Source organism: Amia ocellicauda, chromosome 9 (genome assembly GCF_036373705.1).
Source record: "Amia ocellicauda isolate fAmiCal2 chromosome 9, fAmiCal2.hap1, whole genome shotgun sequence".
Lineage (NCBI taxonomy): Eukaryota > Metazoa > Chordata > Actinopteri > Amiiformes > Amiidae > Amia > Amia ocellicauda.
In genome coordinates, this window is record NC_089858.1 from 20,168,644 (window position 1) to 20,240,732 (window position 72,089).

Below are 72,089 nucleotides of genomic sequence, written 5' to 3' on the forward strand. Positions count from 1 at the left end.
GTGAGACGCACACACCCACTACAAAATGAAACGCACACACCCACTACACACTGAGACGCTATGCAGTGAGATGCACACACCCACTACACACTGAGACGCTATGCAGTGAGACGCACAAACCCACTAAACACTGAGACGCTATGCAATGAGACGCACAAACCCACTAAACACTGAGACGCTATGCAGTGAGACGCACACGCCCACTTCACATCGAGATGCTATGCAGTGAGACGCATACACCCACTACACACTGAGACGCTATGCAGTGAGACGCACGTGCCCACTACACACTGAGATGCTATGCAGTGAGACGCACACACCCACAACACAGTGAGACGCTACGCAGTTAGATGCACACACCCACTACAGACCGAGACGCTATGCAGTGAAACGCACACACTCACTACACACTGAGAGGCTATGGAATGTGATGCACACACCCACTACACACTGAGACGCTATGCAGTGAGACGCACACACCCACTACACACTGAGACGCTATGCAGTGAGACGCACACACCCACTACACACTAAGACGCAATGCAGTGAGACGTACACAACCACTACACACTGAGACGCACACAACCACTACACACTGAGACTCTACGCAGTTAGATGCACACACCCACTACACACTGAGACGCTATGTAGTGAGACGCACACACCCACTACACACTGAAACGCTATGCAGTGAGATGCACAAACCCACTACAGAGAGACGCTATGCAGTGAGACGCACACACCCACTACACACTGAGACGCTATGCAGTGAGACGCACACACCCACTACACACTGAGACGCTATGCAGTGAGACGCACACACCCACTACACACAGAGATGCTATGCAGTGAGACGCACACAACCACTACACACTGAGACGCACACAGCCACTACACACCGAGACGCTATGCAGTGAGACACACACAACCCCTACACACTGAGACACACACACCGAATACACACTGAGACGCTTTGCAGTGAGACGCACACACCCACTACACACTGAGACGCTATGCAGTGAGACGCACACACCCAATACACACTGAGACGCTATGCAGTGAGACGCACACACCCACTACACACTGAGACGCTATGCAGTGAGACGCACACACCCACTACACACAGAGATGCTATGCAGTGAGACGCACACAACCACTACACACTGAGACGCACACACCCACTAGACACTGAGACGCTATGCAGTGAGACGCACACACTCACTACACAGAGACGCTATGCAATGTGACGCACACATGGACAACACACTGAGACGCAATGCAGTGAGATACACACACCCACTACACACTGAGATGCTATGCAGTGAGACGCACGCAACTACTACACACTGAGACGCTATGCAGTGAGACGCACACACCCACTACACACTGAGATGCTATGCAGTGAGACACACACCCCCACAAAACAGATAAGCTATGCAGTGAGACGAACGCAACTACGACACACTGAGACGCTATGCAGTGAGACGCACACACCCACTAAACACTGAGACGCTATGCAGTGAGACGCACACACCCACTACACACCGAGACGCAATGCAGTGAGACGTACACAACCACTACACACTGAGACGCACACAACCACTACACACTGAGACGATATGCAGTGAGACGCACACACCCACTACACACTGAGACGCTATGCAGTGAGACGCACACACCCACTACACACTGAGACGCTATTCAGTGAGACACACACACCCACTACACACTGAGATGCACACACCCACTACACACTGAGACGCTATGCAGTGAGACGCACTCACCCACTACACACTGAGACGCTATGCAGTGAGACGCACACACCCAATACACACTGAGACGCAATGCAGTGAGACGCACTGAGATGCACACACCAACTAGTGAGATGCTATGCAGTGAAAGGCACACACCCACTACACACTGAGACGCTATGCAGTGAGACGCACACACCCACTACAGTAAGACGCTATGCAGTGAGACGCACACACCCACTATACAGTGAAATGCACACACCCACTACACACTGAGACGCTATGCAGTAAGATGCACACACCGACTACACAGTGTGACGCACACACCCACTACACACTGAGACGCTATGCAGTGAGACACACACACCCACTACACACTGAGACGCTATGCAGTGAGACACACACACCCACTACACACTGAGATGCACACACCCACTACACACAGACGCTATGCAATGAGACGCACTCACCCACTACACACTGAAACGCACACACCCACTACAGTAAGACGCTATGCAGTGAGACACACACTCCCACTACACACTGAGACACTATACAGTGAGACGCACACACCCACTACAAAATGAAACGCACACACCCACTACACACTGAGACGCTATGCAGTGAGACGCACTCACCCACTACACACTGAGACGCTATGCAGTGAGACGCACACACCCAATACACACTGAGACGCAATGCAGTGAGACGCACTGAGATGCACACACCAACTAGTGAGATGCTATGCAGTGAAAGGCACACACCCACTACACACTGAGACGCACACACCCACTACACACTGAAATGCACACACCCACTACACACTGAGACGCTATGCAGTAAGATGCACACACCGACTACACAGTGTGACGCACACACCCACTACACACTGACATGCTATGCAGTGAGACGCATACACCAACTAAACAGAGACGCTATGCAGTGAGACGCACACACACACTACACACTGAGACGCTACGCAGTTAGATGCACACACCCACTACACACTGAGACGCTATGTAGTGAGACGTACACACCCACTACACACTGAAACGCTATGCAGTGAGACGCACAAACCCACTACAGAGAGACGCTATGCAGTGAGACGCACACACCCACTACACACTGAGACGCTATGCAGTGAGACGCACACACCCACGACACACTGAGACGCTATGCAGTGAGACACACACACCCACTACACACTGAAACGCACACAGCCACTACACACCGAGACGCTATGCAGTGAGACACACACAACCCCTACACACTGAGACGCACACACCGAATACACACTGAGACGCTATGCAGTGAGACGCACACACATACACACACACACACTACACAATGAGACAATATGCAGTGAGACGCACACACTCACTACACAGAGATGCCATGCAATGTGACGCACACATGGACAACACACTGAGACGCAATGCAGTGAGATACACACACCCACTACACACTGAGATGCTATGCAGTGAGACGCACGCAACTACTACACACTAAGACGCTATGCAGTGAGACGCACACACCCACTACACACTGAGATGCTATGCAGTGAGACACACACCCCCACTAAACAGATAAGCTATGCAGTGAGACGCACGCAACTACGACACACTGAGACGCTATGCAGTGAGACCCACACACCCACTAAACACTGAGACGCTATGCAGTGAGACGCACACACCCACTACACACTGAGACGCAATGCAGTGAGACGTACACAACCACTACACACTGAGACGCACACAACCACTACACACTGAGACGCTATGCAGTGAGACGCACACACCCACTACACACTGAGATGCTATGCAGTGAGATGCACACAACCACTACACACTGAGACGCTATGCAGTGAGACGCACACACCCATTACATACTGAGATGCTACGCAGTGAGACGCACACACCCACTACACACTGAGACGCTATGCAGTGAGACGCACACACCCAGTACACACTGAGACGCTATGCAGTGAGACACACACACCCAAGACACACAGACGCTATGCAATGAGACGCACTCACCCACTACACACTGAGACACTATACAGTGAGACGCACACACCCACTACAAAATGAAACGCACACACCCACAACACACTGAGACGCTATGCAGTGAGATGCACACACCCACTACACACTGAGACGCTATGCAGTGAGACGCACAAACCCACTAAACACTGAGACGCTATGCAATGAGACGCACAAACCCACTAAACACTGAGACGCTATGCAGTGAGACGCACATGCCCACTACACACCGAGATGCTATGCAGTGAGACGCACACACCCACTACACACTGAGACGCTATGCAGTGAGACGCACACACCCACTACACACCGAGACGCTTTGCAGTGAGACGCTATACAGTGAGACGCACACACCCACTAGACACTGAGATGCTATGCAGTGAGACGCACACACACACACACACACACTACACAATGAGACGCTATGCAGTGAGACGCACACACTCACTACACAGAGACGCCATGCAATGTGACGCACACATGGACAACACACGGAGACGCAATGCAGTGAGATACACACACCCACTACACACTGAGATGCTATGCAGTGAGACGCACACAACCACTACACACTGAGATGCTATGCAGTGAGACACACACCCCCACTAAATAGATAAGCTATGCAGTGAGACGCACGCAACTACGACACACTGAGACGCTATGCAGTGAGACACACACCCCCACTAAACAGATAAGCTATGCAGTGAGACGCACGCAACTACGACACACTGAGACGCTATGCAGTGAGACGCACACACCCACTAAACACTGAGACGCTATGCAGTGAGACGCACACACCCACTACACACTGAGACGCAATGCAGTGAGACGTACACAACCACTACACACTGAGACGCACACAACCACTACACACTGAGACGCTATGCAGTGAGACGCACACACCCACTACACACTGAGACGCACACACCCACTACAGTAAGACGCTATGCAGTGAGACGCACACTCCCACTACACACTGAGACACTATACAGTGAGACGCACACACCCACTACAAAATGAAACGCACACACCCACTACACACTGAGACGCTATGCAGTGAGATGCACACACCGACTACACAGTGTGAAGCTATGCAGTAAGACGCACACACCCACTACACACTGAGACGCTATGCAATGAGACGCACAAACCCACTAAACACTCAGACGCTATGCAGTGAGACGCACACGCCCACTACACACCGAGATGCTATGCAGTGAGACGCATACACCCACTACACACTGAGACGCTATGCAGTGAGACGCACATACCCACTAGACACTGAGATGTTATGCAGTGAGACGCACACACACACACTACACAATGAGACGCTATGCAGTGAGACGCACACACTCACTACACAGAGACGCCATGCAATGTGACGCACACATGGACAACACACTGAGACGCAATGCAGTGAGATACACACACCCACTACACACTGAGATGCTATGCAGTGAGACGCACGCAACCACTACACACTGAGACGCACACACCCACTACACACTGAGATGCTATGCAGTGAGACACACACCCCCACTAAACAGATAAGCTATGCAGTGAGACGCACGCAACTACGACACACTGAGACGCTATGCAGTGAGACGCACACACCCACTAAACACTGAGACGCTATGCAGTGAGACGCACACACCCACTACACACTGAGACGCAATGCAGTGAGACGTACACAACCACTACACACTGAGACGCACACAACCACTACACACTGAGACGCTATGCAGTGAGACGCACACACCCAGTACACACTGAGACGCTATGCAGTGAGACACACACACCCAGTACACACTGAGACGCTATGCAGTGAGACGCACACTCCCACTACACACTGAGACAAGATGCAGCGAGATGCACACACCGACTACACAGTGTGAAGCTATGCAGTAAGACGCACACACCCACTACACACTGAGACGCTATGCAGTGAGACGCACAAACCCACTAAACACTGAGACGCTATGCAGTGAGACGCACAGACCCAATACACACTGAGACGCAATGCAGTGAGACGCACTGAGATGCACACACCAACTACAGTGAGATGCTATGCAGTGAAAGGCACACACCCACTACAGTAAGACGCTATGCAGTGAGACGTACACTCCCACTACACACTGAAATGCACACACCCACTACACACTGAGATGCTATGCAGTAAGATGCACACACCGACTACACAGTGTGACGCACACACCCACTACACACTGAGACGCTATGCAGTGAGACGCACACACCCTCTACACACTGAGACGCTATGCAGTGATACGCACACACCCACTACAGACCGAGACGCTATGCAGTGAGACGCACACACCCACTACAGTAAGATGCTATGCAGTGAGACGCACACTCCCACTACACACTGAGACACTATACAGTGAGACGCACACACCCACTTCAAAATGAAACGCACACACCCACTACACACTGAGACGCTATGCAGTGAGATGCACACACCGACTATACAGTGTGAAGCTATGCAGTAAGACGCACACACCCACTACACACTGAGACGCTATGGAGTGAGATGCAAACACCCACTACACACTGAGACGCTATGGAGTGAGACGCACACACCAACTACACACTGAGACGCACACACCCACTACACACTGAGACGCTATGCAGTGAGACGCACACACCCACAACAAACTGAGACGCTATGCAGTGAGACGCACACACCCACTACACACTGAGACGCTATGCAGTGAGACGCACACACCCACTACACACTGAGACGCTATGCAGTAAGACGCACACACCCACTACAGTGAGACGCTATGCAGTGAGACGCACACACCCACTACACACTGAGACGCTATGCAGTGAGACGCACACACCCACTACACACTGAGACGCTATGCAGTGAGACGCACACACCCACTACACACTGAGACGCTATGCAGTGAGACGCACACACCCACTACACACTGAAACGCACACAGCCACTACACACCGAGACGCTATGCAGTGAGACACACACACCCACTACACACTGAGATGCACACACCCAAGACACACAGACGCTATGCAATGAGACGCACTCACCCACTACACACCGAGACGCTATGCAGTGAGACACACACAACCCCTACACACTGAGACGCACACACCGAATACACACTGAGACGCTTTGCAGTGAGACGCTATACAGTGAGACGCACACATTGAGACGCTATGCACTGAGACGCACACACCCACTAGACACTGAGATGCTATGCAGTGAGACGCACACATTGAGACGCTATGCACTGAGACGCACACACCCACTAGACACTGAGACGCTATGCAGTGAGACGCACACACTCACTACACAGAGACGCCATGCAATGTGACGCACACATGCACAACACACTGAGACGCAATGCAGTGAGATACACACACCCACTACACACTGAGATGCTATGCAGTGAGACGCACGCAACTACTACACACTGAGACGCTATGCAGTGAGACACACACCCCCACTAAACACTGAGACGCAATGCAGTGAGACGCACACACCCACTACACACTGAGATGCTATGCAGTGAGACGCACACACCCACTACACACTGAGATGCTATGCAGTGAGATGCACACAACCACTACACACTGAGACACTATACAGTGAGACGCACACACCCACTACAAAATGAAACGCACACACCCACTACACACTGAGACGCTATGCAGTGAGATGCACACACCGACTACACAGTGTGAAGCTATGCAGTAAGACGCACACGCCCACTACACACTGAGATGCTATGCAGTGAGACGCACAAACCCACTAAACACTGAGACGCTATGCAATGAGACGCACAAACCCACTAAACACTGAGACGCTATGCAGTGAGACGCACACTCCCACTACACACTGAGACAAGATGCAGTGAGATGCACACACCGACTACACAGTGTGAAGCTATGCAGTAAGACGCACACACCCACTACACACTGAGACGCTATGCAGTGAGACGCACAAACCCACTAAACACTGAGACGCTATGCAGTGAGACGCACAGACCCACAACACACGGAGACACACACATCCACTACACACTGAGACGCTATGCAGTGAGACGCACACACCCAATACACACTGAGACGCAATTCAGTGAGACGCACTGAGATGCACACACCAACTACAGTGAGATGCTATGCAGTGAGACGCACACACCCACTACAAACTGAGACACTATGTAGTGAGACGCACACAACCACTACACACTGAGACGCACACAACCACTACACACTGAGATGCTATGCAGTGAGATGCACACAACCACTACACACTGAGACGCTATGCAGTGAGATGCACACACCCACTAAACACTGAGACGCTATGCAGTGAGACACACACACCCACTACACACTGAGATGCACACACCCACTACACACAGACGCTATGCAATGAGACGCACTCACCCACTACACACTGAGGCGCTACGCAGTTAGATGCACACACCCACTACAGTAAGATGCTATGCAGTGAGACGCACACTCCCACTACACACTGAGACACTATACAGTGAGACGCACACACCCACTTCAAAATGAAACGCACACACCCACTACACACTGAGACGCTATGCAGTGAGATGCACACACCGACTATACAGTGTGAAGCTATGCAGTAAGACGCACACACCCACTACACACTGAGATGCTATGCAGTGAGATGCACACAACCACTACACACTGAGACGCTATGCAGTGAGATGCACACACCCACTACACACTGAGAAGCTATGCAGTGAGACGCACACAACCACTACACACTGAGAAGCTATGCAGTGAGACGCACACAACCACTACACACTGAGACGCTATGCAGTGAGACGCACACAACCACTACACACTGAGACGCTATGCAGTGAGACGCACACACCCACTACAGACAGAGATGCTATGCAGTGAGACGCACACACCCATTACACACTGAGACGCAATGCAGTGAGACGCACACAACCACTACACACTGAGACGATATGCAGTGAGACGCACACACCCACTACACACTGAGACGCTATGTAGTGAGACGCACACACACACTACACACTGAGACGCTACGCAGTTAGATGCACACACCCACTACACACTGAGACGCTATGTAGTAAGACGCACACACCCACTACACACTGAAACGCTATGCAGTGAGACGCACAAACCCACTACAGAGAGACGCTATGCAGTGAGACGCACACACCCACTACACACTGAGACGCTATGCAGTGAGACGCACACACCCACTACACACCGAGACGCTTTGCAGTGAGACGCTATACAGTGAGACGCACACACCCACTAGACACTGAGATGCTATGCAGTGAGACGCACACACACACACACACACACTACACAATGAGACGCTATGCAGTGAGACGCACACACTCACTACACAGAGACGCCATGCAATGTGACGCACACATGGACAACACACGGAGACGCAATGCAGTGAGATACACACACCCACTACACACTGAGATGCTATGCAGTGAGACGCACACAACCACTACACACTGAGATGCTATGCAGTGAGACACACACCCCCACTAAACAGATAAGCTATGCAGTGAGACGCACGCAACTACGACACACTGAGACGCTATGCAGTGAGACACACACCCCCACTAAACAGATAAGCTATGCAGTGAGACGCACGCAACTACGACACACTGAGACGCTATGCAGTGAGACGCACACACCCACTAAACACTGAGACGCTATGCAGTGAGACGCACACACCCACTACACACTGAGACGCAATGCAGTGAGACGTACACAACCACTACACACTGAGACGCACACAACCACTACACACCGAGACGCTATGCAGTGAGACGCACACACCCACTACACACTGAGACGCACACACCCACTACAGTAAGACGCTATGCAGTGAGACGCACACTCCCACTACACACTGAGACACTATACAGTGAGACGCACACACCCACTACAAAATGAAACGCACACACCCACTACACACTGAGACGCTATGCAGTGAGATGCACACACCGACTACACAGTGTGAAGCTATGCAGTAAGACGCACACACCCACTACACACTGAGACGCTATGCAATGAGACGCACAAACCCACTAAACACTCAGACGCTATGCAGTGAGACGCACACGCCCACTACACACCGAGATGCTATGCAGTGAGACGCATACACCCACTACACACTGAGACGCTATGCAGTGAGACGCACATACCCACTAGACACTGAGATGTTATGCAGTGAGACGCACACACACACACTACACAATGAGACGCTATGCAGTGAGACGCACACACTCACTACACAGAGACGCCATGCAATGTGACGCACACATGGACAACACACTGAGACGCAATGCAGTGAGATACACACACCCACTACACACTGAGATGCTATGCAGTGAGACGCACGCAACCACTACACACTGAGACGCACACACCCACTACACACTGAGATGCTATGCAGTGAGACACACACCCCCACTAAACAGATAAGCTATGCAGTGAGACGCACGCAACTACGACACACTGAGACGCTATGCAGTGAGACGCACACACCCACTAAACACTGAGACGCTATGCAGTGAGACGCACACACCCACTACACACTGAGACGCAATGCAGTGAGACGTACACAACCACTACACACTGAGACGCACACAACCACTACACACTGAGACGCTATGCAGTGAGACGCACACACCCAGTACACACTGAGACGCTATGCAGTGAGACACACACACCCAGTACACACTGAGACGCTATGCAGTGAGACGCACACTCCCACTACACACTGAGACAAGATGCAGCGAGATGCACACACCGACTACACAGTGTGAAGCTATGCAGTAAGACGCACACACCCACTACACACTGAGACGCTATGCAGTGAGACGCACAAACCCACTAAACACTGAGACGCTATGCAGTGAGACGCACAGACCCAATACACACTGAGACGCAATGCAGTGAGACGCACTGAGATGCACACACCAACTACAGTGAGATGCTATGCAGTGAAAGGCACACACCCACTACAGTAAGACGCTATGCAGTGAGACGTACACTCCCACTACACACTGAAATGCACACACCCACTACACACTGAGATGCTATGCAGTAAGATGCACACACCCTCTACACACTGAGACGCTATGCAGTGATACGCACACACCCACTACAGACCGAGACGCTATGCAGTGAGACGCACACACCCTCTACACACTGAGACGCTATGCAGTGATACGCACACACCCACTACAGACCGAGACGCTATGCAGTGAGACGCACACACCCACTACAGTAAGATGCTATGCAGTGAGACGCACACTCCCACTACACACTGAGACGCTATGCAGTGAGACGCACACACCCTCTACACACTGAGACGCTATGCAGTGATACGCACACACCCACTACAGACCGAGACGCTATGCAGTGAGACGCACACACCCACTACAGTAAGATGCTATGCAGTGAGACGCACACTCCCACTACACACTGAGACACTATACAGTGAGACGCACACACCCACTTCAAAATGAAACGCACACACCCACTACACACTGAGACGCTATGCAGTGAGATGCACACACCGACTATACAGTGTGAAGCTATGCAGTAAAACGCACACACCCACTACACACTGAGACGCTATGGAGTGAGATGCAAACACCCACTACACACTGAGACGCTATGGAGTGAGACGCACACACCAACTACACACTGAGACGCACACACCCACTACACACTGAGACGCTATGCAGTGAGACGCACACACCCACAACAAACTGAGACGCTATGCAGTGAGACGCACACACCCACTACACACTGAGACGCTATGCAGTGAGACGCACACACCCACTACACACTGAGACGCTATGCAGTAAGACGCACACACCCACTACAGTGAGACGCTATGCAGTGAGACGCACACACCCACTACACACTGAGACGCTATGCAGTGAGACGCACACACCCACTACACACTGAGACGCTATGCAGTGAGACGCACACACCCACTACACACTGAGACGCTATGCAGTGAGACGCACACACCCACTACACACTGAAACGCACACAGCCACTACACACCGAGACGCTATGCAGTGAGACACACACACCCACTACACACTGAGATGCACACACCCAAGACACACAGACGCTATGCAATGAGACGCACTCACCCACTACACACCGAGACGCTATGCAGTGAGACACACACAACCCCTACACACTGAGACGCACACACCGAATACACACTGAGACGCTTTGCAGTGAGACGCTATACAGTGAGACGCACACATTGAGACGCTATGCACTGAGACGCACATACCCACTAGACACTGAGATGCTATGCAGTGAGACGCACACATTGAGACGCTATGCACTGAGACGCACACACCCACTAGACACTGAGACGCTATGCAGTGAGACGCACACACTCACTACACAGAGACGCCATGCAATGTGACGCACACATGCACAACACACTGAGACGCAATGCAGTGAGATACACACACCCACTACACACTGAGATGCTATGCAGTGAGACGCACGCAACTACTACACACTGAGACGCTATGCAGTGAGACACACACCCCCACTAAACACTGAGACGCAATGCAGTGAGACGCACACACCCACTACACACTGAGATGCTATGCAGTGAGACGCACACACCCACTACACACTGAGATGCTATGCAGTGAGATGCACACAACCACTACACACTGAGACACTATACAGTGAGACGCACACACCCACTACAAAATGAAACGCACACACCCACTACACACTGAGACGCTATGCAGTGAGATGCACACACCGACTACACAGTGTGAAGCTATGCAGTAAGACGCACACGCCCACTACACACTGAGATGCTATGCAGTGAGACGCACAAACCCACTAAACACTGAGACGCTGTGCAATGAGACGCACAAACCCACTAAACACTGAGACGCTATGCAGTGAGACGCACACTCCCACTACACACTGAGACAAGATGCAGTGAGATGCACACACCGACTACACACTGAGATGCTATGCAGTGAGACGCACAAACCCACTACAGACAGAGATGCTATGCAGTGAGACGCACAAACCCACTAAACACTGAGACGCTATGCAGTGAGACGCACAGACCCACAACACACGGAGACACACACATCCACTACACACTGAGACGCTATGCAGTGAGACGCACACACCCAATACACACTGAGACGCAATGCAGTGAGACGCACTGAGATGCACACACCAACTACAGTGAGATGCTATGCAGTGAGACGCACACACCCACTACAAACTGAGACGCTATGTAGTGAGACGCACACAACCACTACACACTGAGACGCACACAACCACTACAAACTTAAACGCTATGCAGTGAGACGCACACACCCACTACACACTGAGATGCTATGCAGTGAGATGCACACAACCACTACACACTGAGACGCTATGCAGTGAGATGCACACACCCACTAAACACTGAGACGCTATGCAGTGAGACACACACACCCACTACACACTGAGATGCACACACCCACTACACACAGACGCTATGCAATGAGACGCACTCACCCACTACACACTGAGGCGCTACGCAGTTAGATGCACACACCCACTACAGTAAGATGCTATGCAGTGAGACGCACACTCCCACTACACACTGAGACACTATACAGTGAGACGCACACACCCACTTCAAAATGAAACGCACACACCCACTACACACTGAGACGCTATGCAGTGAGATGCACACACCGACTATACAGTGTGAAGCTATGCAGTAAGACGCACACACCCACTACACACTGAGATGCTATGCAGTGAGATGCACACAACCACTACACACTGAGACGCTATGCAGTGAGATGCACACACCCACTACACACTGAGAAGCTATGCAGTGAGACGCACACAACCACTACACACTGAGACGCTATGCAGTGAGACGCACACAACCACTACACACTGAGACGCTATGCAGTGAGACGCACACACCCACTACAGACAGAGATGCTATGCAGTGAGACGCACACACCCATTACACACTGAGACGCAATGCAGTGAGACGCACACAACCACTACACACTGAGACGATATGCAGTGAGACGCACACACCCACTACACACTGAGACGCTATGCAGTGAGACACACACACCCACTACACACTGAGATGCACACACCCACTACACACAGACGCTATGCAATGAGACGCACTCACCCACTACACACTGAGGCGCTACGCAGTTAGATGCACACACCCACTACACACTGAGACGCACACACCCACTACAGTAAGATGCTATGCAGTGAGACGCACACTCCCACTACACACTGAGACACTATACAGTGAGACGCACACACCCACTACAAAATGAAACGCACACACCCACTACACACTGAGACGCTATGCAGTGAGATGCACACACCGACTATACAGTGTGAAGCTATGCAGTAAGACGCACACACCCACTACACACTGAGACGCTATGCAATGAGACGCACTCACCCACTACACACTGAGGCGCTACGCAGTTAGATGCACACACCCACTACAGTAAGATGCTATGCAGTGAGACGCACACTCCCACTACACACTGAGACACTATACAGTGAGACGCACACACCCACTACAAAATGAAACGCACACACCCACTACACACTGAGACACTATACAGTGAGACGCACACAACCACTACACACTGAGACGCTATGCAGTGAGACGCACACACCCACTACACACAGAGATGCTATGCAGTGAGATGCACACAACCACTACACACTGAGACACTATACAGTGAGACGCACACACCCACTACAAAATGAAACGCACACACCCACTACACACTGAGACGCTATGCAGTGAGATGCACACACCGACTACACAGTGTGAAGCTATGCAGTAAGACGCACACGCCCACTACACACTGAGATGCTATGCAGTGAGACGCACACTCCCACTACACACTGAGACAAGATGCAGTGAGATGCACACACCGACTACACAGTGTGAAGCTATGCAGTAAGACGCACACACCCACTACACACTGAGACGCTATGCAGTGAGACGCACAAACCCACTAAACACTGAGACGCTATGCAGTGAGACGCACAGACCCACAACACACGGAGACACACACATCCACTACACACTGAGACGCTATGCAGTGAGACGCACACACCCAATACACACTGAGACGCAATGCAGTGAGACGCACTGAGATGCACACACCAACTACAGTGAGATGCTATGCAGTGAGACTCACACACCCACTACAAACTGAGACGCTATGTAGTGAGACGCACACAACCACTACACACTGAGACGCACACAACCACTACAAACTTAGACGCTATGCAGTGAGACGCACACACCCACTACACACTGAGATGCTATGCAGTGAGATGCACACAACCACTACACACTGAGACGCTATGCACTGAGATGCACACACCCACTACACACAGACGCTATGCAATGAGACGCACTCACCCACTACACACTGAGGCGCTACGCAGTTAGATGCACACACCCACTACAGTAAGATGCTATGCAGTGAGACGCACACTCCCACTACACACTGAGACACTATACAGTGAGACGCACACACCCACTTCAAAATGAAACGCACACACCCACTACACACTGAGACGCTATGCAGTGAGATGCACACACCGACTATACAGTGTGAAGCTATGCAGTAAGACGCACACACCCACTACACACTGAGATGCTATGCAGTGAGATGCACACAACCACTACACACTGAGACGCTATGCAGTGAGATGCACACACCCACTACACACTGAGAAGCTATGCAGTGAGACGCACACAACCACTACACACTGAGAAGCTATGCAGTGAGACGCACACAACCACTACACACTGAGACGCTATGCAGTGAGACGCACACAACCACTACACACTGAGACACTATGCAGTGAGACGCACACACCCACTACAGACAGAGATGCTATGCAGTGAGACGCACACACCCATTACACACTGAGACGCAATGCAGTGAGACGCACACAACCACTACACACTGAGACGATATGCAGTGAGACGCACACACCCACTACACACTGAGACGCTATGCAGTGAGACACACACACCCACTACACACTGAGATGCACACACCCACTACACACAGACGCTATGCAATGAGACGCACTCACCCACTACACACTGAGGCGCTACGCAGTTAGATGCACACACCCACTACACACTGAGACGCACACACCCACTACAGTAAGATGCTATGCAGTGAGACGCACACTCCCACTACACACTGAGACACTATACAGTGAGACGCACACACCCACTACAAAATGAAACGCACACACCCACTACACACTGAGACGCTATGCAGTGAGATGCACACACCGACTATACAGTGTGAAGCTATGCAGTAAGACGCACACACCCACTACACACTGAGACGCTATGCAATGAGACGCACTCACCCACTACACACTGAGGCGCTACGCAGTTAGATGCACACACCCACTACAGTAAGATGCTATGCAGTGAGACGCACACTCCCACTACACACTGAGACACTATACAGTGAGACGCACACACCCACTACAAAATGAAACGCACACACCCACTACACACTGAGACACTATACAGTGAGACGCACACACCCACTACAAAATGAAACGCACACACCCACTACACACTGAGAAGCTATGCAGTGAGACGCACACACCCACTACACACTGAGACGCTATGCAGTGAGACGCACACACCCACTAAACACAGAGATGCTATGCAGTGAGACGCACACACCCACTAAACACAGAGATGCTATGCAGTGAGACGCACACACCCAGTACACACTGAGATGCTATGGAGTGAGAAGTACACACCCACATATCACAATGAGACGCTATGCAGTGAGACGCAGACCCACGACACACTGAGATGCTATGCAGTGAGATGCACACAACCACTACACACTGAGACGCTATGCAGTGAGACGCAGACCCATGACACACTGAGACGCTATGCAGTGATACGCACACATCCACTACACACTGAGACGCAGTGCAGTGAGACACACACACCCACCACACACAGACGTTATGCAGTGAGACGCACACAGCCACTACACACTGAAACACTAAGCAGTGAGACGCACACATCCACTACACAGTGTGACGCTATGCGGTGAGACGCACACAGCCACTACACACTGAGACGCTATGCGGTGAGACGCACACAGCATACACAGAGAATATTCATGGGTTACACCACTTGTAACTTGATCAAACCATATGAGCCCTGTTACAGTTTATCAAACACATTTGCGGTGCTGGTAGGCGTGAGTTCTGCATGTGGTTGGGCAGTGTAGTGGGCCTGGCTCATCTGGCCCCTGGCATCTTAGCCCTGACACTACCTACTTGGAGTACTCATCACAGAGTCCCACATCCGTCCAATCAGAAAGCCCACTGCCAGCCCCGTCACCAGAGTCACTCCTCCCAGGATCCACTTCTTGAGACTCGCTTTTGATTTTCTGCGCTCTGCCGCTTCCTCCCCATAGAGGTCTGCAAAGCGGTTCTATTGTTGGGAGGGGAACAAGGTAATGGAGGAATCGATTAGGATTTCGATCATAATATTTACAGACTCCTGGAAATGCAGCCAACACTGCCCCACATCCTGCTCTACTTACCCATCCTCCGTGCCTCCGAATCCAGTGATTCAGGTTGTTGTCCAGCAGGTCGGTCAACAAGTTGACGATGCGGCCAATGGAGGGATTCATCACCTTCTCCGCACTTTCCATGCACAGCAGCCCCGCGATGTCAAACAGCTTCGCAATGCGGGCCCAGCTCACACCGTCGATGAAAAACTCATCCGCGACTGTTTCGAAGATGCGGCAGGGCATGAGATGCGAGGCGTGCAGCTCATACAGCCGGGTGCCGAGCTCCCCCAAGTCATGGATTTCGTCGAACTCGTCGTCGAAATCCAGCAGCGCCTGTAAGACATCGCGGTTGACGCGAACCTCTACCTCTGGCATGGTGGGCTCTGACGCCGCCTCCAGCATCAGCTGTTTCCATGTGCCGTTATTCTGATAGAGTTTACTGAAGATGTACAAGACAACCAGTTCTCTATTGCTGCAGGGCAAGTTCATCTCGATGTGTCCCCTGTGCAGCTCAGAATCAATGACTGAGGAACGCCTTCAACAGCCCCTCCCGCACTGCCACACCTGCGACAACAATGGAGTGACGCTGCAGCGTCGATCTCCTAGACAACGCCGAATCAATGACGTCACAAATAGCCGATGCCGTACACAGAGCAAGGAGAGAGTACGTACAGTGAATATCAACAGCGTACAGCTTTCTTATATTATTAGTATTATTAGGCTTTTTATTAGTAGTACGTTGTTTTAGTATAATCGTTGTCTTGGATTCATAAATCAATGAAAATAATGTACAGCTGTGAACACATTAGGATACAAACTTCCACTATCAATAGTAAAGTACTCATAAGAGTAATCCCAGTGTGTGATAGTGCTACATTTCACATTAAAGGAAAAGTAATGTGTAATTGCCTGTTTCAGGAAGTCATGTTGGAATTGCTGCCATGCTGCGACAATATACACGGGACAAAATGGCCATTCCGAAATGTTGTGCTGTCCAGTTATGGACTCTGAAACCTTGAGTCATACAGAGGCATTGCAAACAGGTTTGATACCAGCAAAACCATCATTTGCACTCATCTACACTATTTCTGTACATTAGTATCTCATTACCTTTCATACAAGATGCACTGGCTAAGAGGTGAAGCCATGCAAGACAATGAAGTTGGCTCAGAATGACTGAGGTCGCACATATCCTTCAGGGGAACCCACAGTTCATTCTATCATGCAACCTACACAAAATCAGAGAACAGCTTACCCACTTTCCCAAGACACGATGACACCCTTCTGTGACAATGGCCATTTAACACCGTTACAATATAAAGTTGTCATCTGCTAGAATGGCGATAGAAAGAGCTTTTGGGTTCCTGAAAAACCTTTTCCGAACACTGAAAAGCTGTCCACAATCAAGAACAGCAATGCAGTCAAGACTTGCTGCACCCTCCATAATATCTGCATGGAGAACGTGGAAAACCTGGAGCTCAGTGAATTCACTGACATGCCTCAGGAACATGTGAATGCGGAACCAGCACATGATCAGGATGGAATTGCCAAGAGAAAGGCAATTGCTACATCTTTATGGACTGTAGGAGAGTACATAATCCCCTGACCTCTGTGTATTACCCTTGTAAAAACGTGTGTGATTAATAAAACTGACATTGTAATATTATATTTTATTCATGAAACAAAGCAATGCAAAATGAATAATTGAGTTAGAAAGAAAAATAACAGCCAACAAAAATAAATAATATCACTGCTTTTCCACGAATACAATTGTTTCTAACAGTTCAATAATTCTGTCCTGTTTTGCAGAGACAGCTTTAATTTTTTCCACTGTGTTCTTCTCCTATCCCTCTGCTCGGCTTTCCAACAGCTTTCTTCCCTCTTTTGCTGTCACCATTAATTGGATGCTATGAGGGTTTCCAGCATCTTGGTCCCTTTTGTAGACTGATCTGCCAATTCAGTCAAATATGTCCCTGCTCTATTTCCACCAGGTATCTTGGCTTTTGCTTTGTGGGACGTGTTGGGGGAGGGAGGCTGGCATCTCAATGGCAGCAGACACAGTCAGGCCTGACGTTGATGGCAGTGGTTGGGAAGAGTCTGTTGAAGGGGCAGTTTGTGGTACAGACACATCTGGGAACAGGTTCGCTGCCACAATGGTCTTTTTAGGGGTAAAGCCATGTGTGTCTTGCAGAGCAGACTACCCATTGCCTGGGAGGAGAATAGGTTACACAATTTATTTATTTTCTTCAGGAAATTGTTATAATTATTAAGCATTTGCGTGACCCCTTTATCCAGCCTGATGTGCAGGGTTATATAAATGTTAGTACAATCTATAAACACACACACACACACACACACACTATACAATGCATCAGTAACAGTATCACACTACAGTGACAAATATGGTAGAGAACAGTTGCATGGTCTGCAAGTAATGTAAACAGTTGTATTTTCCATACAATGTGTGACCTAACTTTGTACTTCTAATCAATTATAATAAAGCCATCATAGCTATCAATTACTTCCCTTCCTTAACCCATGACAAGATAATCAGTACTTAGTTAACTCAAAGTACTCCCATGTCATTTGGGCCTGTCCAGACTCCCTGTGTCTGTCCTTTGCCCTCTTGTAGGTCACAAGGAGACGGTTCAATTTCTCTTGTAGCTTATCAACTGTAGTGACATGTGCATACAGCTGGAACTGATGCAGGATGTCTGTAAACATTTTGGGGCATGGATGATTGTAAATGTCCCATTGACATCTTGCTGACTCAGAAAGTAATATAGGGGTTTGATGGGTTCCTGAAAGAGGGACAGTGAAACAAGTTGACATTTTTAAAGCAATGGTTTTCAGCTATGGTCCTAGTGGATGCCTGTGTCCTCTGGTTTGTGATCCAGCCAAGTTGTTGGTACTAAATTGAATGTTTACCTGAACAATCACCCCCGGGATCTGGAAACAGAATAGATCTTACACAAAGACAGTCACAATATAGTGTTAATGTAATTGCATGTATTGTCTTGACAACTAGGCCCTGCCTATGAGGCATCCACAGATATACAGTGTAACTATCCATTTCATGTGTGCACAGGTTATCACATGTTAAACAAGTCAATGGTTTAAGACAGTTATACCTGTGATGGTAATGTAGCTGCCTTTTGTAGGATCGAGTGAACACATTAATACATCTTACCTCCTATCTTGAGGGACTGTGGGAGTGCAGGTGCTGTGGCACATAAATAGCGATCTGTTCAAACACTGTATATCCAAATTAACCATTCACATGTGCCATTCATGGCAGTTCTTAAAAATCATAGTGCATGTTGAAAACATTCATTTAAAAAGTGCAATATTGCAAAACAAAGATGACCAGGTTGTGCCTGTGGTGCTGGTTCCATCTGGACCCTTTCAGCCTAATAAACAACATTCATGTCTGAACTCTGATTAACAGCAAATATCAACTTACCCTCGCCAAGGGATGCCTTGAGTGTTGTAGCAAACAAACTCCTGGCATACAAGGGGTGTGGAATTAAAAATAGTTATTCAGTTTTGGCACAAGTTAACAGTTAATGGTTACAAACTTAATACACTTACATTTCCTCAAACCCTATGCTCATGACATATTATTGCCTACCTGTTGTCTAATTGGAACGGTTTAATAGTGTAACGTTTTGTAGGCGGCAATGAATCAATTCCACTCCACACTTTCTCAAACAGAGCGGGTTTTGTTTAGGAAAAACACTCAGGATCTGAGTGCTACACCGTTAACAATGTCCCAAGAATGGTGCAAATAGCTTTCCTTAGTTGCAGTTAAAAACTCATAGGCATGCTTGAACCACAACTATGGGGAAAGTACACTACACACTAAAGCGGAAGCAGATCGGAATATCGTGTCAACGTACCAGTTATTTGCAGAGCCTCATGGGAGATGTAGTTCCCCAACAGGGAACTTGTTTTTGAACTTAAGATAATAATATATTTTTGAAGCATATTTTGTTATTTAATTTACGCCAATGAAATTAAACACTCTTAAAGTATTCTTAGAGACAATTATGTGCATTAATTGAAGGCTCTTACATGTACATGTGCGTGCACTGTATGACCTGGGTTCTTTATGATTAAAACAACACACATAATATGTAGATTATTTAATAGAAAATATAGCTCGGGGGAAGTTTCCAACACTTGCAACAATATGATTTAAGACTGTTCCCTCGGGTCACTGGGCATGTAATATGGGGACGTAATGTTCCTCTTTTCGTACAGAATTTAATTGCCCATATAAATCTGTTTCCGCCATAAGTCAAGCCTTTCCCTCGATTCACACAATTAAATTAGAAATGCATAACCGATTTAAACTTTCACACTAGACCTTCTCCTTTTCAAACTGAAACTGCACATTTTTCTTTCATTATCACATTATGATGTGGGCGTCATCTATAAACAAAATATAATTTCCATCACACACACTTACTATTTTGGAAAGAATAGGGCAATGTAAACCAAAGCTATAGACACTTACAAACGTTTTAAAACTATATTTATTTTTTATATATTTTTAAAAATAATTAAGCTTTCACAGAAATAGGAGAGGTCTTGCAATTTATATAGTTTTCCCTTCACAGGAAGTGGACACCGGGCTCTTTTTCCCATGATCCACCGCGACCATGACTGTGTAGTGAAAGTAAGAATACAATAAAACAAGTTTGCGACATTGTAACTCAATCTGATGCTTTTAACAACGTTTTAGAGGAGAACATATTCCTGGTAACACGTGAGCGGTAGGTCACTTTCCTGTACATCCATTTTAGCGTTTAAAATGTGAATGTACATTATTAAGTGTTAAGCTTGATTCCCATAACATGTCAAACAGCAAAGGTTGCTACTACAGATAGGAATAGTGTCTGTCAGGTAACATCCTAGCGCTCAGTTTCAGTTGAAACGCGCATTGTGGGCTGTTAATTTGGGGCGATTTCATCAATAACGAGGATCTGAGTGAACATGCTATATATGTAAAAATATATGGCATATCATATCGAACGGATTATAACTTCATTTATTTATAACCAAACAAGCAATTATAACCTAATTCGAGGAATAAAGTACGTGTTAATCAATTACATATTATCAATTTAAATCATCCGATATACATATACAAATTAATATAAAACATTAACATAAAATAAGCTTTTGTACTATTGACAGCCAATATGCTTTTGTCACCCTAATTTACATAACTTTGCCTCTAGAGGGCAATATTGAAATGTAGCTGAAGAACCCAGAATTATGATTACAAATACAATTTAGGTGTTAAGGTATGCTCTGTGGTAGGTCGCTGTACTTTTGGATGATGCTAATACTGAGGAGTTAAATGTATTATTATTATTATTAATAATATTATTATTATTATTATTATTATTATTATTATTATTATTATTATCCTTTCTTTCACACTCTGTTTCTGATGTTACATATTGTCCTAGCTGTCATTCTGTTGATCAAGCTTTCTGTCTTTCAGAAATTCCTGCTGTACAGCCGCAATCTGCCATATCTTTAAATCTTTGCTGATGTGTTTATTTCTTAAGATAACTAACAGTGCTAGGCGGAATTAGCCATATTAGAATTTAACTTGCTGACTATCGTATGACCCCAATTCTGAAAAAGTGGGACAGTATAGAAAATGCTAATAAAAACAAAGAGGAGTGATTTGTAAATGTACTTTGCCTTGTATTTAAACAAAAAACATATAAAGACAAGGTATTTGATGTTTTACCTAATCAACTGCATAGTTTTTTGAAGGTAAATGTTTATTTTGAAATTGATGCTTGCAACACGTTCCAAAAAAGTTGGAACTGGGGCAATTTAGTACTAATAGCGATGTGACAAGTTGAAATAAGAAGGTGATGTGAAACAGGTGTAATCATAGTATATAAGGAGCTTCCAATAAAGGCCTAGTCGTTCAAGAGCAAGGATGGGTCGATGCTCATCAGTCTGCCAATAGATGTGTCAGCGAACAATCCAACACTTTGAGAACAATATTCCCCAAAGACAAATCGGTAGGATTTTGGGCATTTCACCTTCTACAGTGCACAATATAATTAAAAGATTCAAGGAATCTGGTCAAATCTCGGTGCGTAAAGGGCAAGGCCTAAAACCACTTCTGAATGCGCGTGATCTCCGATTGCTGTCACTGTCTTAAAAACCGTCATGAGTCTGTAATGGATATCCTGACATGGCCTCGGGAATACTTTGGTAAACCTTTGTCAGTCAACACCATTCACCGCTGCATCCACAGATGCAAGTTAAGGCTTTACTATGCAAAGCAGAAGCCATACATCAACAATGTCCAGAAGCACTGCCGACTTCTCTGGGCTCGGTCTCATCTGAGATGGACAGTAGCACAGTGGAATCGTGTTTTGTGGTCTGACAAGTCAACATTTCAAATAGTTTTTGGACAAAACAGCCGTCATGTTCTCCGGGCCAAAGAGGAAAAAGACCATCTGAGTTGTTATCAGCGTCAGGTCCAAAAGCCATGGTCATGGTATGGGGGTGTGTCAGTACCCAGTAACTTGCACATCTGTGAGGGCACCATTAATGCAGAAAGATATGTACACATTTTGGAGCAACATTTGCTGCCATCCTGACGTTGTCTTTTCCAGGGACGTCCCTACATTTTCCAGCAGGACAACACCAAAACACATTCTGCCCGTATTATAAGCACATGGTTGCATAAGCAGAGAGTGTGGGTGCTAGCATGGCCTGCCTGCAGTCCTGACCTGTCTCCCATTGAGAATGTGTGGCATGTTATGAAGCACAAAATAAGGCAACGAAGGCTCCGTACAGTTGCGCAGCTGAAGAAATGCATAATAGATGAATGGGGGGAAATTCTGCTTGCTAAACTTAACCAACTGGTGTCTTCAGTGCCCAAACGCTTAAAAAGTGTTATTAAAAGAAAAGGTGATGTTATACAGTGGTAAACAGTTGACTGTCCCAACTTTTTTGGAGTGTGTTGCAGTCATCAGATTTGAAATTAGTATATATTTTCAAAAATTTAAATTTAAATTCACAAAGTAAAACATAAAATAATGTGTTAATAATGTGTTTTCAATATAGTGCAGGGTGAATTGAATTTTCAAATGACTTTGTTTGTTTTTTGCATTTTCCATACTGTCCCAACTTTTTCGGAATTGGGGTTGTAATAAAAAGAAACTTACTAGTCCACCTTTAATTATCTGCCACCGATATTTTATGAAAAGCCATAACTAATGAAGTGCTTGAAAGAATTGCCTTAAAAATGCACCTGATTGTTTGATTTCCCAATTACACTATCCCAAGCATGCTTGAATAATCAACCTTTCTGATTCCAGTTCATAATGAAAAGCTCTTCAGTAGCCAACACTGTTTATGCAATAGTGATTTACATTGATCTGTTTAGTTTCTCTGTAGATTGATACAGCTGTTTGAAATCTAAATTAAATGAATCTTGTCCTCTCTCACCTATCTTATTGGCATAATGTAATGGTCCTGTAGTATACAGTGATGTTTCACTTTACCTCCCCCTGCTTGTTAGGTCACAAATCCAAGTTAGTAGATCTAGCAGTTTGTCTTGGTATGAGGGATTAGTTGTGTGGCTATGATTAGGTTTCAAAATAGCCGAAACCCCAACCCTATCCATAATTCCAGCCCTTTTTAAAATCTAGTACTGGATGTACAACATGGAGGTAACACAATTTTGCTGTTTCATACTAAGGTTACATTCTCTTGTGATTATCACTTTAGGAAGAAGAATTAAGATGCCTACACTGGTAGATGATGTAATGCGCCTCTGTTGCGAACTCTCCTCTAACCAGCAAATGAAGGCTGCTGTGAAAAATTCTGGGAAAGGGGCAATGATGGCGGGAGCAATAGCATTTGCTGGCGGTTTAATGGGAGGTCCTCCAGGGATTGCTGTTGGTGAGTTGAATTCAATTCTGACAATGGAAATCACAGGTGTTTAGACAACGCCAGTTGATCTTGTATTATGATATCATAATCTCTTAGTAGATCTTATAGCAAAATGATTTTCCCATTCTAGGGTATGATGTTGATTTCTCAAAAACAAGTATCACATTAAATTGAGCAGGCCCAGGACCCTCACTTTAGCTAATGTCCGTGTTCTTGTGTCGTTGATGTCACAGGTGGTGCAGTGGGAGGATTGCTGGGCTGCTGGATGACTAGTGGGCAGTTTAGGCCACTTCCTCAGATCATAATGGAATTGCCCCCTCATCAGCAAGAGAAGCTTTACAATGATGTCATGGCAATCCTTGGTAACTTAAACTGGACCGACCTGGCTCAGCTGACTGCACTGGTTATGGGGAATGCAACACTGAAACAGCAGGTGGCAGCAGCACTTGTCAACTACGTCACACGGGAACTAAGAGCAGAAGTACATTATAGTGACTGATTATAGAAAAGCATAGTTTGTTTTCTATGAAGAACCATATATATATTACTAACTGTGTTCTGCTTTAGCCCTTTGTTGGAAAGCATTCAATTTATGAACTACAAGGTAGAAGAGAAGTGTAATCTCGATAGTGTGTAGCATGATGAACAAAGACTTTAATTAAAAATGCTACACAAGGTATACAAACTGACCAACAATTACAGAAAGTAAGCAACATTGTATCGTTGAATTACCCATTTGATGAATATCAAAAAACAAATGCAAGAATCATGTTCAATGCTATATATATAATCACATAAGTGAATATCTGTTTCAGATATTGTGTCCAAAACAGAATACAATAAAACTGTATATATAGAAACACTGCACTGTGGAAGGAAGGTAAATGGGACACTCCATTGATGTTCAGGCTGTGGTGATTGAGATATTTATTATGTCTAGTTCAGTTTAAAATTGTTAAAAAGAGATGGAATAAAATCTTATACAGTTATAATCACAGAATATTAGAAATTTGGCTTTCTGAAAAAAAATGGCTTTGATAAATCACTGAAAAATATATAACTTAAATGAAAAGCTTAATTGTTAAATACATATAAATACATGTTTAGAAATTAATTCAGAATTTCTTGGATCTCTAAGCTACTGTTTACATATCTTACAATTGTAAAGTGGATTTTCCAAATACCTTCTAGAAAAGGGGGTCTTTTGTATCCTCAGGATAGTCCCCCCCCACAAAAAAACACTCATTCATTGTGGACTGGAGTGGCATTTGTTCAATAATTTAATGTGAAGTTTATATTTGTATTATACATTTTTTTATTTAATTATTTCCAGAATGCTGTGCCATTAAGTCACTATAATAATAGTTGTTGGTAGTGTAACTATATAGATACTTAGTGGAAATACTTAAGTGAAAATACCTGGTAGAAAATACATGAACTTGTGAGGAAATGTATGTCTGTAGGTTTTATTGGAATTTCTAGAAGTGAAGGATTTCTTGTTTGAATACATAAAAAAAAAAAAACATGAATAAAATGATGTTCACATGCCAAAATCTTATACGGGTGCTTTTATCTGATAAATAAAGTAAATAATATATATTTGTGTTTGTCTTAATATGTAGATATATAAGTAGAAACAAACAAAAAATATTTGAACACCCATATATGAACCCTCATGCAATGTTCACATGTTACACAGAATGTCGTTTGATCCATATATATGAAATACTTACATGTTAGTTTCCATTTGTGTCATTTATATCTTGTGTTGTGTGGCTTTTTAACATATTGAGTTCCAGGTTTCAGTTGTGAAAGTTATATTTATATATATATATATATATAAATTCAATCAAGCTTGTTACTACTAAGACAATGAGTTTAACAAAATGCCAAATTACACTTCTGCACTAGAGTCTCAAGCTCGTCCAATCTGAGATTCACTTGCAACCTCAGCAGGCTTTCTACTAATGACTCCTAGTAGTGATAGATTGGACTTATTGTAGTTTGCATTAATTAAAGTCATATTTACTGTAGTTGACTTCAATATGATCATCCAGAATTGTCTGGAAAATCACGCCCACAATCTTGCAACCCTGGTAAACTTAAGGTACTTAAGGTAGGTTTTGCCTGTTTCAATTATTTTCTAAAGCTGAATCATTTTGGTCAATGCATCCTGGTTAGAACACAATACATGCATGAACAACCCCTCCACCACTCTTTGTTTCATTGCTTGCATGCAGCCTGCTCAGAGCTTCCGTCTCTGCACAGGAAGGTGTGGTTCAGCTCGGTGAGACAATCTGCTATTACAAGAAAATCAAATGTGTCCTTTTCACTATTCAGTTTCAGTTGACAAGTCATTATATACATGTCAGGGTTCTATTTGACCTGACCTTTTCTGTGCTTTCCAAGATCACACTGTGCTAACATAACACACAGGTTGAGAAATATCAATATTAAGAATTGGACAAACATAGTGCTCTCTTTTTTGTTAGTTTTAAATGTCATTTCCCCCCACATAACATATCACAGTCACTATCTTGGATCTTTATGTTCAGTCTACTGAAAGAAAAGGGAAAACAAATCTCTATTTATATCCTTCAAGGTGAATACAAACATTTTCATAATGACTGAGTGAATTCACAATGTCCTACAGAAGTGGTGTGCCATATCTGAAAATTGCATAAATGTGTATTGGGTCTGTGAAAAACTTCTGATCAGAGGCTCCTATAATTGGGTCCAGACACCGCCTCTAGACACCTGCTGCTATGAGCTTCCAGAGGTGCTTTCCACGCACTAGATGGCACTGGTGGCTAACTACTGTGTTTGGGGCCAGATTGCATCAAATCTTTCACCAGCCTGCTAATGGAAATCTACAAATCTGTACTCAGTAGCAGCTAAATTGTGTTTGTCAAGATGCTTCTTTCTTTGCACTCAACTAAACCACTATAAAGTACATGTTTGTAGTCCCCTATTAGCAGGATTTTTTTAATCAGACCCTTTATAATATATGACAGCATGTTGATATTGCAACAGCAAATATCACAATTATTCAAATGACCAACATGAGACCTTGGATAACTCACATTAACAAACATAATTATGTCAATACAATATTATTAAAAATATTTGTGTAAAAGAGTACATTTTTTACAAATTTAACGAATTATGTTTTAAGGCTGAGTTGTTCTTCATGTTGAAATTAGTGAAATAAACAGTGATGCATGCCTATGGATATAATGGCACTAAGGGGTTGCTTTTGCTTGGGCCTGCCCTTAGTTCCTGGGGTGGCTGTTTTTGGTTTTGTAGAAGGCACAAAGCTGGAAGCTTTGTTGCCCAGATGAGGAGTGGAGGTTTAAAACCACTTAAGATTATAATGGAAATTTCATAAACCATCACGATGGCACTTAATATTAATTCATATGTTAGACCAGTGGTTCTCAAACTGGGGTGCGCAAATATACATTTGGGAGGCTTACTACAAATGGTCTGTTTTAAATGTTGATCAAATTGAAACTTGACCCACCCACTAATCAAAAAGTATAAAAAATATGGTATTGTGTAGTGTGGTGTACCATGGTTAAAACACGGTACAAATATAATACGGTGACAGTAGTGTGGTATAAAATGGTAAAAATATGGAAAAATGTAGTGTGTTGGTCTTGCAACCTATGTCATTCTCCAGGAGTTTAGTATCTACATGACAACATGCTAAATACTGTCTTTAGGATTCTTAATTTGCATGTGAGAGCATAATCCGTGCTTGCTGTAAGTTATGTATATGTACCTCACAAGCAGTCAAATTACAGTATGTATTTTAGTTATAGTAGTGTATGTAGGCTACAATCTATGTATCTTATGAATCATTCATTAAAATGTAGAGGGCAATGGCATGTTGTAGGGGACAGGGGGCATTTGTAGGGGACTGGAAGCATGTCCTATGGGACATGGGGCATGTAGTATGGGAGCAGGGGATATCTTATGAGACAGCATACATGTTGTAGGGGACAAAAGTACGTTTTCTGGCCGATATAGTATCTAACATATACTTATTATGTTACAAAAACACCACTGGTCTGTGAGTATCTGTTAGTTTATAGTTTACTATATTATACCATGTTTTTACCATGCTACACCACACTACACTGTCATATTATGTCACATTTGTACCATGGTAAACCATACATTGTCATGTATTTTCATCACAGTACACCACACTACAATTTACTCTTGGAGGGGACAAAAGTCCTACCATACATAATAGGCATATACTAAAATACACAATATGCTAATACATATTCAATAATAATTTATGAAAAAGTACTCTCACATGCGAAGTATCTTCACATACTTCACATACCACACAACGTGTGGGTCAAAAGGTTTGATGTATCATATCACAGTTGACAGTGTTATTTATTTAGTTGTTTGTTTATGTATTTATTTACGAATCCCCTAACAAAATGTCTTTAAAAAAATAAAGTGTTTAATAAGTCTCCAAAATTAAAGTGCCAATATACCTGCATTGAATTTCCTGTCAGAACAGCATTCAAGGGATCACATTTTAATAGAACTAATTAAATAGTACTGGCATTTCTTCAAGAAAAAAAAAAAAACTCTAACAAACAAACCAAACTGTTTCCCTGAAACTCGAGGATTATCATGTTTGATGCAAACATTTTGGTATGCAATAATAAAAAGGTGTCAGCACTTCCCTAAAGTTTAAATAATGAGGTTAGGATGACTTTCAACTCACACAGCAAGTGACTTCCACACAACAAAAAGTTCTCACTGATATTAAACGTTCCCACAGTCCCTACTTGTGAGAATCAACCTCTTTCAGAAGAAACCACAGAGGAAGATGAAACTGCCGTGGTTTGGTGGGAGTGTACTCTTACAAGGAAATGACGAGATGACATACAATGCAGACATTGATGAGCAAAGATGACCATTTACATTTTCTTAGCTGGTTTAATTCAGTTAATTCAAGCATGGTCAATGCACTTGGCCCATTGATATGTGCATTCAATGTTTTGGTCCCTTTGGCTAGAAAATAAGCTGTTATTGTAGCAAAGAAAGTAAACAAAGTCTACAAAATTAACTATTCAGGACTGTATCAATTTAAATCCAGACAATTACAGAAATTACAGAAAAAACTGAAATTATTATTGAAAAATCACATTTTTGTAACAGAATATACACAATATATAAAATGGTTTGATGCTTAATGCTGGATAGTTTTCTAGAATATTTAATCTGTTTACCATTGTGCATATCACAAAATCCCATAAGGTTGTTGCTTTTAAACTCTGCAAAGAGATAAGGTACCCATCTATTAGCATACTGTAAGTTGGGGAGGTTGATCGAAATGCACGTGTACCTCGAAGTTCTGTTGGATTTTAAATGAAATATAACAAAGTGAAAAAATTTATTTGAATAACAAAGTAAAAAAAAAAAACAATACAAAACAAGTTCTTCAGGAAACGTCTGAAGTTACAGCTGACAAAAAATCCACAGGAGTAACAACTATACACTCACCTAAAGGATTATTAGGAACACCATACTAATACTGTGTTTGACCCCCTTTCGCCTTCAGAACTGCCTTAATTCTACGTGGCATTGATTCAACAAGGTGCTGAAAGCATTCTTTAGAAATGTTGGCCCATATTGATAGGATAGCATCTTGCAGTTGATGGAGATTTGTGGGATGCACATCCAGGGCACGAAGCTCCCGTTCCACCACATCCCAAAGATGCTCTATTGGGTTGAGATCTGGTGACTGTGGGGGCCAGTTTAGTACAGTGAACTCATTGTCATGTTCAAGAAACCAATTTGAAATGATTCGACCTTTGTGACATGGTGCATTATCCTGCTGGAAGTAGCCATCAGAGGATGGGTACATGGTGGTCATAAAGGGATGGACATGGTCAGAAACAATGCTCAGGTAGGCCGTGGCATTTAAACGATGCCCAATTGGCACTAAGGGGCCTAAAGTGTGCCAAGAAAACGTCCCCCACACCATTACACCACCACCACCAGCCTGCACAGTGGTAACAAGGCATGATGGATCCATGTTCTCATTCTGTTTACGCCAAATTCTGACTCTACCATCTGAATGTCTCAACAGAAATCGAGACTCATCAGACCAGGCAACATTTTTCCAGTCTTCAACTGTCCAATTTTGGTGAGCTTGTGCAAATTGTAGCCTCTTTTTCCTATTTGTAGTGGAGATGAGTGGTACCCGGTGGGGTCTTCTGCTGTTGTAGCCCATCCGCCTCAAGGTTGTACGTGTTGTGGCTTCACAAATGCTTTGCTGCATACCTCGGTTGTAACGAGTGGTTATTTCAGTCAAAGTTGCTCTTCTATCAACTTGAATCAGTCGGCCCATTCTCCTCTGACCTCTAGCATCAACAAGGCATTTTCGCCCACAGGACTGCCGCATACTGGATGTTTTTCCCTTTTCACACCATTCTTTGTAAACCCTAGAAATGGTTGTGCGTGAAAATCCCAGTAACTGAGCAGATTGTGAAATACTCAGACCGGCCCGTCTGGCACCAACAACCATGCCACGCTCAAAATTGCTTAAATCACCTTTCTTTCCCATTCAGACATTCAGTTTGGAGTTCAGGAGATTGTCTTGACCAGGACCACACCCCTAAATGCATTGAAGCAACTGCCATGTGATTGGTTGGTTAGATAATTGCATTAATGAGAAATTGAACAGGTGTTCCTAATAATCCTTTAGGTGAGTGTAGAACATGCCAGAATAATAAATGTCCTGATCAAATCTAATGACTATATTTGATGTTATGACAATACAAATCTTATGTATTGAATTAAGGCATTTGAATATAAAATATTTTAGCACCAAAAGTTCTTGTTTTTTTTTCTGTCATAGAATTGTGTGCAAATTAAAATACTGTGAACAGGAAGAGCTATTTGGCAATTTCTTTTGGATCTTTGAATTGGAAGTATTGTTTTGTTTCTTTTATTTGTCCTTAAAAATATATAGTTGATTGACACATTTGGCCTCCTCCAGAGGGAAGACCACAGCCAGCAGCACCGATAAAGAACTTTTTGATCTTCTTGCTGATGTAATAATTATACTTCCTGGAGGGGAAGCAACCATTAGGCCTAGGCCCTAAGCCGTGGACCCCCAGAGATTCATTTTCTCCTACATGCCATCCATAGGAGTTTTTTGTTTTTCTCTCCTCCATGCCTAAATGGTTTATTAACTTAAATGTTCACTCACTTTATTCTAGATCATGTAAAATGTTTACAGGTCTATATTTTTATTTTATTGTATTTATGTATTTTATTTTACTGTACATTTGTTGTATGTTTACCAGTCTGTAAAGCGCTCTGTGGCTACCCTGCGAAGGGCGCTATACAAATAAAAATTGATTGATCGATTGATTGATTGATTTAATTGAATTAATCAGACTCACATCTTCCTGTCTATGTATAATGTATTAACAAGATATACAGTTAGGTCCATTAATATTTGGACAGTAACACATTTGTCATCATTTTGGCTCTGTACGCCACCACAATGGATTTGAAAGGAAACAATCAAGATGTGCTTTAAGTTTAGACATTCATCTTTAATTTGAAGATAGTTTTGCCTTCAGTTTTGCCTTATAAATCAAATCAAACCAATCAGAGAGATAGCAAAAACATTAGGTGTGGTCAAATCAACTATTTGGTACATTCTTAAAAAGAAAGAACGCACTGGTGAGCTCAGGAGCACCATAACGCCTGGAAGACCAAGGAAAACAACTGTGGTGGATGACAGAAGAATTATTTCCCTGGTGAAGAAAAACCCCTTCACAAAAGTTGGCCAGATCAAAACACCCTTCAGGAGGTAGGCGTGTCTGTGTCAAAGTCAACAATTAAGAGAAGACTTAAGAGTAAATACAGAGGGTTTACCACAAGATGTAAACAGGAAACAGGAAGACCAAATTAGAGTTTGCCAAGAAAACATCTAAAGAACCCTGTACAGTTCTGGAACAACATCCTTTGGACAGATGAGACAAAGATCAACTTGTTCCAGAATGATGGGAAGAGAAGAGTATGGAGAAGGGAAGGAACTGCTCATGATCCGAAGCATACCACCTCATCTGTGAAGCATGTTATCACATGGGCATGTATGGCTGCCAAGGGAACTGGTTTCCTTGTATTTACTGATGATGTGATGGCTGACAAAAGCAGCAGGATGAATTCTGAAGTGTTTAGGGCTATATTATCTGCTCAGATTCAGCCAAATGCTTCAAAAACTCATTGGACACGCTTCATGGTGCAGATGGACAATGACCTGAAGCATACTGTAAAAGCAACCCAAGACTTTTTTAAGGTGAAGAAGTGGAATGTTCTGCAATGGCCAAGTCAATCACCTGACCTGAATCCAATTGAGCAGCATTTCACTTGCTGAAGGCAAAACTGAAGGCAAAATACCCCAAGAACAAGCAGGAACTAAAGACAGCTGCAGTACGGGCCTGGCAGAACATCACCAGGGAAGAAACCCAGCATCTGGTGATGTCTATGGGTTCCAGACTTCAGGCAGTCATTGAAACTCACAATTTAATTCATGATTATGTTAGTTTGTCCAAATACTTTTGAGCCCCACATATAAAAATTGGTATAATTCCTACACCATTCACCCAATTTGGATGTAACTACCCTCAAATTAAAGATGCAAGTCTACACTTAAAGCACATCTTGATTGTTTCCTTTCAAATCCTTTGTGGTGGCATACAGAGCCAAAATGATGACAAATGTGTCACTGTCCAAATATTTATGGACCCAACTGTATTTAATTGACAATGGCACTTTCTTCTTTGTACCTTTTGTTAGTTGAGCAACATTTTTCTTTTGTAATATTATGAAACCCTAGGAAGTTTTTTGTGTGTGTGTGAAACAACCATTTATTATTTGTATTCTTATTATTTAAAGTTATTATATTATGAAAAACATTAGCAAACTACATCTGTTAATTATACAATCTAGAATTTCACAGAAACACTTACTGGATATTTTATCATAGAAAAAACATGAATTATCCTTGTGATCTAAAATGCATTTTTTTAGTCTCTATCTTCCTTGTGCTCTCTCTATAGTGAATATACCTATATTACTAAAAAACATTAAATAAACCACCTTCTGCTAGTGATGGATTGTACCAGAGTTAATGTTGGCTTTTTTTAAGAGCACCATGACTTCCAGTGCATATTGTGATAATATGGATAACTATGTATGGTCAGCATAGATTATATTTCATTTGGTGGGGGCCCATGCATCTACCAACATGATAAAACCATGTCAAAGAGTTGGCAGTCCAATATTGGTTCAAGGAGAGTAGTGCTGAAAACAGTTTATGGTCTGCTCACAATTCTGATCTCAATCCCACAGTGCTATGGGCTGACATGGCAAGGTAGGGACAGTGGAGAACAATTTATCTCACTGCCTTCTAAAACTGTGCTGCCTGAAGAATTACATTGTATTCAAAAATATGGCAGTATTTATTAAGGCCAGGATTAACCTGAACCCTATTAATTACACTTTGTATTTTGTTTGTTGTCTATTGCTGCATTATTTTTTGATAATATATCATGTTTAATCTTTGTAATGTCTCATAGCAGCTCTGAATCGCAATCTATATAATTTAAAGTGTAATTCCCTTCTCCTTTGTATGTTAACTTGCTTGATATAAAATGGCCTGTGAACCTCTTGTCCTTGGTTTCATAAGGTTTATTACAGATTATTCCCTACTTATCAGTGACAGCAATAAAGACACAAAGACAAAATGCTCTAGGCACTCTAGTTGAAATGTATGTTCAGCAATGATGTTCTTCTGGATATCTAACTAGTTATATAACTCAGAGAGGGAGGTAAAGTCAAGTAAAATACCTGTTATTTTCCTTCCACATGCCTCCTGCTGCTTTGTTTTAAACATTATTTTTAACCTCAACTTGCTGGGACATTCCAACATTTCATTTTAAAATGACATGAGCTGAAAGCTAGAAGCATAATGATGATTTATGATTTACTTTATTATTTTGCTGTATAGTATGTAGGTGTCATTTATTTGCTCAGATATTTTTAAACTACCAGGGACTGCCAGGAGAATAGTATCATCATCTACTAAATGACTAAGCCATTGATTCAAGCACAAGACTCCCATAAAATAGTGAAATATTATACATAAAATACCCAGTTTGCAGTTATCAGATGCTGAAGTAGTTATTTAGACTTGTAAATAATGCATATGTTGCCCTGGCTGTCATATAGAAATGTCAAGTTTCAGCACTGATTAAGATTGCTGGTTTTACAAATGGTGCAATGTCAGGAGGAAGACACTGTATTCTGTGTCTTCTATCCATCAGTCTCTGGCCTATATACTTAATTTAAGTTTCTTTCTTTGTTTGCTACTATAGTTGATAGAAAAGGTTATTTTTAATCCAGGGATACATGCATAATTAATTTAGAACATAATACCAAACCTCAAACAAAAAGACAATACAAAATGTAATTTCATTTGAATTTATTAGTTTAAAGTGCATCTGCATATTCTCATTATATGATCAAAGACTGCAATTTGTAAGTTTCAATATTTCAGAGAAATATATGAATGTGTATCATTTTTATAAATATACAAAAAACACAACACATGATTAAACATACAAGTAGAAATCACAGGAAGGACACATTTAAATAAAATAAATAATAATAAATTAAAATGGGCAGAAACATACAGGAGAATTTACCATACAGCACACAAATCCATGCAAAATCATAATCACCCAGGCAATTTGGCAAGGATTTGAGGTGATGCCTGCCACTCAGTGTTCTGACTTCTATTATTTATATTCAAAACATGCATACTAATATGGACAGAGTTGAGGAGGTTCATTATGGTTTCAATATATGTAACTACCATTTTAAAATATTGAACTAGCTTCTGATCTCCTTATAAACTCCCATCCTAAGGCAGCAAAAATACACTTCAGTTTTCTGTAAACATTAAAATATAACATTTTAAATTGTAGTGGAAACAAAAGAAGAACCCCCCCTCCTCCTTAATTCTGTTTATCCTTAAGACCTATTGTGTGCATGGCTTCGGTTCTCCAAAAAAAATCAGACAAGCTCATGACTGTTCTTTCAATTTGTCCTTTTTTGGTCAGTTTCTAACGTAAGTATGACGACCATGAGGTTTTCTGGATGAGGATCTGTGGCTTCGCCCACTGGCTGGGTATTAGATCCTCATCCCTCACATCGATGTCCTCCTCACTGGAGGCCTCGTACATGGGAACGGCCAGCTCATCCTCGTCCGACCAGTTTTTCTCGTCTCTGTCCTGCAGAGCCTTTTGAGCCTGTAGAGACTGAAAGCACATGAAGCAGACCCTGACAGGTTTGCAAGAGATGCTGCGGATAACAAAGCGATACTTTGAACAGGCGTTGCAAACCACAAAACCGCACTGTCTGCAATGGTGCCGTCTCTGCGTCACAGTGAACTTCTCGGAACAGCGCATGCAGATAGCAGAGGCTCTGTCGGGAATCCAGGTAGCCGCAAAGCTTGTATTTGGCATACGCCCAGACCTCAGTAGCTGTTTTGTCCTGCAGTCCTCAATGTGCTCAATCCAAGCCTGTTTTTCCCTCAGGGAGGCGGCGGACACATAGAAGGACTTTTTGGGGGTTCTGATTAGCCACTGATTTTTCATGTCCAAGCTGTCTTCCAGCTCCTCCACAACAATGTCTTCCAGAGGGATGATGTGCTGATTTTTGTACCAGTGGCCATGGAGAATGATGCTCCCGTAGACCAAAATGTCATTGAAGAGAAAGAACATCTTGGGCTGCGGACTGCGGCGGCACAATTTCATTAGTCTCCCTTCCCCCACGAGAACTCTTCCAGGTTTGGCAAGAGGTTTCCCTGATGGGCCAAACAAGCTCTCAACCGCTGCAATGCGGGTCACATTCTCTTCTGTGAATGCCAGTCTCTCCACCATTTTGGCTCTGTGTGTTCCAATCTGAAGGAAACACAATGTGAAAATAGAATTAATATTACAAATATTTGTTTATGTTTAATGAAAAATAAATCAATGCAGACAGAGCGAGTTGCGTGAATGAATAAATAAATACATCACTGGAGATGCACACTAAACAAATTAAGAGTAACAGCCAAAAGTCATCTGAAGTAAATTTTTATGTTTTTCTAAGTGATTTATTTTATGATAAAAGACTGTGAAAAAAACAGTGAAACCAAAAAATACCTTTTGTGTTATCTCCGTAAAATGTTTGAGTAGGTTTGCTTCTTGTAGCTTTCTGAGAGAGTTCCAGGTGAAAGTTATCAATCGCTCTTCACTCTTAGCGTTGTGTTCGCATTGGGAGTGTGCACAGCTCTTAGTTCCCTGCAGTAATGGTGATGAAACCTCTAGCATGCCCTTTTATGTAGTTTCATTCTGCATTTCCTGGTGTGGGGACTTCCAGTAAGGCGTTACTTGACTTACCGATTACAACTGATAAGGCCCCCTTTACTTGTCCTTCAGAAATTTACCCTGAATTAGCCTTTTCTTTTCGCTATTTGATTTACTATCAAGCCACTTTACTGCACACATATTATCCAAATGTTCAATTCCAAAGACGACATTTAATATTGTGCTTGGAACAACAATGAAGGTTTTCAAACTTCCCTTCACACACACACACACACACACACACACACATACACACACACATTTTAATACACCTCTGTTTTAAGGAAACATTACCTTGAAAATGTGTTTGTTTTCAAGCATTTTTTGTTTTGAGTGTAGAGGAACTATCTGTTAGTTTTTTCCCCCTTCAGAATACGAGAACAGACCTTTCATGCTAGATGAAAAAGAAAGCCACACTTAGATTAGTAGCAATATTCTGGTATCTTATAGATCATATTCTGTTAGCATATATTTATATATATATATGTATTAAGACATTTGTATTAAAACTCTCAACATCAGAAAATATATTTAATGTGGCCTTTCATATAGGTGTTTAAATTAATAAACCATTAAAAGCTAAGCATATACGCATTAAAATGGGTAAGGGCAATATTTACTTTAAATTAACTGATGGACAACTTATTTTCTATAATACTTGTAATATTTCTGTATAGTTATAAGTACAGGTCTGGCCAATAGGAATTTTAAATGAAAAAAGGTGCAGAAGTGAAACCATATGTGCATTGTTGGATTTGTTTGCAAAAGAGTTATATATGAATGCTTCTTTGCAGTCACCTCTAACTAAAACCTCTGCAACTCTCTGATGAACAAAATTAAAAAGGAGAAGGGTTTCAGAGATAAGAGTAGCCATTTCCTTGAATCACAGATTGGTGTTTCTCATGGCCTTTTGTTTTTTGTTCAATACCAACTTGGTAAACATTCAAGAGACTTGCAAGACCCACCCAGACAGGATTGTTCACTTGTTCAAAACAATGGACCAATCTCATAGCCTGCAATTCAGACTGCACAAATACCATATACCACAAATGGCATATAATTTGAGATTTGAAAACCCCAGTTCAATGAATTTATGTCTACAGCTTTATATTTGTTGGCTTTATTTAACACTAAATTTTAGAAATTTCATGGAAAAAATGCATGTAGTTAAGCACTACAGGAATGAGTATATGCAAGGAATTCTTGCATGTCTTCGCATGAAGACAACACTACAGCTGAGGTCATAGTTCCTTTATTAGGTTTTGGTGGGAAAAAACAGGAAGCTGTCATCTTTGCCACAAACATTTCCAAATTATTACATTTCCATGATGTCTACTCCGGCATAAGCCTTTGCAATCACAAAACAGTTGTTTGGATGATAAAAAAGTATACAAAATTAATGATATAAATATATATATAAAAACATATCTCCCAGACTCCCACTATGAATCAGTAACATTAGGATGTCACAGAGTTCCTTTTATGTTTTGTTTAAAGGATGCAACCCAACTCAGTATGAGTCAAGAGCAGAACTGAAAATGTTAATAATGAATTACTATCCCTAATAAACTGAATTTAAATGTCATAAGAACAGTATGGCTGGATAATGAGCAAGAAAAAATAAAAAAAATGTAAAAAATCACTAAACTATTTAGTGTAATGAAATAGTTTAACATTAAATTAATCATTATGAATGGTTTCATATAAACTGTCAGTCGCCCTGGATAGCCTAGCTTCTGCTAATAAATAAATAATAATAATAATATAAACTTATATAACAAAATGCTGTATGTAGGTTTCAGTCCTAAACAAGCATATTATTTTTGCAGCTCCTGTAGGCCTAGATTACTTGTAAGTCAATGTCACATGCAGTTTGCAGCTTGTGGATCATGATCAGTTTAAAAACACTCCTAGTGCTCAGTACTGTTTAGGGTTCCATCAGCTGTCCTTCAAAGAACAATAGGAAGTGTGTAAATTGTGTGATTCAGAATTGTAGGCTGAAAAATATGACAGAAGATTCTGCCTGCTGAAACAAGACGCATCCAAACTTAAAAATGAGGCTAAAAAGTATAAACTTATCAAACATATTTTCTTCACGAGGAGAAGTCACTAAAAAGCTTAAATGAATGGCTAACATTTATAAGTGATCATCAAAATTGCTATTCCTAGTTATTTTTATCATTTGGCCTGAACCTCATCACACAAGCTGTTTAGTTTGAGAAGCCACCTGTCATAATTTAAGACAATACCAAAAAAATAAAATATAAAAATTATGATTTTAATTTTAATTTAATAACCACTTTTATGGACAGGTGAAGTTATACACTTTTTCTGGCCTTGGACATACACATTATTTTATTTCCCCGTAAAGGGGTGAGCATTTACTTTTGCAAGCCAAGCCAACATCAACAACTTAGACCAAAGAGTATCGATAACGCTAAGACTTTCAGAGCACTTGAGGGAATGTAGAGCACTGCAGAGCACCTGAGGGAAAAAGTGAAAAGTACCTAGATTAATTAATTTAGTTCAGCTGTTCTAATAATGATGTAAGATACCAATACATACATTTACAACATACATTTAAAAGTGTTTATACTGCTATTTTCAGCCAGCTTCATCTTTCTCCTCTGTATACATATTGAACATTTTACATTTGGCAATAATATTAAAAAAAAACAATGTGAGGATTATACCTGACTATGCATAAAATGTAGTTTGAGAAAAAAAGTTAATAAACAGCAACCTTTGGTAAGGATTTGGCTGAACAAGCTTTTCAAGGGTGAAGCTCTTAACCAGAAAATACTCCACCTCTTGTGTAAAGTTACACATGGCCTGGAAAACACAGAGTGGAATTCACAGTGTTTCCTCATATTATGGAATGTAGACGGATCTAAATGAGAAGGTAGATAACTGCAGTTGACTGAAATAAATGTTTCCTTCTGAATGGATGCCAACTGAAATTGAGCATAGAAAAAGTACCGAATTATACCCAGTTTCACGGAATATCTAAGACAATGAGATTTCAACATATACTACTTATTACTGTTCCTGGACTTCAGATCCTAGTATGCCTTTAATCCTAGTTGATAATTTATAACATTTTGTCCCCCTACAAAGGACCTCAAACTTCCAGACCTCAACAATGTGATATAGGTTGTAGATGCTATCATCTTGTGATTGTCCATGAAGATGACAGACACTTGTATTTGTTATGGTTCACAATTAACACTTTAAACCAAAAGAGCTTCCTTAGAGTGATGTAACACTGCACATTTCTCATTTTACAGTGAATCAGGGAAAATCATTTTGCAAGACTATTACAAATACTGAGTACCAAATAACTTCTACTGACTAACAAGACTAAGGAGTTTCAATAGATTTCTCAGAATGTGTTACAATTTATTGTCATTGCTGTAGAGTCCCCATCCTACATGATAACAACAAGACATGTATTTCAGTATCAGTCATTTTTCCAAATAAGATTGAATGCCAGTACATATTGAGGTTTCCAAAACATTCATAACCTGACACAAACTAGCACGAGGTTTAACAGGGTAGAGAGTACATTCATTGCAAAACCTAAGGAGGTATCTGTTGGGATATATTTGTTGATGCTAAGAAATAGGAAGTAAACATAAGCTCCACATTTTAAAAAAGTTCTTTAGATTTATTCAAGAGAAACAACTTTGAAAACAACGCATCTCATAATCGTTCAGCCATTTGCACTTCTGCCCATTTTAGCATATTGCTCAGTGTTGTTATCAGTCAAGCTTATGATAAGGCTTTCTGTAAAAAGCCATGAGTCCTAACAGTCACACAACTCTACACTCCCTTCCTTTTTCAGTAATGATCAGTCCAGATTATATATATGCCCCCCCGTGCTGTAGTTCGCACAGGGAAACACAGTGATGAATTAGGCATTATATAATTCTAATGGAATGCTGTAAAACCAGACTTAAATAAATAAGACCAAACCAGCATTCTGTAACCAGCACAAGTACAAAACAACAAACTAGCAGTAATAATAAATAATTGTCTTGCAGTCAAACAAAGAGTCAGTTTTTGTATACAATTACATAATACATTCCTGCATTTCTCTATTGCGAATTGGTCTCCATTTAACTGCATTGATTCAAGGTTGTGCATCATAACCATGTGCGTGTGGATATTTTAATGGATCAAAGAATTACATTTTCCACCCTAAATGTAAAAGCACAAAATGCTGCAAACATATTTGTAGCTAATTGCTAATTCTTAATGCAATACCCATGCGAGAAGAACATTCTTGATGCGTTTTGCCGTACAGAGCTATGTCGCCACATAAAATGTAATTTTGTACATTTCCATAACACAACAAGATCAACATTCCATTGCCAGATCAAGTGTTGGTTTATAGGTTTTATATATGAACCTTACTTGTAGAATACAGATTGTTCCAGTATTCTTTAGCTTTGGCACCATCAGCGTGGGAAAAAAGAGCACAAACCGATTTGCTCTGGCAACATCTGGTACTGGGCATTATGAGGTACTAAATGAGGGGTTCCCTTAAGAAATAACACGTATAGATCCTTTTTTACAACTGTGAGTGAAAGAAAAAAAAAAAAAAAAAAAAGTTTCTTTCAAGTACTTAGAAGTTTATCACAGGCAATTACCTCGCAGCACTTTATCAAAGTGCCCTGAGTGAACCCTGTCACACACTTCAGGGGATGCCCCTCAGAGGCATGGAAAACTACAATGCTGTGACTAAGAAAACAGATGATTTATCCATATGACTAAAGTTCAACAAACGACTGCCAGGAGGATTGTTCCGCTTCACCGTAAAAGCAAAAGGAGGCAAACGGAAAGAGGGACAGGTCTTGTGTCCACACACCACCTGCTGGATAAAAACATCATGGCAGGTTTCTACTGAATAGAGAGGGGTTTCATCAAAGCAGATAGGGACGTATCTCAACTGATGTTCCTTGAAAGATTACTTAAAATGCTTCATGTGTCTCAATACATCCTGTACTTATTTGCTAAGAAACAATTTAATCTTACGAGGCTACATAACTATTCAGGAGGCAATTATCTTGAAAAAGGAAAGCTATCAAAACACAAACTGTTAAGCAAGAAATGAATTACAGAACATCTTGGTGGGGTTCATTTTCAAGACAGATAAACATAATGACATAAACATTAAGTGATTCATCTGACAAGTTATCATTGATCAAGTTTCACCTAAGAAACTATTTACAGCAAAATGTATTTTTCCATCTGTAATTACTAACAAATTGCCTGCATACACAGTAAATTCACCAGTACTGAATTAACTCCAACAGTGTTAAAATTAACTCTAAAAAGTGTTTATATAATACACACTCACCAGAGTAAAATTAACACTTTCAACAGAGTTGGCATTTTTACACTGCATCAGTTAAACGTTCTGAGGGAGTTAAATAAGCAACTCTTAAAAGTGTTTATTTTATTTTATTTAACACTGCACTACTCTCATCAGTGTTAACTCTATTAGTCCATTAATTTGTTAAACCCCTGTTTGCTTTTATCAATCAAGCAATAACTAGCATTACCACAAGATCTGCTTCTATACACTCTGGATGATCAGAAACGTGTGCATGTGTATAATTGATACTGTGTATTAAAATCTAGCAGTCCTTGTAAAAAAATGGTTTACATTTTACTTTCCAGTAAATAAATACTCAGACCCAATCAAACACACAAACTGGTCAGGCATATACAGATAGTGCTTAAAAACACCACCACAAACCGATACATAGCCAAACATTCTGGTTTGAGGTTAACTCAAAGACATGAATTCAAAGTTAGGGTAGAAAAATCTGACAACACAAATATAAATACATTGGTGGGTACATTTTACCCTCAAACAATAATTAATGTACAATCATTAACATTAACATTTATTTATACAATTATTAAGAAAAAAAATAAAACCATAAAAAAACAATTATTCAGGAAACTACCACAATGCATTGTGGGTATGGTAAATTCTTTGGTTTTACACCAGTACAGTGTAAAATCAACACTCTTTAATTTGACACCCGGTATTAACACTGACTCTCAAGATGGTTTAACTCTCAAAGTGTCAACTGAATCTTTTTAGTGTTGAAACAACACTGATTTTAACACTATATTGTTAACACTGGGATTTCAAAACTACAGATTTTGCTGTGTACATTCTGTAAATGAGAAAAGCTGGAATACTTTACTATTGAGTAGTAAGCATTTTTATTAAAAACAAAATTACAGTTTTTCAAGTTTTATAAGCATTCTGACATGTAAGACTCCTTAGAACAGGTCTCTCCTTAGGATCATTGTGGATTGTTACACTTTTATTTTGTAACTGAACAACCAAGGAAGTGATTGTAAACAGTAAAATATAAACCTCTTCCAAAAAATAATATTTACACACACACACACACACAAGTAAAGAGTTCAAAACATTAGAGCAGGATACGACATAAATCAATCCAGATCTAATGGTCAGATTTCACGTGACCTACTTAACTACTTACAAGCAGTTCACGTTTTTTCTCAAAACCCCTGCGCCAGTACATTTTGAAAGAGGCAGAGTTAATTTAAATGGTCTGAACAGTAATGCCTATTTGCCAATGCATCCTCGTTAGATATAATCTGATTAGCATTAAACTGGAGAAATTAAAAGCATAAAGGAACTGAATGACTTTCTATATAAAAAAAAAGGAAAAGAAGATGTTTCTCCAGAGACGAGCTAATCAATAGGCTTTTCCGAGAAGCTGAACTCCTTTTATATCCTATCTGGCAGCTGCAAAACTCTTCCCATTAGTCTCTGTGGAGCAACTGGTGATGTTTCTGAAGGAGCTTCTTCAGCTACATTGGCTCTTAATTAAAGGTCTATGGTTCCTTTCACTTTAAATTTCTTCGCAGAGCGCTCGCTTGATCTGAGCTGGAACTTACTGCCATAGATATGGGACACAAAACCATCAATTTCCACGCTGAACACACTGTTGCGCTTTGGGATAACTGTTGGGGGAGAAAAAAAGTATTACAGTATTCACAAAGTTACTGAAAAACATGAATGTCCACAGAAACAAACACATCTTTGACTTTGAGATGAGAATAAATATAAGATGGATGCACACCTTTTACTTTGTCCTCTTGAGTAATAATTTTGAACACATGCTTCAGTTCTTGTAAAAGGATTCCTGTTGTGCCCACATAAGATGGACATTTAGATTTGACCACTGTGGAAAAAATACATAAAACATGAACTCAAAAATAAAGTACAATGCTGCTTAGAGTAGTGGCAAAGATTTCCAAAAGCTTCAGTTCACTTGCAATCACAAGAAAAACTGTAATTATACTTAAATAAATCAATTACCTGTAATAATAGCACCGTGGAAATCTGCCTTTAGTAACTTATTCTGTATCATCTGAGGATTGCTAAAAAATAAAATAAACAAAAGTGAACCTACTGCTTTTATTTAATTAATAATATTACATCCAACTAAAATCCCTGCTTGGACTATAGGTGTTGGTTTTTGGCAAAATCAGTATATGAAATAACTTACATTTCTAATTAACTTTAAAGTAATGATCTGAAAGAATCATCCTACTGTGAAATGATATTTTCATTCTCATTATGGGCACCCAGTTTGTTCATACTAACACACCATTTTGTTTCTTGGAATTAAACCACATAATTAAACAGTTTCTCAAGTTGCTCGCTATGTGTCTCACTGGGTTAGAATTTTCATTGATGATAATATTTGACTTATTGGACATGGCCCTTAAACAGTAGCTGAAGTAAATGATTTGAAAAGATAATTAAAATTAAAAATTATAATGGGAGCTGGTGCTGTCTTTTAATTAAAATTCCTTGTGCAGATAACGTTGGGCTTTATTTTGAATAGAGAGTTGATCGCTTTCCCCAGTATGAGTATCTACAATGACGGTAAAAAAATGAATCTGCTTGCTTCCACCATTATGATTTGATCTAAATACGTATGCATATGATACCTTTCAGGTCTGAGTCCATTACAAAGATCACGAATGTATTGTTTCCATAACTCATGCAAAGGCAAGAAGAGTTCATATCTGCAAAACAAACAAAAAACACATCTGAAATATATGAAAAACTGCACACATCAATTATCATCAGTACTATTCGGGCAACCAACTCTCTTCCTTTCCACACATGCCATCAAACATATTGTATTCATTTACAAGTTCCTATTCATTGCACATCTGACATTCGTTTTAGAGAATTTATATAAATATGTATATTGTAAAAGAAAAAACTTGATTTTCAGTACTGACTTCTGTTGCTCTGGCCTTAGATCAAATATCTTCATTTGCCTTCTCTGCTTGGCATTGAGACCCTTTGCCTTCTTCATCTTTTTCTTCTGTGTTTTCTTGACGAAATATTCAAGTACTACCGCCTTGTGAACCAAAACCTGCTGGATTTCCTCTTGTTTGAGCGGCATGCTGTTTTTCAGAAAAGCATCCGTGAAGGCTTGTGCCTGATTGACATCCTGAGACTGTTAAAGGAGGAGAGGCAGGAAATGTGTTATTGCTGCAGTTAAAAGGTTACAAATCACTTCATCACTTCCCTTCTTTTGAGTTACACAGTCTGTATCATCAAAATGCACTGACAACTTGCAGTAGGAGCTAGAAAGTGGAATTCAGATGCAAAAGAGCATATTATTAACATAAATGAGTGCACACTAAGGCTTTTGTTCATAACCACATCAGAACACTTTTCAAGCTCATTTTATACCAAACAAAAACAGTTACATCTTAACCCACTACATAAATATATGTACTGCACTGTCTCCAATTAAGCAGTGTTTTGAGGCAGCAGAGGGCAGCAAAGAACAACAGGCTTTAAAGGAAGACCAACATTACCTGGATTTCCAGAATATGAGCCTGATCCTCTGGTAAACCGGATTGTATTAAACCTAAAATGAACCACATTGTAAAAATATCAGCTGACCAGTCACAAACCGAACGTCTTATTTTCCTTTCAAAATAGTAACAGTTTCATATTTGTTACATGAATTTGATCAATACGGCTAAGAAAAACACATGTTCTATACATTTATATAAACAGCTTTCATCACTAAAAGGAATGATTTGTATTTTGTCTGTAGATCAGGACTAACTGTCAATGCATGCATCATTAGCACTGACCATGAGATGTTCAGATGTAAAACAAATTATAACAGCCAGCCATCTTTTAATTTGTTTAAAGCTATACATCGGCATGCAGGTTTAAACAGAAAGCTTAGAAACAGACTAAAAAAAGCGATATACTTACGCTCCATTGCTTTATTCGCCCCTTTACTTCAGCCACTAAACACGTAAAGTTACTCCACACAACGTGCTTGCGGGAAAGACTTCCGCCACGCAGTTACGTACTACAGACCAGAGCAGTAGAGAAACGATAAATCGCTTTTAAGGAGTGTTAAATCATCCGGATAAATCCATTAGCAAGCCATTATGCTGGTGAAGGCAAATAGTAGCTTGTGTGGCTTTTGTCTATCTACCAATATACAGATTTAAAATGCCTCACTGACAAGAATTTTAGAAAGCAAAACGTATTTCTCTCTCATATGCATATAAACACTACACATATAGTGTATAGGCAATATATTACCAGATTTGCTTGTATGTTATTTAATTTAAAACATTTAAATTATTTACTGAAATACAGTGCAAACAGTTGATTGTGCAATCTATCCATATAACTCACACTACTACAGAAAACCGGATCACAACCATGGAAGATTCGTTTTCAGAATCGTCTTCTGTAACCCTGGATCACCGTGTATCCCTGGTGATTGTTTTGGCTTTATTGTATGACTTGGGTCACATGCTTTAATCATACTTCTCTTGGTATTACAACAGTTCAGTAACTTGGGTGAGTTAATCTTGTGCTGACAAAATAAGAACGATGTGTGAAATGTCAGATTGGGACATCCTGTCCAGCACAGGCCAACATTTTTTGTGTTGTGAATGAAAAGCAAGTGAAGTGTGGAGGAAAACTTGTTCTGTCCCAGGGTTGAAGAGTTCTACTGATTCAATGACAGTTTCTGTGATGGGTTGGTGAATAGCTCAACCTTGGCCTTCTCCCAGCTGTGGCCTAATCTACTCTCAAAGGTTTTTCCCCTTTATAAAAGAACACAAACATGGTTCAATGGAAAACGAGGACATTAGTGATACACATAGCTGTTTATTTATTGACCCCCACAGCCTGTTTCTTTAATTAAACTAAACTATACTTTAAAATACGGAATAAGGAATTATGGTGAAATATACATAAATATACATGTATCTGGTTCAAACAATTTGTATTACTTTTTAATATATATTATTTCACTTAGTGTATTTATTTATAGATGTGTTTTGGCTAAACTATGAGTCTGAATCTGAATATATACATCAATACATAAATACATATATAATACAGTGTGTTGTTTATGTTTCTTTGTCTTATAATCGTTGAAGCAAATTTAACCCCATTTTCTGACAATCAAATATCCTTTTGTTGTCTACTGACAAAGACAGATTTTATGTTTTCTGTCAGATATATCATGTGGTGCTGCTTTCAGGTTTCTAAAAGGCATCACATTTTCCAAGTAAGTAAGTAATTAATTTGAAAAGCACACAAAACAAATAAATTGATATTGTTTATATGATTACACTTACCTTTGTTGCTTGGAAACATTTTAGATGGAACATTCTACCCCAGACAGAGATAATCCTTCCAAATTTTCTGCATATTGAAAGCAATAAAGAAAACCCTACAGTTAACACTGCAATTTTTGAAAGCACCATGGCACTATTAAGAAAAGCAATTATGGCACCATAATGTGTCTTCAGTAATAATCATAAGAAAACATGGCAACTAAAAACTAAATAAATCACAGGTTGCATTCAACAGATAAACAAAAATACCAATACACATATATTTAAAATATTGCCAACTGTTGCAGCTTCCCAAATTAGGTCTGAATCATAGCATATCATATCCAGACTATGTTATGTTGCTGATGTTGAACATATACTGCTTGAATGTATTTATTTTGGAATACAAAAAACCAACATTTGTTATATTTCGATACGAGGACACTATCCAAAGAGGGAGCGGCTTTACCATTGTTACCTTGTGAATGGAAGTTAACTACCAAAGCTGCTTGTAGGCCACTGTACTGCTTCCCCCTCTGACAGATCTGTTGCAAACTCTGATATCCACACTCTCTTTTTCTTCCTACCTGGCGCCTTGATGTAGTGCTGGACATGCTTTCCACAGCTCCCTTTGACTCGCTTTTTTTGGCTGAGTTGAAGCTGGATTCCTTCAATAGTTTTTGCTGGCCATTGTATTTGCAAAATGCATAAGAGAATTACATGCACTGTATGTGCTCCTTCCTTGTGCGTGCTTTGCAGGTGACAGCTCCAGGGTTTCGCTTCGGCCTAACCCTGCATTCCTCCTGAAATGCATCTCTCTCTTCCATGTGAACAGGCTGGTAGGGCTGATGGCATTCCATCCTCCTCCTTTCTCTTCGGAGGAGAGTTGGCCGCACAGGTGGTGCGTGTGTTGCAGTGTTACATGGACTGTACCAAGGGGCTCAGTTGCATGGACCAATTATTTGTGTCCTATGGTGCATGGACGCAGGGGTAGGCACTGTCCAAACAGCACTTGTCCCATTGGATGGTTGACAGTATTGCCATGTCCTACGAATCTGCTGGCATCCCAATGCCTGAGAATGGCAAGTGCCCCTCTGACTGAAATCTGTGTGGCTGTGAGCTGGGCTTTGCTGCACACTTTCATTTGGTTTTACACACTAGATGTGACAGGACTGACGTCTTATATTGGGAATCCAGTGTTGGCTTCAGTCGAGCCTCATTAGCCTGTTGGCACTGGCTCATGGCCCCTTGTTTGTTGATGGTTGATCTGTGGCTTCCCCTTCAGCTCTGACCTTTCTTCTACTTGTCTGCCAACCTCTATCTGCGTATCTTTGTAGGCCGTAGGCCTCGGATGTTGCTGTTGTTAACCGTTTCCCTCCCACATTGCTGTTTCCCTGGCAGTTGAACATGACCCTCAGTTTTGGCTGCTTCACTGGGTTGGCTCTTGGTAGAGTGATCTTGTCTCTGCTCCTGACACTCTTTATGGGTGGTGCACTGCTCCCTGTTGGATCCTGCTGCTGCTCTTCTCATGTATTTATTTATTTTTCATTTGGAATACTATCCATCCCAGTAGAGCTTGGCTTTGTGTTGTGACCCTGCTCCTTGTGTTGTTTTGGGTAAGGGGCAATTCTCTGTTCTCTGCCCCCTCTTATTTCTTATCTCCCATTAGTGTATGCTCTGGGCCTTCTCCTGGTTTGTGTGGATCCCAGTAGACCAGATGCTAAGTCTGGCTTCTGGGGGTCTGACGGGTAGTGTGCAGGTGCTATTGCCCATCCTCTCCATTAGAGCTGAGCTTGTTGACATAGACCCCTCCCACTTTGAGTATTATCTTCTTTCTTAAATAACTGGGGTTGCATTCACAAACCTGTCTTATATTTTGGAAAACAGCAGACTTCTTCTGACCAAGTAATGTTCCATGGCAGTGGAAGATCTTCTTCTTTGGCTGTTTATCGAGAACAGGACCAAGAAACAAAAATCTCTAGGGATTCTTTAATTTTAATTAATTATTTTTCTTTTGCCAAGGATGAGAAATCATGGGATCAGCACCATTTAAACAATCAGGAGTGACTACAAATTTAAATTGGTCTGATATCTCTGGCTGAGCATAACTGCTATGTCTAAGTATCACAAACAGGAACATTATTGCAGAGACATTGAAATACTGTCATTTGCACACCCTTGGTAGAGGTCCAGACAGACTGGATGCATGTGGCAGCCGATAACTGAATTGCCAGACTGTCCGGGTCTTTTAGCAAAGCGGTAACGAGATTGCCTGCAGAGGTTGCAATCTGGGTTTGGTTCCCAGCCCAGATTGTCTTCCCTGTAACTGTAAGTTTGGTGTCAGAAGTAAACGGGATGCCTGAGCATGTTTATGTGGAAGACAGCCCATGTTGGGGCAGTTTAAGGCTGCAGCTGAGAGAGGGGGCAGAGTAACATGTAACAGTCCAATTCTAGAAAGGCTGGATGGGGTATGTAGCAGCTGTTTATCATTTTGTCAGACAATCTGGGCTTTTGATGCCGTGGTAACAGGCTTACCCATGGTTTGATCCCTATCCCCAGACTGTCCCCCTTTTCAGATTTTCGGATTTTTAAAAATGTTGTATTACATAAATGGAAACTATAGTATTATAAAAATAAGTTTAAGGAAAACAAATAGGAGAGAGGAAGACTAAAACTACTCATGATTTGGTCTTCAAAGAGACAACACTTATCACCTGTCGCATCAAAATACATTTAGACTACCTATCAGACCTCCTAATAACAAACTAAAAAAGACTCAGATGTACTTGATTACAAAATGCTTAGCAGGCAGGGATATAATTTATGTTTTTAAAAGTCAGTAGTCCTTCTTCATGTTGCCGAGATCCGATTGCTTTGTGTGTTAATCCCCACTTCATTATAAAAGAGGGCAAGTGTGTGTTTGTAAATCTCAATTTGCACCAAGCCTTGTAGACTTCTAAATGCCTCTGGAAGCTGGATGATAGGTGATGAGAATGTATTCAGTGTTAGGAGAGGACTGGTATTGAACTTTGAACAGCAGTTGTGGGCAGTTTCTTTATATTGATTAACAAGAACTAGCACGTATGCGATGTTGATAGTCCAAGAGAAAAAGACTGCTCAGAGAGACAGGTACTGTATGTCTCATAGGATCTAGAGCAAGAATAAATAGTGTTGTGCGTGGCATGGATGTTCATAATGCCATGTCAGAATAGGTGAAAAAGGTCAGAAGGGAACATGGAGGCAGAGTGGAGGTTGCATGAGTTCAGAGCTTTATGAAAAACTCTGAAATACCTATAAATAAAAGATAAGAGTGACTCAAGCACATATAATACAAAAAGGTGACACAAGCTTTGAGAGCATAATGTACAAAAGGAAAGCGTAGGGCTTAAAAGCTTATCACAGGAGAGACTTCATAGGTTCCCAAGACCCGGCACAAGCATGGAAAGGTTAGTCATGTTTGGAACTCTCAGTTACACTATATTAAGAGGGACAGAGTTGAATTTATTTCACTCTGTCCAAAATGTTTACTTTCTATCAAACTTTTTTTTTCTCTTTTTTCCCACCTCAGGCCAGAAAGACACTGACTCAAAATGTAATTTACAGAAAGTCATTGACTAAATTCCAAGTCGCAAACTGACTGAAAGAAAGCCCAGGATAAATGGGTAGTGTCTACAAATCTAGAATTGATTATATATCTATATATCTATAATATCTGTGAACTCTTTCTCAAGTGATGCATAACATCTTAGGTCTGTTTTGGCATTTTCTGATAGCCTTCAACTTCTTTTTCCTCTTTGAAGTTCTGCTGTGCATGAGAAAAAAGCAAACCATAGGTCTTTCATGAATGGCATTATCTGTTCTTTCCTGGAGAGAAAGAAAACCCTCTTATGGCCTAAGAAAAAAATCTTGAAATTAGACAAGCTACCAATGGTTAGAAACGCCTATCCTTCAAAAGGTCACGGATCAAGTCTAATTCACCTGATACTTGTTCAGTATTTCCAAATCACCTCTAGGCTTAACTGACCTTTCTGCTTCATTCCACAGCAGCCAGAACAGCTCACCTGAAAACATTGATCTGGTTCATCATCCTGTGTATTATGGAAAAGCTATCAACAGTTCTATATGGTTTCAGACAGCGATGTCAGTTCCTGCTGACTTGCAGAAAACAACAACAACAAAAAAGCTAATTTTGTTTATTGCTCTGGATTGTTTCTCAGTTGAGGAATCTTCCTTTTTAATCTGCACAAAGGATATACTGTGGACATGATACAAACAATCCACAAAACTGTGAATTTATGCAGTTCCTCAAAGACAAGCACTTTTTAGGAGTGTGATTCTCTCTCCATTCCTCACCTCTTTTGTCGAATAAATAGATACGGTACTGTTCAATTTCAAAATGTAAATAGAAAATGGAAAGATTTTTCACACTTCCTTGCGCTTATATTTATCAATCTTTGTGGGTACATATCTCTTTAAGCATATTCATTGCAGCTGATTCAAATTAATATAAGTTTTCCAGCTTAGATTGATCTTTGCAACATCAACCCAAAGATAAAACATCCTTAAGTATTTTTAAAGATTCGCAGTGACAGGATCATTTGAGTTTTGGGTGAATGCCATCTAAAATGAGTAAAAAGAGAATTATTATATTGTTACTATTGTATTAGAGACTTGTATCTTAATGTGCATTATTTCAATATTTGCAAATCTGGTTGTTTCCTTGTTCCTTGTGCCAAGGTGTCATACGAGGACACTACATTTGTTGCACTTCATAGAACACATCTATCCTGTTTCAGAGTTGCCTCAGGTTTATTTTGCAATGTCACAGTGCATTTGTTTATGTACAAGAAGGATGTGGATATAGGTAGCTTTATGTGTGATATTTGAATGACAAATTCCATATATAAGCTGATGAAATAATACATCATTGAAGGCAACTTGTTTTGCAATATGTCTGCTACAAACTATTAGATGTGCTTAAGGGCTTCTGTACTACAGACTACAGACACTTCTTGATTGAATTTCATTTAGCACTGGTAAAGCATTTAACACATGCAATTTGCAGTATTTCTTCTCATAAACCATTTTTGTAACTCAGTCAGCCCAACAACTGACAGGTTTTTGTCTTACAATCTCATCCATTTCTTCATATTATTTCTAGATTTAATCTTAAATCACAATATAACTTAAATACAGTGATAAAGTCAAGCATGTTGCATGTGTAGTGTCAAATTCAGTTCTTAACTGGGACCACAAGAGGGCGATCTTACATTAGGTAATTAATAGTAAATATTCATTAAAATTATATTGTATTTTGCATGTAAAGTAAGACCGTCTGTTCATAGATTTGGAAGAAAAAAAAGTTGAATTACAGTGTAAACAAAAGTATTCTGTAGCTAATTTATTTGCCCGTCTTTCAGTTTTTTGTTTGTTTTGTTTGCCTCTCAACTGGAAATCTCACCCTTGACCAAATCAGAAATTAACATTACAATGAACTGGGTAATTGTACTTAGTATTCATCTGACACTGAGATTGTTTGGGATATAACTGAACAATAAGTATTACAAAGCACAGAAGAAACAACCAGAACATTTTCCAGAAACATGGTAAAAGGGATTCAAATGCCAATTAAAATGCAGTGCAAAAGATGGCTGCTGTTGCTCGCTTGGTTGTGATTTTCAGGTGGTGAACTTGAAACACCAGCTACTCTTACAAATCAGCCAACAGCTACCTAATGGTTCGGTTACACTTGAGAAATCTGCATACATTCTCTGATTGTAGCATGTCACCTTGACGTTTAAACACAAAGGTCTCATTTTGAACCACATTTAGCAGAGGCTTGTTACGTGGAATAATCAGAAATGGACAGCATATTCCATGACACCTGAGCCACCTGCCGGCTTTCCCTGATGACTAAGTGTCAGGCTAGCTCTGTACCTAGGTAGGTGGGTCAAGGCTTTTTAATGTGAAACATTTTCAATCCCTGACCTATACTTGTGCTGTCTCTGGTAATATAGATGCATTTCTGGTTAGATGCATTTCGTCTGTGACCACAAAAATCCCCTGCAGGGCTTTGACATTTATGTTGTAAATGACCATCCCTAGTTTTGGAAGAGCTATTGAACTAGAAAAAAAAACGTTAACTGCAACATTGTCTACCATCTATGAAATGTATTTGGCATATATTCCAGAGGCAATAGAGTTGTACACATGACATTGTATGTTACACAATAAAAGGTTATGCAAAGGTTTCGATTTACCATTGTCTTGACAAAAGATAGTGGGTGCATGGATTACGAATTTCCAAGAGAAAAAGGCAAAATGGTATACTAGTGTATTAGTCTCACTGCTTTTGTCCTACCTCAGATGGGGTCATTTCATATACAATTATTCGCTATAAGAATAAGAGAAAACGTGACTATGGAGTTCTGTTTACACATTGTGTGTTTGGCATACCGATTCAATTTCACTGTGCCAAAGTTCAATTTCGAGCAATGCAAAAAAAAACGGAGAATAATTTCACGATTTTCTTTTCCTTGGTTTTTAATACGAGAAAGATGCAGCTAAATTGAAAGCCCTGCTCGAGTCTGCGTGTTTTTAAGAGCATGTGAATTAAACTGCAGGGGAAAGCAGCACAAACAGTGATGTTGCCTGGCCTTTCATTAGGGCCTTCTTGTCAGACAGAGGATGCTTAGCAAATGCCACTTTTCCCCCTCTTGAAGGCAATGTTTCATTAATAGAAGATATGCGTATCAATAATTAATAGACAATCTGCTGGCTCTGCTTTTGTCCTTGGGTAAGCCAAACACTTCTCACCGCCTCGGCATCAACTTTTCAAATCAAAAGGACTATCCACATGTCATAGCCCACACCCAAGTCCCCGTAGCACTTTTCTCGCTCTACGCTTTCCTGATCAGGAATTCAACCAGAGGGTGTTTCAACATGCCTTTGCAGTATTAAAATAGCACAGATTGGAAAATTGGAATACATTCGTAATTCAGATTGCTTTGTGTAAACGGCAATTGTAGGTGTCTTCCTAATTAATGCTTGCTTAGAGCCACTGAATGTAACAGGAGTTTAAATGATATTTAATAAGATAACCATTACTGCCAACAAAAGTAGGGTGACTTTGTTAGTTCAACATGACCTTCTGGGGTTTCTAGTATTGCCCTATACCCTGAAATTGACCCATATCACTTACTAACTGTTCCAAAATGTTTAAGAGCATGTTGAAGAATCTTCAATTCATATTCAATGTTTTATATTTTCTACCTTCACTGGTACTAGCTGAGAATTATTTGATTATCTTAAAGCTTATTGATTCTGCATTACCTATGCTGGAGTCAGTTGTACATTAGTAATGCATTGGTAATGGGATCAATTTTAGCATTACTTTCATGATAGAGTGATTCCTAAATGCGTTTTCTTTGCAGAGAATTTGCTACCAGACTTCAGAGTGATACGTAAGTAAGCCCCAGTCTACAGAAGATACACATACTATATCTTACATATTTTTATGTTTGAAACAATTATATTCAATCGTTTTTTCCAAACTATTAATTTAAAATATATAGTTAAAGACATTATAAAGCAAAAATAAGCACTTAGTAAGCAGATGTATTTTAATTTCTTTGTTACATTCTTCTGATATTAACATTAATTAACTTTGGCTTGCAAAGGGAAACCTCACGTTAAGTTTCAGATTGACAGTTCTGATTTATATGGGGAATCAGAATCCATTTCAAATTACAATCTTCTCTATAGCAGGAGAGTGGAAAATGCCTGTCAGCAAGTTCAAAATCAGCTGAGCCGACAATCAGAAAAAATGTGTTACAGGGGTAGTTGTCAGACATTAAAAATACTGATGGCAGCAGAATGAGTGATAGGAAATGATACAGAGCAGACCTAAGGGAATACAAAGTATCTGAATGTGTGTCCCTGTTTCTCACTGATGCTAATCATCCGCAACACATCCATTTCTGTTTTCTTCCAATTAGGCACAAATGTCAGAAAGCAATTATGAGCAGACTGTTCTTGATATATCACTGCTAGAATTGATATCATTGGAGCAGATTTATTTGTTGGCATAATAGAAGAATATATAATATTAATAATAATATATACCCCTTTAGCAAAATATTATGCTTGTATAGTTATTTGAATTTTTTTTTTTTGGAAGCTAAACTACAACTAAATTATTTGTATACTTTTTAAAAGAATCACTGTGTCGACTGCACATATGAAGATGAAGATAGTATGGTTAAGACATCCAAGCAGTAACTGAAATAAACCCCTGTCTGACAAACAGGCATTACAGTGCTTTGTATGAACACCACACAATTCCCCTGACCTACAAGTTCTGCTTTTCATGCTGCACAATACTGTGCGATTTGTAAGAGTCCAGCTCAATTCCAACATTTTGATTTATAATAACAATTGTTTACAAGATAAAAAAGAGATAGAGATGCCAAAGACACAAGAACTATACTTGTACCATATACATCAAGGGTAAGAAAAACCCTAACCCTAACAGCAGCCTTACCCTGTATCTCCAGTATATTCACTAGAATGTAAAGTGCTTACAGGAACAGAGACATATGGTACCAGTACATTAGAATTATAATCAGGCAGAATTTTTAAAACTACCTTCATTTGGTATGTTTTGCTGCTGTGATCAATATGCACCTGCATAAAGTAATAACTCGGGTTATGCAAAATGCAATGGTTCAATTATGCTCAACAGATTGCTGGAATAAGAATGAAATACTGCTATTGATGTCAAGACAAAAAATAGCAGTTGTATTCATTCTGTATAATAACAACACAATATGGACTTATATTTCTAAATGGAGAAAAGTAAAGAAATAAAATACATTATCAGTAACAAACTAACAAAAACAAAAACAACAACAACAACAAAATCATCTTATGTTGAAATCCCTATCAATGTTTTACAAATATGCTCAGTAAAATGTTGTCTTAATTATTACAATAAAAAAACATTACTTTAAAGAATGCTCTCTCTACACAAAAAGCACAATTCAGTCCTGCTTAATTTCACAGGAAACAAAAACATATTTTATTTTATTAAAATATTGGAAGGTAGCAGAACAAGAGACAAAAACATTCTTGATGTTTGTCCTTTTTTTTTTTTTTAACGAGTAACCAGATGCATTTTTAACACAAAAGTAGAAATCTTGTTGAAGAGAGAATTGAATTTAGAGACTAGGTTAATGAGGTTTCTGCAATTCAGAAGTAAGAACAATGCAACTTAGCTCTTGAAAACTGAATTATGAGGATACAATAAATACATTTTTCTCTCATATTGTTTTCAGATTGTGAGAGTGTTATTTTTTTGTTTCTAGGCATATTTGGTACCATGAAGCTAACACTTACTGAAGAATCTAAATCTGAAGAAGGATTTTTCATTTTTGTGTGGCACCTAAAATATCAGAAATTGGATTAAAAACGGGGCTTCTGTCTCAGTGATTAAATATCTATTTACCTATCAATCTATCCACCTACCTATCAATTGGAGCAGATCTTTTCTTAAATGTTCACATGTAATAAAGGTATTTTTTGGAGCACATTCTCTGTGACTTTAGAAGGCTGTGCCTTTAAGTTATGTATTAAACATGCAGTCTCTGTTTCACAATGTCAAATCATCACAGCTGACAAACTGATTGTGGCATCTACTCCACAATCCCTGTACACTCACCTAAAGGATTATTAGGAACACCATACTAATACTGTGTTTGACCCCCTTTCACCTTCAGAACTGCCTTAATTCTACGTGGCATTGATTCAACAAGGTGCTGAAAGCATTCTTTAGAAATGTTGGCCCATATTGATAGGATAGCATCTTGCAGTTGATGGAGATTTGTGGGATGCACATCCAGGGCACGAAGCTCCCGTTCCACCACATCCCAAAGATGCTCTATTGGGTTGAGATCTGGTGACTGTGGGGGCCAGTTTAGTACAGTGAACTCATTGTCATGTTCAAGAAACCAATTTGAAATGATTGGACCTTTGTGACATGGTGCATTATCCTGCTGGAAGTAGCCATCAGAGGATGGGTACATGGTGGTCATAAAGGGATGGACATGGTCAGAAACAATGCTCAGGTAGGCCGTGGCATTTAAACGATGCCCAGTTGGCACTAAGGGGCCTAAAGTGTGCCAAGAAAACATCCCCCACACCATTACACCACCACCACCAGCCTGCACAGTGGTAACAAGGCATGATGGATCCATGTTCTCATTCTGTTTACGCCAAATTCTGACTCTACCATCTGAATGTCTCAACAGAAATCGAGACTCATCAGACCAGGCAACATTTTTCCAGTCTTCAACTGTCCAATTTTGGTGAGCTTGTGCAAATTGTAGCCTCTTTTTCCTATTTGTAGTGGAGATGAGTGGTACCCGGTGGGGTCTTCTGCTGTTGTAGCCCATCCGCCTCAAGGTTGTACGTGTTGTGGCTTCACAAATGCTTTGCTGCATACCTCGGTTGTAACGAGTGGTTATTTCAGTCAAAGTTGCTCTTCTATCAGCTTGAATCAGTCGGCCCATTCTCCTCTGACCTCTAGCATCAACAAGGCATTTTCGCCCACAGGACTGCCGCATACTGGATGTTTTTCCCTTTTCACACCATTCTTTGTAAACCCTAGAAATGGTTGTGCGTGAAAATCCCAGTAACTGAGCAGATTGTGAAATACTCAGACCGGCCCGTCTGGCACCAACAACCATGCCACGCTCAAAATTGCTTAAATCACCTTTCTTTCCCATTCAGACATTCAGTTTGGAGTTCAGGAGATTGTCTTGACCAGGACCACACCCCTAAATGCATTGAAGCAACTGCCATGTGATTGGTTGGTTAGATAATTGCATTCATGAGAAATTGAACAGGTGTTCCTAATAATCCTTTAGGTGAGTGTATATCATAATGGGAACAGATTTAAGCATCTGGTCAGCCTTATCCAAGATTCTTGAACAATATACTTTATATCAGTATGTGTTTGTGCTGTAAACTGGGCCACAGAAATATTCATATATACCCCACATAGTTTAAACAAAGCCGGACACATTGTAAGAGGAATAAACCAAAGATGGACAAAAGAAGCTATAAAAAGGACCCCAAGAGATAAAAAGAGACATAGAAGAACACATAAAAAATAGGAAGTAACAAATGAAATAACAAACTTTGCTGTTGTGTCCTTGAAGAAAGATGCTGTATATCGAAACAAGTGGAAACATCTTGAGGGGGCCTTCATCCAGCAGTGGATTGATAAAGGCTGCTGCTGCTGATGATGATGATAAAAAAACCTCAAAACATGAACCTAATTCTTAGAGAAAAATACACATTATTTTAGATTTGTCGGGAAAGCTTTAAATGCTCCCCCCATATTTTAAGCAGATGGTATTAAGTCTATAGCATTTGTGGTTTCCGGGTTGTCAATCAGACAAAAGTTCTTCCCTCTCAATAATGTGCCAATATTTCTATGTAGAAACATCCTGTCATAACAGAGTGACCTACTTTAAGTGGATCCAAGGCACAGGATAACTTTTCAACTGCCGTGATCTCATATAAAACAGACAGTTTATTAAATAAAACTATTAGTTCCAGCTTAATTCACTTTGTAAATCAATTTGAAAAGATAATGAAAATGGTGGCATTCTAGGGTCAGACAAAACTAACTGAAGACATTTGTCTGCTCATTTTGGAAATGGCTTGGTGTCAAAATAAAATTATTTTGTTCTTGCCCCTCTGTTTTCAAATGTTCTGTATGATTAATTCCTACAAATTTTTCTGTGATTTAAAGTGTAATGAGTGGTTTCAAATTCAAAACAAGCAACCTACTCTGATGAATAATGTACACCATTATTAATGCTTAACGCCAGGGTTCATTTTCTGTTCACGGGAGGTTATTTACATTTGGTCGTGAATATGTAATTTTGCCGAGTCTACAGACTCTTTGTGATTCAGGAATATCTTTCTGAATGTCAGGTTGCCAGGCTGGGGGCAAGGAACAAAATCATAACAATAAAAGTTTTATGTAAGGCAACTGCAATAGAAAAACAAGACAACAAACAACAGCAACAGCAACAGAAAGAGATGTACGCTTTACTGCTGTTTGATTCTATATTAATCAATGTGAAGATCTGATTGATGTGAAGTATCAATCAAATAAACCATAATGGATGAGCATGAGGAAATTATTGGAGGCACAGGAACAGGAAGAAATAAATTAAATTAAATTGTGACGCAAATTGCGAAAAACTTGGGCTTGACGATGAATTTTCCTGCATGTTAATTCATGCCAAAGTTACACAACAGAAGTCAAGAAAGGTGATAAGAATTGTGATAATGAGGAGCCAATGGAAATGCAATAAATTGTCCCTTTAACCATGTCTGGAGCTTTCGATTGACAGGTGGGCCAATGTTTTGATCAGGACCTAAATGTCGTACTTACTGCTCTGATACTACGGCAGTAGTTCTGTGGTCTGTGTAGCGTGTAATCCTTCTCATTAAACTCAATAAACATAAAATTCGAATTAATACCACAGTATTAGCATATAAAAAGATATATACAAATAATCCAGCATTTCATACTACCTCTGTTCTTAAAATTTACACCAAACATGAGCTTTAGAGGTTAGCAAGTGCCCTGCTTTAAAATCTACAAGTGAATGTTAATAAGTAAAAAACATAGATATATAATGAGCTGTAAAGAGATTAGCAACTAGAAAGGATAAGGACTTTACAAGGAGGGGAAGAGACTGTAGTATAATAATGGGAAATGGGATTACAATCTAAATAACACCACCCTGCTTCACATTTCACAGATCATTTATCTTGCCCTGGATGTTACAATCAGGTTTTCCATCTGAATCCACAACCATGTATTTTATTTATAACCCTTTCATATGTTATCAGCTGTCCCTTTTCAATAACATGAAAATACAAATCGATATGCCATTCGTATAAATAAAAAATACTGTCACAGAATGTGAGATGAGTACTATATTAGTAGTAAAAATGTAAGAAATTCAAATTTTGATTTCTTGTATTTCGTCATCATCTTCTTCTTCTTCGTCTTCATAATAATAATAATAATTATTATTACTTTTAACAGATTTCACACAGTACACATGATATCAAGCTTAATCAAAATTCAGTGTTTCCACGGTAGAATGCTCTATAAATAATAATACTAAATAAAAATGTCACTTGATATATCTAGTCTGATACCTAACAATGCTACACAATTCATTTTTTGAGCCTGCATAACTGTTGGTTTAATGTACACTGCCTAATATGCCAAATCGAATTTTAAATGTCTCATATTGCTTTTTTGGCTTTAGAAAATTGTATCAGCAATGGGCATTAAGTTTTTACTTCGTATTTAGCAATGCCTCTGCCAGCAGGGCTCTGATGAAAAGGCATTTGATTGTGCTTTAAAACACAAACATGATTCCAAACCCTCCTAGGAGTGTTTAATAGATTACTGCAACGACAGCCCTAATAAGGGTAATGTTGGAGAATGACACATGCTTCTTCAGCCCAATGGAAGGGATGTAATTGAAAAATTTATGAAGGCCAGTTGGAGAAACAAACAGAGAATCAATGGATATGAGATAAATGTCACATAAACATGCTCTGGTGTGTGCAAAGTGAGTATACAAATTATTATGGATTTTAGATTTATTGGCATTGACTGAACACAGCATACACTTGTATTTTTTCATTCTTGTGATATTGCAACCAAGGACTCGCCAATCTGAGATGCTTTTCAAATTAGATGCACTCTCTTCTGTTATGGTTGTGTCCCATTTGCCACATCAACAAGGTATATTTTGAAAATGAGATGAGCTAATATCTTAATTGAAAACCAATTCCAGGAGAGGGGGCTGAAGATGAAACTACCAAAGATCGCTTTAGATAACACTACAGAATCACATTGCCAACTCTCACAGAAGGCAAAGCTACCCTAACCAAACCCTAATTCTAAATCTACTATAAACACTACATTTAATTCTAGTACAAAATGTACAATTGCATGGAAATAACCTTAATGTAACAAATGTTAAACCTACTGCAATATTAGCCCTAACAATAGCCAGTATCTAACCTTAGACAACATCACAATTTGAAGCTTGTATGAACATTGTGATCAGGGCACAGTTTCATCACTTAGTTATTGAGTATAACCACGTTGCACTTCAATTTCTTTCAGTGATGTATGGAAGTAAAAAATGAACCCGTTTGCAAAAGCCTGAATTGTATAAAATAAAGTTGACAAAATATATACAAATAATACGAAAGAAAATTGGCACTGCACCTGTTGTTTTTTTCTTTTCATATATTTCAATATTTCACAAAATTATGTAATATTCTGAAGCACAGACATTATACGATTATTGCAATTGGTTCATGTAGGCATGTCCTAGCAGAGGATATGTTCCTTTGTTCTCCAGATTAGCATTCAATTCCTACTTTAGTGAAAGTGATAGATACGGACATACTGCATGCAAGGTCCATGTTGCAATATAGTATGGTTTACTGGCAGGGTGTTATTGGATAATAAAGCAGCATGCAGCTCTACAACAATATTTTGTGCTGCAGAAGCAATGAAAATATGTCACTTTTCCCTTTTCAGGTGTATGCGTTGTGTGCAAAAGTAATTTTGAACAGAATGACACAGACCAAGCACTGGACAAAGAGAACTGTGAAGGCATTACTCTCCTTTCTTGCAAATGCAACAATTTAGGATTCATGGTGTGGCTTTGTGCATTTGTCTAACAGTAATGACTACAATGTCCTTCATTGCTATTTCATCCTCTCTGTCTCTTGCACAATCATATTCTCACATGCAGCTTTGTACTTGGAAAATAGAACTGAGATCTATGGTCTGCTATGTCGAGCTGCGACCTGGTTGTTTATAGATGGAGCAATGGGAATGGAAACCTCACTGTGGTCCCTATGGTGATTTTTCTTACCTTACTCTTGACTATTTGAACAGGTGGCAACCATGGCCCCCATTCGCTTACTGCTAAATTCTGCCACCCTCTGCCTGTCACTGAAACCTTAGTGTGTCATAACTTGTACCTATTGTAAAAATGTGTTCAACTCATGCAAAAAAGTACTTTCAATAATTTCTGCCATTATCTCACGTATACTGTACGTATAATATTTTTAGGAATTAAATTAGAGTTAATTAATGTGTAATTGGCTAAGCCTGTTCGGTTGATGGAGGCTTTTACGGTATCAATTCTGAGAAGATGCAGAGAGCTGCGTTAAAAAGAAAATCCAAAAGGTATGCTTTTATTTAATCTCAAAGTGAAGAATTCCAGGGTGAAAAAGACTCCTAATCTTCCTTAGAAAGAGGTCATCTTAGTCAGGTAATTACTCACTGTCTGAATTGAACTAAAATGTTTTCAATTTTTTTATTTTTTTTATTTTTTAGAAGTAGATTCATATTCTCACAATTGACTTTCTATAAAATTTAATAAAAGTAAAACTTTAACATGGGCTCCATTTGTAAGGCTTCCGCACTTTTAACATCCCCTGATGCACCCCCGACTGTAATTTAGAGGAAAAATTCTCCTGACTTGTTTACGCAATTGTAAAATGTAAATGTAGGACAAGGGGATTGTGCTCGATCATTTTAATTAAATAATAAAAATACTTTCCAGGCTACATGGGATTCTTTTTTATTCAGAGGAATATGCAGGGACGAAGCTTAATCTGTTCTCGAAAGCTTCAAATTAGTTGTGGGAATAGTGGTTAGCATGTTCAAATGATAGAAACACCCCTAGATTAGATTTATCAGAGTGTGATTCCATTATTTTGAAATTGTACAAATGGTAGGAGTTTTCTCTGTCACATCCATTTCCCCTTTCTCTATCATATTCATTGTTATAGCCAGGTTGTGAAGAAAACCTTTGCCTTTGCATCAGGGGTCATCTACAATAAATCTTTGACATCGCTCACTTGCATTCTCAAGAGTGTACAGATCTATTGCTTCAGGGGGTTGTCAGCACAGGTTTGCTAGGTTGTTGTTACTGTTGGCACTGGGAGGCCTGAGACAGTGGTATCCTATATGAATTATGAATCCACAAAGCACTATGTATATTTTACAATTACTACGTTAAATTCCTGGCTGTGATCAAAAAAGGATCTTAACATTTAAGATTATTTCATGCTGATGTCACTATAAGTGCTGGGGATGGGTGTACAAACCCCTGATAAAAGAGCAGAGAAAACCTCTTCCTTTAATCCCCTCACTGTTAGAATTTTGATTTATGACAATTGCTTTTTGCCTTTGTTTGCATGTTTTTATAATTTGCAGCTACACATTATGGAGGTCAGTTGTGTAAATCTGTGTGTGTGTGAAAGCAGCATTAATGTTTGACCAAAGGTGACACTGGATTGGGATATTGTAATGGGCTTGATCCCCAGCTCCAGTTTATCCCAGGGTTTTAATGTAACAAGATTGGAATTAATCTAAAACTACATCCATAGTTTTTTTTTTGTAAAATTTATCTAGGCTATCAAAAATGATCTGGGATTACTAAAAAATGCAGTAAAGCACCTTAATAGGTGCATGCTACATACCACAAAAGCCTGTGCCATGTCAATAGGAGACTATCTGCAGTTTTGAATTGAAATCGTGCCTTAGGCCTCTCTCATAGAATGGTATTAGAACGACACTGTCATGCTATAGTGAACTCCAGCATTATATAAGCCGACCTTTTAATTAGTGACTCATTCACATTCCACTCATTGCCAAATTAATTTCTCTGATTACCTAGGAAGGCACTTCTACAGATAACGTAGCTACAGATGATTTGAAATGCATTTTCTAAATTATGCCGTTAAACCAGAGAATGGTTGCCTGACTCAAACAGTTATTCAGACTGAAATCAGGAAGATTGTAATAATTTTCATAAATATGGGGGAAAAATCCCAACTTCTGATTAATACAAATATTACATTGCAATTAATTCTCTTTCCCCTTCCAGGTACAAGCTTTAAAATAACATTTATTAAAATGCTATAAATAAAAGGAGTTCTGGGAATACAATTGATACATAAATAAATAGCAAAGCTAGGCATATATGATAAATTCCATAAAATGCAAGGATTGTTATTTTGGCAAAAAAATATATATATAATGGTACAATGCTATAACTGGTAAAAATCATTATTTAAAATTCACACAATTCAAGACTCAAATGTTCACCAACATCCATATGAAGACCCATAAGACAGATCTGATATTTTTTGTCTTAAAGTATTGTTTATACAATTGGACAACACACTCATGCACACAGTGAAATAGAGAGAAATATAGAAGGAGAAAGACATTAATATTCTCTGCAGTGGAATGGTAATTTATATGGTCAGTTACCATGCAGCTAGACTTGCATGCAGTATGTTGTTTTAAACTGGATTAAGAATATGGTATATCACACAAATCTGTTGCAAAGAGACTCTGTAATTCACAAGCAGAGAGGAAATTTCAACACTTGACTTGAAATTAATAAAGCAAGAAATGACTGCCTTTGTGGTAGAGAGGTTTATGTTGCATTAGAACACCATTTCTAATATTATAGTACGGGTGCCAATGAGAGGGATAAAAGGTGGTGGATTTTGGATGGTTAATCTCTGAGCTTGTTATACTGTGTTTCTGAAGAATCCAAATTGAGTGGATTTCTGCTAAGGAACATCTCACCTAGCAGTGCATGAATGATGGCAGCTCCTGCCATTACTAAAATTGCTGGGGAAGAAATGTATTTAAATAAAGACCTACAGCTACTTATCTTTAGAAAAGTCCTTCAACTTTAGAACAAAATTCAACATCTATCCACTTACTAAGACATAACTTCAAAAGTTTACTTTTTTTGGGGGGTTCTCTCCTTGATAAATCCAACTCCTGGTGTGGAGAGGCTGGAGGAGAGTCCGGGAGATAATTTGGATAGTGTTTACGAGTGAGTTCAGAGAGAGGATTGCTTTTTGATTAATGGGACTTACGATTATGATTTTGACTTGGATCACGGACTGGATTGTTTGCTGTATTGTCTAGTTGGTTTTATCATTAGTTGTATGCCTAGGATAGGGTCCTGTTTACTGTGTTTAGTTTAGGCTTGAGTCGAGCTAGGGTTTTGGTTGGAGTTTTCTGTATGTCCTTTTGTTTTGAGCATGGCGCACTGTGTACAATAAAACACACTTTGCACCATAAAACTACCTCTTGGTTTCCTAACCCCCATCTGAGATCCATGACAGCAGGTCTAACCCACCATAGTCCTGCTGCTCTCTCTATATATATAGTTAGGTCCATAAATATTTGGACAAGGACACAATTTTCATCATTTTGGCTCTGTACGCCACCACAATGGATTTTTGAATGGAAGCTATTAAGATGTTCTTTAAGTGTAGACTTTCTAAACGCCTCAAGAATAAGCAGGAACTAAAGACAGCTGCAGTCCAGGCCTGGCAGAGCAACACCAGGGAAGAAACCCAGCATCTGGTGATGCCAATGGGTTCCAGACTGCAAAGGATTTGTAACTAAGTATTGAAACTCACATTTAATTCGTGATTATGTTAGTTTGTCCAATTACTTTTGAACCCCTAAAATTGGGGGGACCACATATAAAAATGGGTGTAATTCCTACACCGTTCACCCAATTTGGATGTAACTACCCTCACATTAAAGATGGAAGTCTACACTTAAAGAACATCTTAATTGCATCCATTGTGGTGGCGTACAGAGCCAAAATGATGAAAATTGTGTCCTTGTCCAAATATTTATGGACCTAAATGTATATAATTGCGTTTGAACTGCAGTTCTTTAGAAAGACAGATTACTTGCCTTAGCACTGAAAAAACACCAATGTGGCTACTGAAGAAGCTTGAGATATTAATACGATTTATGTGTTGCATAATCTTCATATCAGGATACATTGTTTTTAAACCAATGCATTTACATTTTTCTCAGGTCAGTGGTTTGTGGGGCTGTCGTATGCACTAATTGTATCCAGGGTGCTGACGTACAAAAACAACACAACAACAACAACAACACAATTATAAAAGAAAAAAATAAATGAAAATGAAATGAATAAAGTTCCCAAGAGCTTTAAATGAAAATTAAGTAACAATCAAAACACACACTTAGGTCTCTTCTCTTCAGGGAACTGGAAGCTATAATTTTGCCAGTGAAATGTACTGTGTAATAAAGTGGAAATGAGTTTGCCTGGATCCCTGTCGGTTTGCCATGGAGAATAATTAATGTATTTGAGTCCTGCATTGGTGGCATAAATTATAAGTATGAATGGTTTGATGTAACAAACAAAATAATAAACACACATGATTATTATATGACTTCCATTTTTAATTTACTGTAATTAAACCCCTTAAGACAATGCATGCAACCTACACTTTCGTACTTATAGACTAGATTTTAGTTGGTAATGTGTTTTATTTTCAAATTGTCTCCATGTTTCCATGCGTAAATTAAATATACAGATTACATTTACAGTTTAGGTAATAACATCTAATCAGATCAAAATGATTAAATAAATAGCAAAACTACAGCAAAATACATGATTAAAGCCAATCATTAATGCACCCAGACACAAGGCAAGGTGAACTTCTCTTTATACACTTTATTATTCAGTATTTTTCATGTGTGGATTACATATCCCTATACAAAATGCAGGACACAATACTGGACTATTTGTATCCATTCTTTATGACACACTAGCAATGGCAAAATTGTTTATTTACATTGAATTTACAGAAAGTATATTAAACATCAGCAAAGATTATCAAAAGTCTATTGGTCATATAGTGGTGCAAAGTGGTGCATAGAGGAAGGTGGTTAGAGACTAAATGAAAATCCAGATAAACTTTCTGCATTTCTGTTACATATGTCTTGATTTTCACGCTTCTCAAGGTGACGTTACTTCATGTATGGTATATCATCACATCAAAGCATGTGCATGTGGTCTCTATCAGTAATGTGGTAGCTATGCACATAATTGTGGCAAACTATTATTTTCCTTCCTAGTTTTAAGCAGAATAAATTGTTATAAGTTTAATGAAAATTTCCATTATCCTTGTGTTTCTAGTGAGACAGTCAGATTGTCAAGCTGTTATTTTATACCAGAGGTTTCTGTCAGTCTCATTGGAAGTTCACAACAGAAAATGAGGCCAGATATTTGTTGATAGGTGCTGCTGTGTTTTTTTATCGGGCTTGGCAAATGTCTCTGTGCATCAGTTGTATAATGTAGGGATACTCATCGGGTCACATGCTGTCCATCAGTGGGATATAGATTGACTGCTTCCTGCCACTCCTCATTCCAGTGATTCTGGTGAGTTCAGATTACTGATCAGCAAAAAAGGGACATTCTGTATTTCACTTAGCATTCACATCTAGCCAGGTGGCAAATTAAACGGTTCTGTTAATAATCCAGGCAAGAGCTATATTTATTACATGTATTATTATTTAATTTGCCTTAATCCTCATTTTTTATGTGCTTTTCACAAAATGACAGCATCAGCAATATAATGTTAAAATCCCAAATTTCTATAACATATTTAGAGCAAATGATGCGTCGATGCACGATGGGTCGAATGGCCTCCTCTCGTTTTCATACTTTAACATTTGTTGTTAGCTCTGCTTTGCCTGTACCACTGCTTGAAAAAAAAAAAAATAATAAAAAAAAAAAAAAAAAAAAAAAAAAAAAATATATATATATATATATTTGTTTCTTATGGAAGACTGCTTATCCCAAGCACCCCCCCACCCCTTCATACATACTGTGTATCATGACCAATGCTTTCAGCCTTACATAAATCGTAAAGCAGCTTGTGCACAAAGACGGCGTCTCTCTGTCTTTGCACAAACCCAGTCATATCATTTACGGGTGGTCCATACATCAAACAGATTATCTTCATGCGCAAGCATCTGTAGACCTGGAAATGCTTTAGCACACGATTGAATGGAGGACTCATATGCTATCCTGTCCTCAACAGAGGCAGCTATTTATAGCTTGCCTAGTGTATACAGGTTATATATATTCCTACCATCAACTGCTTGAGGCAAGTCTTTGTGACAACGTGGCCTGTGAACATGTTCACAGGCCCGTTTCACAAACCTTCTAGGCCAGCTTGATGGCTAATACATGGGGGATCTGTACACTGTTTAGAACCCAGGGGAGTGATATAACCACTATGGGCTCATTACACATGCTTAGTTTTTCAAGGAGACTGTTTTTTAAATAATCATGGGATTGGCTTTGTACCTAGGTTCCTTCTATCATCTCACTGTATGCACACACCATATATATTGTGTAATTTGATCTATGGGATTTCAGTGAATTCAGTATTCTTTTATATGTGTTATTTATTTGAAGATGTAACAATGTAGCCTGGACTTGCACTGACGATTCTCTCATATTATTACTGAATTATTATTTCTGTGTGTGCATGGAGTGCATTACATGGTGACAGAGAACGAACGGATAGCCACAATACACTGACAACTGTTGCTTGGAATTCGAAACCATGTCCTCACACTGAGGAAATCCCATTACCTACTCACAAATCCAGAAAGGGCATTATCATATAATACAGGAATACTACTTTATCAAGGTTGGCCCTTTAAATGATTTAAATACAACAATGGTGTTGATTTTTTAATTTACTTTTTCCTTTTCACTATTTTTAAAATACATTTTCCCAGTATTGTGACTAATTTATTTAATTATTAATTAAAAGCTGAAATGTTATTTCAGATTTGATCTATTCCACTCCACTTCAAGACTGACCTTTCAACTCTGAGCTTCTTTTGGTCCAAGAATAAATCAGATTGTTCATCATATAGTCCTTTCAGGGTAATATCTTTGTTTGCATTTGGCTCACAACTGATCCACGTAAATGTAATAAAACAAATATTTCCCTGATGCATGACAGATATAGCATTTGTTCTGACTCTTTCTGGAATATATGAATGCATGATTTGGCTGTTAACAAGATAATTTGTAACCGTTGAAGAGGGCTGATAATAAATTAAGCAGAAATTGAAAGGAAACATCATTCAACACAGTTTCCTGCTTTGTATGTTACCAGTTATGTATGTAGGTGTTCTTGAGACCATTTTCCAGAATGTTGCCCAGTACCCAAAACATTATTGTTCATAGCATCCAGTAGTTAAGAAAATACATTCTCAGAGAACTAAATGGGTAATTGTGAAGTATTAAAGCACTTATAAATAAATAATATAAATGTTTAAATATATATGTAGTGAGAGATAAAGAAAGAGAGGAATGTATATATCAGGTGCTCTTATCTACATTTTCTCTACATACCAAGAAACTGTAGTTTTCTTCATTCTATTATTCAACAGAAACAATATTCTAAATTCAAAATGGAGCTCAGTTCAGTAAGAGGAAAACAAGACCAAACTAAAAGTATTCATATTCGTTTTCCTTTCGTACGTCAATACTTGCACAGATAATCCTGGCAGGTATCATGTCACAGCTAAAGCAATAATCTTTTATTATCTTTTGTATTGGTTATAGTCAGAGCTAAAAAATATGATATAACTTGCCGGGTCTTTCATGTTTTTAAAAAGTGACTTTATATATAATCTTTATATACAGGAAAGATAATCATTTTCAGGTTACATCAATACTGATACACAAACGTTTTTACAAAGCCTGTTTTTGGGTACAGAGCAAATACAGTGAACTGAAAAGTTTCAGAGCATCCACAAGGCAATGCATTTAACTAATTAAATAAACATCACTGAAAAGCTGTGCTCATTTGGTTAGCTGGGCAGGCTAATTAGGATCTGTGTTCCAAAATAATGTATAATGTTGTGTGGCAGTTTAAGTATAAATACTACAATTCACTGCATGAAAGGATACGTTAAGATGTGCAGACGGCTATACTGGGAGTTTTATGTATTTGTTGTATATTATGAATATTATGAATACAAATCATCAGCCACACATGGTCATGCACAGACCAGTGCAATATCTGATCTAAAAAGCACCATACTATACCATAATATAGCTAATATTACCAAACACCTTCTCTGTCAAGAATCTCAAGCTTGGTCACAATTGGACATCCCAGCACCTTCTAATGATACCAAAGCACAAATTCTACACCCAAATGCTTAAAGGAGCACAAAATCGACATTATCGACCAACTGTTACCATCTCCAATTTGAAAACATGTGGTCCGGACTGAAAAAGGCAATCCACAAGAGCAAGTCGCACAACCCAGATGAGCTGGAGTTAGGGACATGGCATTGTGGTTGAATACCCCTCCTGATAATGTTGATTAACCTAATTAAAGACTACAGGAAGTGCCTCTTCCATAATTCTGAAGCCACAGTGATTTAAGAAAAATTGTAATTTACCGTCATTGTAGCCATTAATTACAAAATAACTGAATATCTGAACCAGTGTTGGAGCACCTTTTTGTGCATCGTTGATTAGAAGGTTAAATTGGGAAGTTTAAATT

At 40.3% G+C, this 72,089-nt stretch overlaps 5 protein-coding genes and 1 long non-coding RNA gene across 6 annotated transcripts in view; 1 reads left to right on the forward strand and 5 right to left on the reverse strand.

The window, feature by feature from the left end:
* Positions 1-16,430: 16,430 nt before the first annotated feature.
* Positions 16,431-17,952, reverse strand: LOC136758212 (bcl-2-like protein 1). Its single transcript, XM_066712482.1, has 2 exons — positions 17,494-17,952; positions 16,431-17,381 (listed from the first exon to the last, which is right to left on the reverse strand). The coding sequence occupies exons 1-2, from the start codon at positions 17,950-17,952 to the stop codon at positions 17,217-17,219; spliced, it is 624 nt and encodes a 207-aa protein (XP_066568579.1). The 3' UTR covers positions 16,431-17,216.
* A 1,168-nt stretch (positions 17,953-19,120) lies between these two features.
* LOC136758926 (uncharacterized) lies at positions 19,121-21,336 on the reverse strand. Its single transcript, XR_010820000.1, has 3 exons — positions 21,095-21,336; positions 20,927-20,967; positions 19,121-19,671 (listed from the first exon to the last, which is right to left on the reverse strand). It is a non-coding gene; the product is annotated as an uncharacterized LOC136758926 (long non-coding RNA).
* Positions 21,337-22,107: 771 nt separating this feature from the next.
* LOC136758927 (protein C19orf12 homolog) lies at positions 22,108-27,001 on the forward strand. The gene is made up of 3 exons (XM_066713687.1): positions 22,108-22,241; positions 25,240-25,413; positions 25,638-27,001. The coding sequence occupies exons 2-3, from the start codon at positions 25,254-25,256 to the stop codon at positions 25,901-25,903; spliced, it is 426 nt and encodes a 141-aa protein (XP_066569784.1). The 5' UTR covers positions 22,108-22,241; positions 25,240-25,253; the 3' UTR covers positions 25,904-27,001.
* Positions 27,002-35,933: 8,932 nt separating this feature from the next.
* Positions 35,934-37,809, reverse strand: plekhf1 (pleckstrin homology domain containing, family F (with FYVE domain) member 1). The gene is made up of 2 exons (XM_066713688.1): positions 37,668-37,809; positions 35,934-37,424 (listed from the first exon to the last, which is right to left on the reverse strand). The coding sequence occupies exon 2, from the start codon at positions 37,401-37,403 to the stop codon at positions 36,585-36,587; it is 819 nt and encodes a 272-aa protein (XP_066569785.1). The 5' UTR covers positions 37,404-37,424; positions 37,668-37,809; the 3' UTR covers positions 35,934-36,584.
* A 6,286-nt stretch (positions 37,810-44,095) lies between these two features.
* On the reverse strand, positions 44,096-47,315 carry pop4 (POP4 homolog, ribonuclease P/MRP subunit). The gene is made up of 7 exons (XM_066713689.1): positions 47,185-47,315; positions 46,773-46,825; positions 46,185-46,405; positions 45,885-45,962; positions 45,247-45,308; positions 45,008-45,109; positions 44,096-44,888 (listed from the first exon to the last, which is right to left on the reverse strand). The coding sequence occupies exons 1-7, from the start codon at positions 47,189-47,191 to the stop codon at positions 44,752-44,754; spliced, it is 660 nt and encodes a 219-aa protein (XP_066569786.1). The 5' UTR covers positions 47,192-47,315; the 3' UTR covers positions 44,096-44,751.
* Positions 47,316-69,386: 22,071 nt separating this feature from the next.
* The window catches only part of vstm2b (V-set and transmembrane domain containing 2B), a 16,192-nt gene continuing 13,489 nt past the window's right edge, over positions 69,387-72,089 (reverse strand). Inside the window, exon 5 of the mRNA XM_066713690.1 lies at positions 69,387-72,089. This exon is cut by the window's right edge and continues 1,249 nt beyond it. The gene's annotated coding sequence lies outside the window, so the exon portion shown is untranslated.

Coding starts and splice junctions, on each gene's coding strand:
- LOC136758212 (XM_066712482.1), bottom strand. CDS start 17,952: ATGAACTTGCCCTGCAGCAATAGAGAACTGGTTGTCTTGTACATCTTC. Junction 17,382..17,493: donor TTCGGAGGCACGGAGGATGG/GTAAGTAGAGCA, acceptor TCCCAACAATAG/AACCGCTTTGCAGACCTCTA.
- LOC136758927 (XM_066713687.1), top strand. CDS start 25,254: ATGCCTACACTGGTAGATGATGTAATGCGCCTCTGTTGCGAACTCTCC. Junction 25,414..25,637: donor TCCTCCAGGGATTGCTGTTG/GTGAGTTGAATT, acceptor TTGATGTCACAG/GTGGTGCAGTGGGAGGATTG.
- plekhf1 (XM_066713688.1), bottom strand. CDS start 37,403: ATGGTGGAGAGACTGGCATTCACAGAAGAGAATGTGACCCGCATTGCA.
- pop4 (XM_066713689.1), bottom strand. Junction 45,110..45,246: donor CCACGGTGCTATTATTACAG/GTAATTGATTTA, acceptor TTTTTTCCACAG/TGGTCAAATCTAAATGTCCA. Junction 44,889..45,007: donor TCAAGAGGACAAAGTAAAAG/GTGTGCATCCAT, acceptor CTCCCCCAACAG/TTATCCCAAAGCGCAACAGT.